We start from the raw sequence: 64020 nt of genomic DNA, 5'->3' as shown, positions 1-64020 counted from the left end.
GTTATTCAGGTAAATATTATTATCTGTTATATCCCCCACCCACCCAAGATTAGAGTTAGATTCTTCATAACAGATCAAAACCTATATCTGACTTGGTTATACGGGGAGTTCGTTATATGCGTTACTTCTACCACACTTTGGCTTGTTACAGCAGATTGTTACTTCGACTTCGAGACAACCGGGTTTGTCAGATCAACAAATAATATTTCCCGTTACATCTACCACACCTCGGGGATTAGATTTTGTTTCGTTATAGAGATTGGTATCTTTATTCGACTTCGAGAGAACCGGAGTTCGTTATATCCGTTAACTATAAGCACATTGTGATGGCTTTCGACGACCCGTGAAGATCTGGGTTAGAATAGGTCTTCAACAACCCATCACTGCAAACACGAAAACGTCGTTTTTTTCCGTATATGGTCATTGGACGGAAAAACGACGTTATTTGGACGCTTTCAAACCATCGTTTTTCCGTCCAAATAACGTCGTTATTTGACATCGGAATTTACTGGGAAAGAACGATATCATCAAACTCCGCCCTTTCGTGATTGACATTGTCAATCAAGCAACAGTGTCTACCGGTATTCCTACTTCTCAGATTTCATTGGTCAGTTCTCGCGTCTTAGATTACAGGCCCGAGTTTGACGATGTACTCGAAGCGCTTAGCGGAAGTACTAAAATCGATCGTTCTACGCATGCGGATTGCTTAATGTCTTGTCCTAATTTTCCGTTCTGTGCATGCGCGATTTCGCGTATTGTTTCCACTATGTCACCACTATTTGACAATTATTTATAAACACTGTCTCGTGATAAGTTCGGAATCGTACAATGACGCTTTAATTTATGGCACGTACTTGATCGGCACGCGTTTCCCATTAACTAATACAATGATAACGGTAATAATTTTAGTCAAAATAATTAGGAAAGCGCAAGGCTCAGGAACGTCTGAGTATAGGAAAAGGATTTATAATTTCAAAAGTTATATAATCGTCAAATACGCAAACGATTATCAACCGGCTTATAAAACTTATTTTTGTAGAAGGTGATCTTGGTGTATATTGCCAGATATTATATGCATATACATTTTTCCGATATTGCTTATTTGTAAAGTACAGATTCTCGTACTTTTTAGGGTTGAGATAACAGACGTTGATGGTTAATTATCAATGGACAAATTAAAGCCAAAATTTATCTTATGAAATATTGGTAATGGGCAATGGACAATGGGCAAACGGGAGGCCGGGGTAATTAGCGCCAATTACCTGTTGGCTTCCCTTGTTACGTTTCCTCCTTTGCTATCTTTTTACTTTTGTTGTTCTTACAGGTACATATATATCTTCTCTGCCTCATAGCGTTAATTCACCTGATGAAGGAGTAAGTTTTTACTCCGAAACGTTGTGTTCCTCATAATAAAGACGTTGACATCCATACATTATCTTCCTTATGTGTTTCACTTCTTAATGCCTTCAAAGCCTCAATCTAGCTTTGTTTTTAAATGTGGAGATATTTGCGTGGAATATAATATGGTCATGCCTATAAACATTTGGGTCTTTGTCTACATGAGCATTTAGATATAAATTTCATAGCTAAGGAAATTGCTAAATCTGCAGGGATGAAGTACACTTTATAGCAAGCTGTGATCCTTATTCACACTTTAGATATTCGTAATGGAGATCTGTAACTGAAGTTTATCGTAATTTTCCCCAACTCTCACCTCCTGACCAACTGAACGTCTTAGTGCATTCTGATGTCGTTGTAAAATTCCAGTCTGCCCTTCTTTCTGTGATGTTTTGACGGATGAAATCTATTGCGTTATAATACTCTCTGTTTGCTGATATTTAATATGTACATATTTTAAAATATTTACGATATTTTAAACGTATAATTCGATGCATGCAATGCAATCTGAACATGAGTGCGGATGCATGGAGGCGGTTATAGTTATAGTGCGATGGATGTAGGGGAATGGTAGGAGGGTGTATGTATGTAAGCACGAATACCGATACATGAAGGCGGATATAGTTATAGTTCGATGGATGTTGGGGATGTGGGAAAGACCAAATTCAAACCCTCCTGTTCATAAAATGGATTTATCTGACAATGACGCGGTCGGAATCTATTCAGGGAGTCATCATAAATTAAGTACGGGTAAATATTTTTAAAGCATCTACTTTTTCCTAATATAACACCCTTAAAGAGGCTGTACGAAATGTTGATATCTCATATAAGAAATAAACGAGTCGTGGTCGTTGTTTATCGTACAATTGTTGTTTCTTAATTACATGACCATATACACTGACATTATATCACATGTTTATCAGTTGACGAAAACGACATAAGCCGTTCCATCATCACAAGAAACCCTTGCCAAAAGTAGCGCCAACTGCACGATTCCGACAACACCAGGAGCATGTTTCATTATTCACCATAAAAAACGATGACACTGGGTGATCGCATAAAGGCGAGCTCATCCCGATCCACTAGTGGCACCCGCCACAAACACACGCAAAGGCAAGCCAATTGATCACCCGAAAAGGCACGGAAACACACGGTACAAGTCAAAATAGAGAATTGCATCAGACATCATTTTGGTCATTGATACGTCAAACCTGGAAATGCCGTCTACACGTCCAACACAAAGCCCAAGCCAGGACCCGAATCCTTTGAACCCGCCCAAATAACCCCCTGAGCACTAAGCTTGCCGAAATCCAAAGTTCTGTTAATAAAATACATTTTCCCCTAACCTAAAGTAATCTATACTAGTTCGGAAGTAAATCGTATTTACCCGCATGAATCGCCTTATGTCATTTATTGCCGATAAACAGAATATGCACACTTTCTGACAGTAATGTGTAATAAGTCACGCACCAAACCTTTACTCTCGATATACATGTTGCTCTTACTTAAAACACTATTGGGCTAACAACGTATATTAAAGTGCAATGTTTTCCTGATGAGCTGTCATTCTAATTTGAAATGATGACATAAATAGTTACCACTCATCCTTCAATATTTTTCAAGGTCGGTTTAATCACAAACATATTTGAATATATACAACAGCTATACTTACTTATCTTTATACTTAAAAGCATTAGGTTTGTCTGTCATACAGACCCCGAAAGAAATATGTCCAATACAGCCCAAAATTTGACAAAATGAAGAAAGTCTCTTGTCTCCTTTTTATTATATTTTATAACTATTGTTTAACAACTGGCGTTTTTCTGTAAAATATGTTCATTTCAGAGATTAGATGTTATTCTAGCATCAGGTCTGTGGTACGTTCACTGCATCAGCGTTGACATAACAACGATATTTACATATATAGATACATACAGAGGAAATGCTTAGCATTTATCTTTAAGGAAAAATGTGGGACTTGCTTAATACATATGTATGGGGACATATATTTTATGGACATTTGGATGAATATAGATATACCTCCTTATAGATAGTGATCGTAGATGATTGTAGAAAGTGCATGAAGAAAATGGAATAATTATGTGAGTAATCGGGTAAATACCACGTTTAGCAATATTCAGCCATATTGCGATATTGGTTTCCAACATACAAGACGGACCATGAAATTATAACTTGAATTTGGACCTGGCTTTCTGGTGTGATGTAACACCCCATAATCTCCTGTAGAAAAAGAGCTAAAAACACGAATATAGATCACGAGATGAAACTGATGTATACATCTGGACATATATTTGCGTAGTATTACAACGTTAATTCATCAGTATACATGTATTTTGCGCAAAAGGATATTGTAGGATCGACGCTGACATGCGCATTTAACCTATTCACCAGTGCTGTAATATTTAATTTATTTGTCTTTTGATACATATCGATAGGAACATGGAGAGTCTGTCTGAAGAAATATAGACATGCTTTGGATCTTTTGGATAGTTGTACTTCACGGTTAGACTAACGCTTAGTCTCTGAAAATATATTATTTTGGTTAAAACGAGAAACTATATTTAAATTTAAAAGGAGCCCAAGTGAGATGGAAATTTCAGCCTGAACCTGTTGAACATCTAGGCTTGTTTCATTTGGGGCTATAGCATTGCAGTAAGGCCTGGGCGGAAGGGAAAATAATATGGTTCAGGGACTGTGAGACAAACTACTTTACAATCTGTATTGCCGTCGTGATCTTTAGAGCTACGAAATTAGAGCCATCTGAGACAGCGACTCGACACCTGTTTGCACCCATCAGATACCAGTAACTACTGTCACTACTTCTCTCTCCAAACGAAAAAAATACGAAAAATGTCGGAAGTGTATAATTTTAATCCTTCTAACTTACTATTTAGATACATGATTTAACTTTAAAGTAATTATATGTATCTCATGTTCAAAAATGTATTATAGGTATCTGTGATGCTGGTACCGTTTTGTCGCCATTGTGTAGCTTTTGTGGAGTTATTATGAATATCAAATGCATGTCTGCGACTTGAAATATAGACTTGTAAAAGAGTTCATCAATGAACCATATGAAGTCTAACCCATTTAATTGGCGTGTATGGATATATCATACATTTACTTATACACACTTATTATGGACATATACAGAATTTCATTGTACCTTATTATTAAAAACAATACCCGTGAAGATCCGGGTTAGAACAGGCCTTCAACAACCCATGCTTGTACGAAGGCGACTAACGTAATCAGGTGGTCAGACTCGCTGACTTGGTTGATGATGTCATCGTATCCCAAATTCGTAGATCGGTGCTCTTGATGTCAATAACTGGATTGTCTGGCCCAGACTGGATTATTTACAAACTGCCGTCACAACAAACAATCAAACAAAAACTATTATTAAACACCTTCCAACAATGAGAAATTAAACTTTTAATTTCTATATAGTTAGTTTAATTTATAAAATAATTTGATTCATAATTTAATCATTGTGTTGCTTTCTTGTCTGTCATTCAATGCACATGTTCAAACCCCTAAACTTTTAATATTTGATTTTTCACAAATGGTTACGTCAGTGAGTTGCCTCGATCTTTTGTTTCCTACTCACACGAACAGATTAAAATAATTTGTTTGTACTATCATATTTCAATTTATTTAACTCATAATACGAAATTAATAATTCATTTATTACAGTATAGATCATATTCGTATATATCACTATCTGATGTTAAGGTTTTATTGCAGAAATTATATTGAATTCAAAATGTAGAAAGATACACAATTTGCCATGATTTGAAATGCAATATTTCTCAATTTTTAAACTATACAAAGCATAATATAATGATTAGAATGCCTGTAACGGACAGTGTTTAAGAAAGAAATATTAGTCGATTAGTCCCATTTTTCAGATATGCCCTTCAGGTGTATTATTGTATATCTCCAGATAGACGTTCACATTGTAGTTCTCATTATTTGTGGATAATACAAAAAGCAACATAGAAAATATATATTCTACCATGACGAAAGAATACAGAGTATACAATAACTCGCAATTGTTCAAAAAGATATTTCAAATCACAATAACATATCTGATATAAACAGAGGTGGTGATGCTTTTATCTCTACATTGTGCCCTTGTTTGTGAGCCATTGTTTTATTCAGCAAACAGCCCAAACCCGAAACTCCACAATATATCCCATTACACTGACCCAGGCTGGACCCAAACGTCAGTTCTCAATGCGATACTGACATCCTTGTATGTCTCCCAAACCATAGAGAATAAATTTAAAAGGAATCCAGCTCAAGTCTAGAACGATTTGGCAAGCCCAGATTGCCTCAATTCTATCCATGGAAGTAAGTATTAATAAAACAGTATTGTTCTTGGCTCCTTTAGATTATATTTTGTAGATATATATTTTTAACTACGAAAATTTTTACTGACGCCGGTACTGTCCTTGTTGAAGCTATTTATAGCTCAAAAAAGAATTTCGAATTATCGTCCATTGTTCGATGCCAATACATCGATGACAAGTGAGGATATCATATAGTAATCGTTGATGCCGCGCTGCGCTATAATAAACATTATAATCAAGTTGACTAGTATGTACATTACTACAGTGAACATGTACCTGATCATGCCCTTCGTAATATCAAACACTAATATGTTATTGTGTGATGAATTTAACTGCATCATTGGTGACATGTGATATTAATATTCCATCAATTTCTTTCCTGGTTGGTCTATCCATATCTACAAAATAAAATTAAAAAATTAAAAAGGAGGATAGAACAATTCTTAATTTCAGGCTAGAGCTGTGGAACTCTAGACTTTCCCAATGATTGTAGATTTGCGTTGGTCTCATTTTTTACTTTATTCTCTTGGGTCTACGTCACAGCTCGTACCACACAATAACAAGACCAGTTTGCCCCCCCCCACCCACCCGCCGGAGCTCCTGGATTTTGGTTATATCATCTAACATGGCCAACTCTGCTCTTAAGTAAACAAGAACCTAATCAGTGAGGGGTCCTTTATCATCCATATTTGACTGCTTATAAAAATCTTAAATCTCTCCTCACAGCTGGTTAATATATAGTTTTGCTGCTGAATATTCGAAACAGAGTGATTGAGTTGGTACTACGCATGTATACGGTTCCATTTTAAATTACTGCAGCGCTCCATTATGAAAACAAATCGTTTTAACGCCGCTCTCAGAAATAAATGCAAATTGAATCTTGAATCTTGAAAGTTGTAGCTTTTCCGCAAATCAGTATCAGTATACAAATACAAATCAGTATACAACATGCAGTATACAGTGTGTCGCGAGCAGGAGCACACATTTCCTGCCCCTCTCCCTTCGGCAAACACCCCATGGGGGGTGTAACGAGGTCACAGGTCAGGCGTGCACTCGTCAGTTGTCTGATACGGTAAAGAGTAAGATCTTCCGGACGATCACTGCACTAGAGGAATGTGGATTGTTTATGAGGAGCAACGTGTTTGGAACTGGGAGTTGAACACTAAGCACTTATAGAGAAGAGCTCACCATAAAACGTTATGGACTCGCTGACGGACTTGTGTTTTCAATTCAAGACGAACTTGTATCAGGTTGAACTTCTACACAGATATAACTTGGTTACCGCTCCCTAACTGTAACAATTACTGAACTTTACGCCTTTTATACATATTTGTGATGGGGCGACAATGCAACAACGAGACATATTTTGACATTGAAATATCTCACGTTAAGGCATTGTCGCCCTTTTGTAAAATATGGAAAAAGATTATTCAAAGAGCGACAATGCGACAACGCGACAACGCGACAATGCGACAAAAATGTTGCGTTGTCGAATTGTCGCGCTTTGGTTAATTTTGACACGTTTTGCTTGTTATTGCAAGGGCGTCAATGCGACAATACGACAACGCGACAATGTCCCTTCCAAAATTCCATAGTGATCCGTGCAAATAAAACTGAGTTATGAAATAGAAGTCTAACATGCCAATTAATAGATAAAGTGTAAAAATGCGCTGATGAGTTCATCTACATGCCGAGTCTATACGCTGTGATTAACAATAATGCTCTGAGTCAATACATTTTGTCAAATGTATGACATATATTACCTATGGAATACTGTAAGAGACATTCTCGCGATCTCGCATTCTCGCGATCTCGACCATTGGAAACGAACTAAATATGCCAAAAACACGAGAATGCGAAATCGCGAGTACGCGAGATTTGGACAAAATATCGCGTTCTCGCGTTCTCGCATTCTCGTATTCTCGTGTTTTGGATACATAGCACTTTTTGTCAAAAGTCGACAACGCGAGAATGCGACATTTGGACATGATGCAAAATCTCGCAATCTCACAATCTCGACTTGTCAAATTAGGCCACAAAAACACAAAATCGCGAGAACGCAAGAATGCGACATTTCATTTTCTCGCGATCTCGCGTTCTCGTGTTCTCGTTTTTTAGGTCTCGTTTCTGGTGGTCAATGATTGGAAGAAGGTGAGGTTGAAGAATTTGATTCATGTAGCGATTTGCTGTCAAATTTCCCTGAACCACAACCAAGTCAGATCTCGTGGTGTAGGATATATATATATATATATGTATAATTTATGATGTAGCTAAGGTACGTGCACGTGTAAAAACTGTATTTTGCTGTCAACCAAAGAAGATCTTCAACACCTTATAATTGTAAACTGTTTTGAAATGTCTCGCCTCATGAACACGTTCCTTATTTCAATATTGTATTCAGTTCCACACATGACTGTACACAACATTTATATATTTTACATGTATACGACGGCTACATGGGCAAGCATAACGGTAAACACAAACGTGTGTTTATTTAACATTTTTTTAAAGGGAAATATAAACATTTAGTCTGGTCTGGTTACTAACCCTGACTATTGTTTCCTGAATAAAATATTATTTACTTCAGATATACCTCTTATGTTTTGGTGTCATGTGACACCAGATGTTGTTATCAACCAATACTCCTGTATAGAAATATGAAACATCAATGCTTGAGAATGCTAGTGAATAACCAATTTCGATTTGCCAACAAAACAAATTCCTGACAACGTTGACAATAGAGGTGAAATAAATTCATGGATCAGTGATGACCCAGTTGTTTGCAAAAAGAAGCTGTTGCCTAAGATGAATAGATGAAGTTATGCCGAAACATAGTCTGTCTTACAGACCCTGATACAAATATATATCAAATACAGCCCATGCAAGTCTATAATGTTTGGCAAGTCTAGATCACTGCAGTATCAGGTATAAAGATGTTATTGTTTTCTTGTCGAACCATTTAAGGCATCGGTGTACAATTGCTGTCAAAGCGCCATCTGATTGGCCGTTAACAGTTGTACAAGGCGGAACAAAAAGCATCGTTTATCCGTCCATTTTACGCTTGAAAAACTCGACGCTTTTCCGGACACTTTCTAGACGCTAACCAATTAATCAATTTTAATAAATTTTTCGTCGTTTTTCCGTCCAATGACCATATACGGAAAAAACGACGTTTTCGTGTTTGCGGTGCATGCTTGTCATAAAAGGCGACTAACGGGATCGGGTAAGCGGGCTCGCTGACTTTGTCGATGCATGTCATCGTATTCCTATTGCGTAGATTGATGCTCATGATATCAATCACTGGATTGTCTGGTCCAGACTCGTTTATTTACAGACCGCCGCCATTGAGCTTGAATATTGCTGAGTGCGGCGTTAAACAACACACACAAAACACAAAAACTTTCGACGTCACTTGTGCCTCTATAGAGGCAATACACACACTGACTAACCCAGACATTTTACTACCCAGCAAGGAGTGGGCTCGCACAGTTCACTCTCAACACATAGTATAAATAGATACACTTGAAGTCATGTGAATGGTATCTTTATCTGGTATACAGCCAGTATGTCAGCGAGAAATCGGGTCTCGACGGCAGGTCACAGGGTCTGTCCGTGTTAAAAAGCCAGTTAGGTTCTTTGTATTCCTGACCACCATGGTCAGATACGATGGTCCAGCTGTACAATAACGGCGCCGTAGCACCTCCGACTTAAAATGACCTTTAAGAAGACGGTCCATTTCTTTTGAAGCGAGAAATATACGACAAGGTGAGCAGATGAACATAGTAAATGTTTTATGTAGGAGGTGAGGTGAGGTGAAATTGGGTTTAACGTCGCGTTCAAGATTATTGCACTTATATAGGGACGTGCATGCACGTGTATGTGTGTGTGTTGCTGCTTGTACTAGTCCGGACTGATGCCGATTTATAGTGCTAGCTCACTGAGATACCATGCCGCAGTTTAACATGAATACCCCACTCAGACACAGTATACTGACTCCGAGCCGACCAGTCCTTGTTTTAGCCCCTTAATGCCGAGCGCCAGACAGGGTAACAACAACTACAATCTTTCAACGTCTTTTTGTATGACGCGGCCCGGGATCGAACCCTGGACCTTCCGCTCTCCGGGCGGACGCTCTACCACAAGACCACAGAGGCGGTCTGTTTTATGTAGGAACACAATGCAATGGTGTACGTCACTGATGGGTCCTGTCCAGCAAAGCGATTTCATAGCGCTGAGACGATTGTATCTCCCATTTGTCAACAGACCTTCGGCAGTCGTATAGCCATGAGACCGCCTCCGTGGTCTAGTGGTAGAGCGTCCGCCCAGAGAGCGGTTCGATCCCCGGCCGCGTCATACCAAAAGACGTGAAAATATGGTACTGGTTGTTACCCTGTCTTGCGCTCGGCATTAAGGGACAAAAACAAGAGCTGGTCGGCTTGGAGTCAGTATACTGTGTCTGGGTGGGGTATTCATGTTAAACTGCGGCATGGTATATCAGTGGGGTAGCACTACAAATCGGCATTAGTCCCGACTAGTACAAGCTTGCACACACACACACACACACACACACACACACACACACACACACACACACACACACACACACACACACACACACACACACACACACACACACACACGTGCATACATGTAGCTATATAAGTGCAATAATTTTGGACGCGACGTTAAACCTACTTCAACCCTCCCATTTCACCCCTCCCATTTCACCCCTCCCATTTCACCCCTCCCCACCCGTAGAGCTGCGATCGCTTTGTTGAACAGAGAGCCGGCCCAGCTTGACAGTTTACTTTATTACTTTATTCATGCTATACATAGTAACGGTCGTACTGAACACTCACGTGACTCTCGATATTGCTGTGTGGGATTTTGAAATTATAAACATCTGGTGCGTGCCTTTTATTGTGTGTGCCATCTTTTGGACAAATTGATAATAAAATTCCAATTATAAAAATAACTACCGGCAAGAACCATTAGTTATTGCAATGTATAAACAAACAGTACCTGCTACCGTGTGAACAATTAGTACCATCACCCATTCAGAGGAATCCATGCGGCGTTCTTGGAAATATTGAGGGTATAAACTGTTATTCAGTTTTATCAATCTAGTTTTAGTTTCGTACCCAGTTTTCCTTGTTATTTCAGATGAGGAAGAAAACCTCGTGACACTGTAGTTCACTCGACGGCTTGACCATGTTGGACGCCGTGAAGACGCTCGTGTTGGTGGTCAGCGTCGTACACGTCGTCGTGAGTCTTCCCGTTCCCAAACAAGATCACCCTTTAGGGGATAGGACGTTGGGGTTGAGTGAGCTGTTCCCTCAATACATGCTGTGTGAGCAATGCAAGGTAAGTTGAGTGAGTGAGTGAGTCGTACGGGATACAAGCGAGGATGAGTGAGTGAACTGTCCCCACAATACATGTTATGAACGGAAAGAGCCTATCTCCCACATAAGCTACAACACCTGGTATACCTGAAATACTACTCCAAGCGGCGTTAAACCCAACTCATTCACTTACAATATATGGTCTGAAAAGAATGCAAGGAATGTTACTGAGTGAGTGAGTGGGTTTTCATATATATATCGGCCATGGGTATCTACAGTGTACAGCCGCACTGGTGGAGTGACCTTGAGCTTAAGACATTAATCACATTTTACAGGAAACCACAATATTGATTACCCGTTTTATCAAAACGTTCAAATACAATAAAGTAAATAAGATTTGACGTCATAACCTTCACTGGCTCGCCTAGGAAACGAAACGTACCAACATATCAGTTTAACAAACAAATTTGACGACTGCTGATACATACACTTCCTCGTGCGAGTTATGTTTCGCACAGGAAACTTTACAGTTTTTAATCTCGACTGACACCAAAACCATGCGGGTTCATAGTTTCAATATAGTACTACGCTGAAAACATCAAATACACCCTGAACCATGACAAGGTAGAAAAGAATTATGGATAACAGCTTCTTAAATACTGTGAAAAGCGACGTTTCGGTATAGATCCTTATACCGTTGTCAAGCAAGACAGTCTTGCTTGACAACGGTATAGAATCTATACCGAAACGTCGCTTTTCACAGTATTAAAGAAGTTGTTAACTGTCTTGCTTGAACAACGGTATAAGGATCTATACCGAAACGTCGCTTTTCACAGTATTAAAGAAGTTGTTATCCATAAAATTGTGTCTACCTTGTCATCCGTCAACTTCTAAATAATGCCTATCAAACAATTTATCCTGAACCATATTTGTACGTCCTGCTAACTTTAGTTGAGGCTCAAATTGCATTTGAGGGGCATCACGATTTATGTCAGTCTTATTTATGATGTTACTTTTTTTATCGTTTACCGCCACTTTGAACAGAATTACGGCCATATCACGGCGTTCAGCTTGATGTTAGGGAAAGTAATCTAGGTCATCCACGTTTAGCACATTGGTAAAACTGAATAAACACCCGGTGTTACGGCACATGTGCTACCAGGGAGGTAGCACGCTATTTTCCCTAAAACCTGGTTTTATTTCTGTTTTGTCATAGTTTGTATTGCACAGTGTGTCTGTAGTGTTTGAGTTTATGTATTGTCTTAACTTCTGTATTCGCAGTTGATAGTCAATCTGGCCATTTCTACAATTGCCTCGAACGGGACTTTCGACTACTTCAAGGCGGAAGCTGTCTGTATATGCAAGTATATCACCGAATTCCTCAACTATCGCGGTGACCTCATGTGTCCAGGTCTGATCGATGCCTACGGCCCAGTGGTGAGACATGCCTCCATTTGTTTGTTTGTTTGTTTGTTGTTCAACTCCGTTATCAGTAATAATCCAGCTATAAGGCAGCGGTCTGTAATTAATCGAGTCTGGACCAGACAATTCAGTGATTGACATCATGAGCATACTTCCTTTTGGGAGATACAGATGCTTGTTTTCAAGGTTTCTCAGTATATATTTATCACCATTCTACATGACACTATCACATTAGGAGAAAAAAACTACCGTTTTGAAATTTGAGGTAGTCTAACTGTAAATACCTCTTATTTTCATTTGGAACGGAGCACTGTAGAGCGAGGTTTCAAATTTATAAACACGTGGAATCTAAACTGCAGTTAGACTACCTCAAATTTCAAAACACAGTAGGTTTTATCAGTGTTGCCATGACGACAGGAACGATGTAAAAACGGTACTCTTTTGGAACGCATAACGCACATGGGTGAATAGGTCAGCTGTCTTGGAAGATTCCAAAAGGTAGTGAAAACGTAACCAATATTACTCAAGTTCGAGATTAATTACTTATATTATTGACTGGTTCAAACCATTGGTGACAAATTTGTTTTTAAAAAGGAGTGATCAAATATGCCCCTTTGATATGTAGTTAAGTCCATACAATCTGATTCATATATGCTGTTTGGTCTCAACGAAGTCATTTCTTAGAAATCAACACGACACCTCCCGTTGCAGAAATATTGAAAATGCTGAACTAATCTTTTACTTAACAAACTCTGGTGTCCCCCGCCGTGATATTGCTGGAATATTGCTAAAAGCGGCGCAAAACCACACTCACCCACTCACTCACTCTTAACAAACTTTATCAAATAAGAGGATTTTAGTTATTTTGAAGTTATGCTGGTGTACCAGTTCTACCATTGGTTTAAAATATACCCCCACGGGTAATGCATATCCGGACTTCGACCTGGCTGAACTTGACTTGCTTCTGGTACTATTCATCCTCCATTGCTGTGCAGTGCTGTTCACAAATTACATGAACCCAGTACGGTGGCCCATAAGGGACATGGAGTCTGTTTTTCAATATTTTGATATTTCACTTACTTTTATCTTAACCTTTTGCAAATTAACACAATCTGCCATACAAATATGTGATAAATCATGTATAAAAACATCCGAAAACATAGAAAATGTACTTTTAAGTAGCTTTTGAGTCGCTGTAATGTGAAGTGAAAATGTCAAAAACTAAAATGGAAATGTCAAAAACTAAAACGAAAAGGTCAAAAACTAAAATGAAAATGTCAAAAACACAAAACGAAAATGTCAAAAACTAAAATGAATACACAGAAAACTATTTCCACCGCGGTGGAAATAGTTTTCTGTATTTTCATTTTAGTTTTTGACATTTTCGTTTCGTTTTTCAGCGATTCAATATCTTCTTTACACATGATTTATCACATATTTGTAAGACAAATAGTGTTAATTTGCAAAAGGTTACGATAAATGTGAGTGAAATATCAAAATATGGAAACACAGACTCAATGTCCCTTATGGGCCACCGTAAACCCAGAGGACAACTCCGATCTGTACCTGATGACTTACTGGTGGAAAGGCAAAACCTCATTGTCAACGGAACCGATGGCCGATAAACATACGTACAGTAAACTACGTTTATAACGAACACGATTATAACGAAATGACGGATATAACGAACCGTTTTTGGTCCCGTCCATTTGCTGTATATGTATTGTATTTTTGTTCATAACGAACTACGGTTATAACGAACTAAAATTAGTGGTCCCTTTGTGTTCGTTATAACCGTAGTTTACTGTATTTATTGTATAGGCCTTGTAAAATGACCGGTGGTAGAGGTACTGGGTTGACCGCAAGGAACCCTGGGTATGTTCAGATGATGACACCAGGGCACCCTGACACCTGGTGGCACCATCCCGCCCCAGATGGTCACGTGACACTGTGCGGCCATTGTTACCTTCCAATCCTCATTTTGTCACCTGGTGAGAAACGCAGACTTAATCCTTAACTGTTCCTTAAATAAAACAAGGGCGTGACTCAAAGCAACCCGGATGTTTATCAAGTCTCAAAACAAGGTAGACTAGATAAATTATGTAAACATCTGAGTTAAAGTATTTACAGTATATAAAAATACCGATAAGCTAACAACTTCCTATCCTCTGATGTCTGAATGTGGCCTGAGGTCCGAAGTGATTTGATCTCCGCCCTTTCCAATGCAGTCGTAAAATCTCCAAAAGTCTTTGGTGAAAGAAATTGTAACCTATTAAGAGACATTGCACTCAGTTTCCTTAAATTATGTAAACACTGAAATGTTTGCTACTTCGTTATTCTCGGTGATGTTCCAACGTACATCTTGCAGTTGACACACAGTTACAGTTAAAAGAGACAATGGTGTATTCTATATATAATACTACTCAACAGAAGTGAAAGAACACCCCTCACCCGTGAAGATCCGGGGTAGAATAGGTCTTCAGCTACCCACGCTTGCCGTAAAAGGCGATTATGGTTGTTGTAAGATGCGACTAACGGGATCGGGTGGTCAGGCTCGCTGCATAGATCGATGCTCATGATGTCAATCACTTGATTGTCTGTTCCAGACTCGATTAATTACAGACCGCCGTCATATAGCTGGAATATTTCTGTGTGTGTTAAACAACAAACGAACGAAAGAACACCCGGTTGTTTTCATATTACTGTAGTTAATCTTTAACTTCCTGTGTGTAGTATATATCTATAATCTTTATTTATATATAATAAGTATATCCTAAAATAGTTGACTTGTCATATATGACCGAGACATGACAGAGAAGCTGAGGGATCTGACCACAAAGCTTCTAACCACTACAGTTCCTGTAATTCTATGTTAAAGTACGGTAGTTACTGAGGATTCTCCTCAAATGTTTCTTCGTGAAATTCCGAATTCCTGAAACTACTCATCGATATCAATATTTCACATATTTAGGTTCTGTTCGTGGCGGCACATCTTATCCTGGACCCTGTAGAGACATGTAGAGAGCTTCACTTCTGTGAACCAAAACTGTCGCCTCTTAGTCACAAACACAATCTGCTGCTGGAGAGCCAGGACGCCGTAGACAGTGCAATGATGGATAGCGAAGACCAAGTACATAGCATGACGTTAGACAGACAAGAGACGTCGGTGTACCAGTTCCACAAAGAACCGATAAAGATACGAGATCGACACGGCGCTGTTTCAGACTCGTCAGATCCTATACGGATCGTGCAGATAGCAGACATACACATAGATCGACAGTATGCAGAGGTTGGTGGGGACGGAACACTAGCAAACACTGTGACTTCATTGTCAGGTTACAAATATAACTTGGTCACTGGGCGTGGTTTATTTTCGTTTTTAGAAAGACGTTTTATCATAACCATTATGTTTTTAAATAAACAGAATTAGAGTTCACAGTATGCACTATGTTTTACCCCAAAACAACTGTTCTATGCCTGTAATTACTGGTTTGATGCCGTGCCATTGCATGTGTTTGTGGCGGGTGCCACCGGTGGGACAGGATACGCTCAACACCTGGTATAATTACTAAAATTGATAGTGGACCAAAACCACATAGTTTCGATATAATCGGGGCCGTGCAACGGATTCGGAATTTCTAACGATTTAGAAATGGTTTTGCCGTATTTATATTTATCACAACACAAAACAAATGCTGAAGTATTCATATTGGAAGAGTACAATTTTTCGCTGCTTTAAAAAAACGCACGGCAGAGAATCCAGGATTCAATAAACAGGGGGATCCAGTGTGTGTTTTGGGGTGGGGGGTGGGAGGTATTATTATCGCATACGAAATGACATATCACACACACACACACACACACACACACACACACACACACACACACACACACACACACACACACACACACACACAAACACACACACACACACACACTGCAACCACACCGCCCTTTATTTTAAAGAAATTTATATTGCAAGAAATGTATTCAGATTCAGTCAGCAACACTTCTCTTTGGGTGGTGCTTGAGCTCGGACGGAGGTCTTTAAACCTCTTGGTCCCTACTATTCTATAGTTTCTATAACAATGCATAAGGAATGGAACAGCATTCACTCACGTAAATCTGTGTGTCACATGTGTATCTTGTATCTCTGTATTATGTATCAGAACTATTTTCGTTTGAATAAATATTAATCTCCGACAGGGTTCCCCGACAGATTGCCGAATGAACATATGCTGTAAGAAGGAGCTCAGCGGATCAGTGAGTAACGTGTTGCAGTGTACACAGACATTTGACGAATTTACTCTTGTCGACTGTCTCCGTCGTTATCGTTATCCGACAACTAGACATCTCGCTCCCCACCCTCCTCATTATCTGGTTCTAACATGTACGGTTTGGCTATGATGTGCTTGTCCATATCGAAAATAGAACTACATTAATCAAGGGAGATAAGTTTCGAGCGCATGGGAGGTAACTCTCTTCCAAATTCCTCACACTGGACATTGATGTGTGAAGTTTACATTTGTATGTCGATGACGTTTGTCATCTAATATTTCTTATATTTATTTACGTACAGGTGTGCAAGGTGTATTATAATAATTACAGTATGGTTGCTTTTCAAACAAGTAATGTTAACTTTCAAAGGAATTTAAAGAAGTAAGGTAGTTGACGTTTGTTCAATTCGAATCACCTTAAACATCGAACCAAATGTAAGTTCTAATTACTCTTAAGTCACAATTTCACATCCCGGAAGATTGTCGCATTATTTCATTCGGTAAAATTCGGCTTCATAGTGCAGGATGCCAGAATTGAAACTACCAGCTGAATAAAAAAAAACTTAGTTCCATGAAACCATGAGGTAAGATGAGAGGATAATTTAATGCGCGAAGTATTCTCGAAGGTTGGTGGACATTGTCTACAACAACCAACATTTGGTTTCAAAAGGACCCCCTGGACACACATTGCCATCTTTATGGAAGCTTTATTTTGATTATCTCGTCATGCACTTCAACTTTGCAGGGCTCCGCCGGAAAGTTCGGAGACTACAACTGTGACGCTCCGCCGAGAACTGTGGAAACCATCTTAAGCCACATCGCTGCTCTAGACCCTCAGCCAGACTTTGTCATATATACAGGTAACAATGCAAAGAAGTGTCTCTGTGTCATCTAGATCGTGCGGGATGCTAGGGCTGTAACCATACACTCACTGCGCGATACAGGCGATATGATTCAGCATATGATGATTTATGAAAACACACCTGTAATCTTGTCGTATTGCCCGTTTCCTATTTGGGTTTTTTGTTTGTTTATTTTTTAAATGGATAATTGTTGATAATAAGCAACATGACCTCATATTGTTGAGAAACTTGCTATATGACGTCATTAGTTGCTGATGAAACTGCGTTACGTCAAAGAATATAGGTTTTTATATGTAAATGTAAAATTCACATTTCCATGGCATGAAATGTCCTCGTGGTATACGTGTTTCACACACAATACATGACCACACGATACGATACTAGTAACTTGACACAATATCCCTATGTACCGATATATCGTAACGCTGACGTACATATCGCAGTCAGTTTAACATCCTTTGAACAGTATTTTAGTTATATCACGGCATGTCCGCTAAATGTTGGTGTAAATCACGAAGTGATGCAGGCCTTAGACGTTTGCCACTTTGATGAGACAAACATATAGGTCTTCAGCGACCCATGCTTGCCGTGGAAGGCCAATATGCTTGTCGTAGGAGGCGACTAACGGGATCGGGTGGTCAGGCTCGCTGACTTGGTTGAAGCATGTCATCGATCCCAAATGCGTTGATCGATGCTCATGATATCAATCACTGGATTGTCTGGTCCAGACACGATTATTTACAGACCGCCGTCATATAGCTGGAATATTGCTGATTGCGGCGTAAAACAAACAAACAAACGGACAATATTGTTATCTGCTGACCTATGTGGTACATGTGTATGCCTCTAGAGATTTCTACCATTTTAGGTGATTCCCCACCCCATGATCTATGGGAAGAGTCCTGGTCCACCCAGTTTAACGCTGACCTTGACGTCATCAACATAATCAAGTCCTACCTGCCAGAAATCGCCGTGTACCCAGTCCTAGGAAACCATGGTGTGTGTGTGTGCATGCTTTGTGACAAAAAAAATACCAAAAGATTTTATGACAACATTGCAATAGTCAACTTTCCTGGTTGACACACGTCATACGACACACGTCATACGAGTCTTGCTCAAAAGTTGTTTCATCAGGTTTACACCAAAAAAAGGCCAAAGTAAAGTTTTCAAAAGATGTCATGGTAGACCAATGGAGGACTTGTACAGTGACCAAAATGATGTCCGATGCAATTTTCCCTTTTTGACTTATGAACCGTGTTTGTTCAAGTTAACAATTGACTTGCCCCTGCATGTGTTTGTGACGGATGCCACCGGTGGGGTGGATTACGCTGACCTTTTCGCGTACACCTGGTATCATCACTATTTGAAGTGATTCATAAGTGATTCATAAGTGATTCATAAGTGATTCATAGACACATGCTTGTGATTTAGTCGGAATCGTACTGGGGATGATTATGAACAAGGTAACGTGGCTTTTACTTTGTGGAAGAATTCGTCAGTACAATTGCATCAGGAATAATCAGAATGGACCTTTATATAATGTCGTTGATATTTTTCTCCGCAGAATCCTTTCCCCAGAGTGAATACTACCAGCCACACCAGGAGTACAAGGTAACATAACATATGTTTATATTTACAACGCTGGAAGAAACATTCCTACATTTGCTTGGTGTTATTCTGATCTCTGGAGATAAACAAAACTCTAATCTATACAATACCAAATACATGAACGCTCGCTTTGTTTATAGACTTCCTTTTATAAATGAATCCCGGTTCGCCCCGATAATGTTTCTAGGTTTGTCAGCACCATATCCGTGCTCGTGGTAAAGGTCTGAGACCTGCATCACTTCGGGCTTTCCTCCCACACTTAGCTGACACGCCTTGATATAAATGAAATACTGTTAAAACCCAACTCACTCACTTACTCACTCACTCACTACTACTACTATTACCACTAATAATGACAAATTATCACAAAATACTTCTTCTTTCTTAACTACTACTACTACTACTACCACCACCACCAAAACCAACACTACTACTACTATCACTTCTACTAGTACTACCACCACAACTACTGCTGCTGCTACTACAACTACCACCACTACTACTACTACTGCTATGCTAATACTGCTACAACTACCACTGCCACTACCACTACTACCCCTGCTACTACCACTACCACCGCCACAACTACTGCTACTACAACGAGTACCACTCATGATGATGATAAGGCACTAACACGGGCTTCGTGTGATGCTGAATGTCGTGTTAAACTACCTACTCTCACCTCCCAGACACTGAACATCAAGACAGCCGAGGGGTGGCAGCAGCTGTTCGACATTCCAGCTGACCAGTTGAAGAATATCCAGTACTCGGCCTACTATACAACACTAGTCCAGCCCGGACTGCGGATACTGTCAATAAACACAGACTACTGGTACAATATTGATATCATTTAATGTCAGATATTATTGAACACGGGTGTGTCTACTGTGTCATGTTGGTTATCATATGTCCAGAATTATCTGTACCCTGGGCGAATCAGTAAAACCTCGTTAATCCAGACGGTGCATTCCCACTGAAGCATGTCAGGATTAACAAAGTTTCGAGTGAGTGAGTATGGGTTTACGCCGTTTTAGCAATATTCCAGCAATATCACGGCGGGGGACACCAGAAATGGGCTTCACACATTGTACCCATGTCCGGATTCGAACCCGGTTTTTCGGCGTGACGAGCGAACGCTTAAACCACTGGGCTACCCGTCCGCCCCCCCGAGTGAACGAGTAAATGCTATGGTGTAATGACGTCCGATGCAGTTCCCTATTTTGACTTGAGATGTTTCGCGAACATCTGGTATTATCACTTTATCATAGTCATTCAAAAACACATGCTTGTGATATGGTCGGAATCGAACAATGAACTCTGCTTTTAGTAGATTTTCGTGTGATTATGGAAAGGGTTTTGTCGCTATTTACAGTGTTAGGTCTCTTGTATACATGTAATACTATAAGCATCCCGGCAGTAATGTTCCGGTAAAAGTGGTTTGCGGTTTAACAGGGTCCGTCCTAACGAGGTCTCAGTATATTGTCGCCTTATACCAAAGCAACGGTACCCTAGCCTACAGGTTAAAGTGTTCGCCCGTCGCGCCAGGAAATCCCAGTGTATCATGACCACCCTGGAACACTATAAAGCTGTCAGTGACTACACTCCTTCACTCACTCACTATACGCTTCAGGTATTCTCTCAACTTCTACTCCCTACTGAACCACAAGGTGCCGGCCTACGAGCAGCAGCTTAAGTTCATTGACGAAACACTGAGGAACGCATCTGACCACAATGAGAAGGTAATATGTTTGTCGTGTCTTCTTCGTGCCTGTTATTACCTAAGGCAATGGGTTGTAGCGTTCATTACAATACCTGCGATAGTCACTATATGGCTGAAATATTGCCGATGTGACTTTAAATATCAACTCACTACAATACCTGCGTGCTGAGGGGAACTTGTGACACTGTCACTGTCGTATGTAAACTGATGGTCAAAAGAAAGTATGCACTTGGACATTACGAAAACGTTACTTACAAAACAGGTGGCCAAGTGGTTCAAGTGTTCTTTCGTCACACCGAAGACCCGGGTTCGATTCCCGACATAGGTTCAATGCGTGAAGCCCATTTCTTGTGTCCGTGATATTGCTGGAATATTGCTAAAAGCGGCGTAAAACAATACTCACTCTCTCACTAAAAAATAGGCGAAAAACAGAAGCGGAAACACTGCAACCCTAAGCTCCAAAACACAGATGTGATACCCGTATCAAATACAGCACCACCGAATAACGATTTCTTATTTGTTTCATCAAACATGGGTGTATACTTTCTTTCACCTTGCAGTTGATATAACTAAACAGCTTAAATTGGGTCACCGTCATAACCATGGTGCTAGAGACAAATACGTAGCAGCGTGTATATAACTGTGTATAACTGCACTGCATTCATGGCAGATTTTTGTTAGTGTGCTTTGAACCTTCCCACAATCAATTACGCTGTTAAGCTTTAAGCACTTAAGAAATATAAGCAACAGTTACCAAACACTTTCAGTATGTATGCTATAGACTTGATGCTATAAACTAGCCGTATTTTCGGAATATTTCGAATTTTGGTTCTAATTTTATTCTTGACCCTCATTTACTTGGCTGTCCATGTTGCCACAAGCGAACCGATTAATCACTGTAGCACTGTTTGTGTAAAAGCTGGTGTATCCTTGTGTGATCTTTAGGACTGTTTTAGAATGTTTTACGTGTGCTACAGTGCTTCGAGAATCTTTTTCAGTTTTTACTTTATCGTTGTATGTAATCATGAAACATTTTTCCTAACAACAGGTCATAATAACTGGCCACATTCCACCCGGGGAATTCTGGGTACAGAGCCAGTACGGGGACATATACACGGAGATAATCAGGAAGTATGCCGACGTCATCGCCATGAACGTCTTCAGCCATACTCATCACGACGAATTTGAACTGGTAAGACTTCCTCATTGACCCCCATTTACACAGACCCCCATTTACACAGACGCCACGTCGAGGTGGTAGTTGACGTCTTGAAAGCTTCATGCTGTTTTAATGGCAATGGGAAGCCTGGTGTTCACGCTAATCACCGGGGTAAAACATATAAAGGGCATTCTCAGTGTCCCGGCATGAGATATTGTCAAATGCTTGTAAAACCCTTTGCTCTTTTATGTAAATGTGTCAATTACAATTATTAACTTTCAAAACGTCCATTTGTACACACCCAACATTTATACGTGACTTTCTGATCATGAACATGTTATCAGATTTGCCTCGCATAAAATGGCTGTCAAAAAGTTACAAAGATCAAGGCGAAACAGAGTTAAGGTTTAAATCTAAAATTGGTAAATTTGAAGTTTTTACTTCATCCTTTTAGTTAAAAGAAATTAAACAACGAGTCTCGTATTAAATTTCAAAAGTCGTCCTCCGTATCCCCATTTTTCAGATCTGAGGAACACATATTCTGCCATGACATTTTAAAATTCCGCATTCTGATTGGTGCACCAGTGGTATCAAATGTATGGCATGATTCGTGACCAACTCGTGTTATTCCGGGACAAGCCGAATAGCGACTCGTGCCCCTCTCGTGGCCATTTTTGCGACCGGGTTCCGTCTTAGCGCAAACGGGCATACCAAAAATAATTGTCAACTCGTCGCGTAATGGTTCACATATATTTCCCTATATATCGTATATATTTCAGATGCAATTCAAAGCACATCTGGACATGCATTATACAGTATGATTGAACACATTTAACTGTGCCTTGGGTATAATTTTAGATGCAAGACATATGTACAATCAAAACATTGTTCTGAGGGATTCTTAGACGAAGAACTTGAAAACATGCGCGCATTCTGATTGGTTTGTCGTATTTTCGCACATAATATTCATCGATAGGGGGACGAGTCTTCTCGCAGGTTATGGAAAGGGGCGAGTGGTGACGAATAATGTATGGCATGATTGTGTTGATGACAGCACAGCGCGAAAGAACGTAAGATTTATTTCAACTTACTTCCTTCACAAACACTGATGGGTAGCAATTTCAAATAAAGATGATTTAATTACAATTGACAGTTTTATAAATGCTTTGAAAAACCTTGTTGTGAATCCTAGCATATTATGTGGCAATCGATTTTGCGACAGAAAACCTAACGAACAGTGACTAAAAAGTATCACTAGTATCAACATAACTAGGTAATGTCTACCGCGTCACAATGCTTGAACATCGCTGCCTCAGACTGCAATGATATCACTTGGAACTAAACGTTGCTATGGTCACTTAAGTTTCCCTAGGCGAACACCGCTAGAATAATGCTTACACGGCATGTGGGCAAAATAATTTTATTGTCTGGTACAGGAGAGAGTTACGTAACATGGGTTAAAATTTTGGTTTGCGACATAAGATAATAATTGATCTTATAGAACTGATAATTGATCCCTGAATTCGACCATTCAAATAGTTAAACATATCAGACTGTAGAATGGAGATAAACCTACCGTGTATTAAATTCAGAGGTTTCAAACAGAACGCGTCAGCTGAAAAGAAATTTACAGGTATCGAATCTACGATGGAAACCTTTTATTGAAAACATGGTCGGTTTATCTCCTACTTTAAGTATGTTACCTTCTGATTGTCATTTCTCAGAGGATGTTTCTGAAAATTACAGTACAACAGACGTTAAAAAATTGGAATGCGATTCACTGAAAATCAAATAACTCATATATATTCGGATAGAGCCTTGTGTAGTCTTGTGTTATAAGGATATTGATGTAAACATGAACTATCTGTTGACAGATAACGGATCCATCTGACACAAGCCGGCCGACAGGGGTTGTTTTTGTCGCACCTTCTGTGACCACCCAAGCGAAGACCAACCCTTCCTTCCGAGTGTACAAGCTGGACAGGGAAACCTTCCAAGTACAGGACTATGATCAGTACTATATTGACCTAACTAAAGCAAATGGTGGGTTGATGACCTTCTGACACATAAACTCCATACAATGTGGGCATGTCAACATTCAGTGTCATAGTCTGCAAAGGTGGCCCAGTCTGTTCAGAGTTGCGTCTCTTGGGCACGCCAAAAACCTATGACTGTGGATCAGAATCCCAGACTCTCGATGATTATGTTTCTAGGTTTGTCTGCACCATACCTGTGCTCGTGGGTTTCCCCAAGCTGATAAACGTCTGAGACCTGCATCACTTCAGGCTTTCCCCTTACATTAGCTGACACGCCGCGATATAACTGAAATACTGTTGAAAGCGTGATGTTTGAATGACAGAAGCTTTCTGATTGTGCTCACAATTATCCGTCAACTACGATTAAAGCCCGACAGGTGAGCATCATACCAGTACTCGTGGGTTTTACTAATGTGCTGAACGTGTGTGACCTGCATCATGTCGGGCTTTCCTAACATCAAGCTGACACGCTGTGTTATGACTGGAATACTCTTCAAAGTTAAGCCAAACACATACACTCACTCTTGCAGCCGAGGGCGTGGCTACATTACAGATGTCCTACTCCGCCAGGTCCGAGTACAACCTCCCCGACTTGAGCCCACAGTCCTACCACAGTCTCGTCCACAGGTAGGTTGTATTGAGTCATCTGCACAGTGCAACCCCATCGACTCAACTTACACCGAAACATACACTGAAGCGTCGTTCCTAAAGAAGTAAACATCCATATATCTTATCCTTACAAAGCAAGTGAACAAACAAACAAACAACATATCCAAATGAATTCATTGTGCGACAAACATCTTTTTCCAGATTGGCCACAGACAGATCCCTGTTTGACCGCTATATGAGAAACAAGTACGTCAAGAGTGGCCAGGATCCGGAGTGCTGCTTCCTGTGTCGACAAGTGGAGATCTGTCGAATTTCATCAATCACGACTTCCACCTATAACAAGTGTCTAATTCCTTTCTTATAAAGTCATTGCTACAGAAAATAGGAAAATATATGAGAGCTTCAATGCGTATGGATGTGTCACGATGTTGTGTGGCTGTTGTCTTATGCATGTTTAGTGTGAAACTATGTTGAATAAGTTGTTATTGTTTATGAGTGCCCTGTACCTGTACAAATTATGGTGCCGGCTAATGAAATACTATTCCACACAGCTATTTTTATTTATTAATTTATATATCACTTTAAAAATGTCCCAAAGACTCGGCTGAAGGTCGCTCCAGAGAGACTTCATTGGATCTGGGGATCAGACTCTGTGACTTGATTAACTCGTTCATGTTCACCTGCTGGGTTGCCTGCTTCAGACCTATTTGTGTGTAGGGCACTGTGTTATATCTGGAGTATTCCTAGCTGTGGGACCCGTGAAGGTCCGGGGAAGAATAGGTCTTCAGCAACCCATGCCTGCCGTAAAGGTGACTATGCTTGTCGTAAGAGGCGACTAACGGGATCGGTTGGTCAGGCTCGCTGACTTTGTTGACGCATGTCATCGATCCCAATTGCGTGGATCGATGCTCATGAACTCATTCACTGGATAAACTGGTCCAGACTCGATTATTTACAGACCGCCGTCATACAGCTGGGATTTTGCTGAGTGTGGCGTTAAACAACAAACAAACAAATCCTAGCTGTGGCGTTAAGCAGCATTCGCTCACTACTGTAGTCAAGTTGTAACATATAACTTATATGATTGTCTCGGAGTTATATTTCTCAAAGCCTTTGTTTTAATTGAGGACGTAAAACCAGCTAGACACGTTTAAGTCATCATTTTGATGTAAACTGCCGGGCAAAAGAAAGTGTACACCGTTATGAAAACATTACAAGCTGAAAACAGTTGCCGAAACATTGTAAACTTCTGTCCAAAACACAACTACAATACCCGTATCGAATACATCACTATCGAAAAAAACAAACCATTTCCTGCTTGTTTTTTCTTTTCGGAATGATAGGCACATCCCTATCATAAGTTGAGTAGTATAGTATCAATAGGTCGGCACGTTTCCAAGGTTCTAAATGTACTGGTTGTTGTAGGGCGCACTGTTCTGTTACCTGTCAATAAACCAATGCATCTATGTCGATGCATTGTCCATTAAATCACTATAGAACTGGAACGGAGTCGACGTCCATATTGAAGCAACCTGTTTCCTTTGGCGAATAGTTGGTCTCGCGCCAGAGAGGTCAGATAACAATGGGCACGGATGAGACGAGCGAACATGTCTGCTGTACTTGAACTGAACTGTGCATGAATCACAACCCAGGAAGAAAATGTGAAATATAGAACCTCCACGGTGTTTCTGCTTGTTGACTCTGGTTTGCAAGCTCCTCAGTCAACCACACACAGGTCATCATGATAGAGGTTGCCAACATTTCTGATTAAATCGATCGTTTACTATTGATCAACACCTGGTGTTATCACTGAGTTTCAGCGGTCCATTCATATACGTTCCACGACTATCTTGCCCTTTACGCCAAGTGGAATCTGCTTCAGCAGAAATTCTGGGCTGTTTATTCTCTTCTATAGCCAATTTATATTTACCCCAGGAGATGTACTGGGCCAACCGCTTCTATGAACTATGTTCTCCGTTTAACCCACATTGACATTGCAGTGTGAGCTTTTCCTTTCGTCCGCACGTTCGTCACCTAATGGCAACACATCAACAAAGTTTAGAGATGAACTCAACATTTGCCAGCATCTTCGCAGCTGACTCCAGATATACTGATGCCAAAATATTGGTATTGCTTGACAATTCTATACAATGGACCACAATCAGGAAGAGTCAGCAAGTTTACCATTAACATGCCTGTTAACATGCAACAGAGGTCCATCATTCTCAGGGAACAACCAGGACGTTATGTATGATAACTCCCTTCGATCGGTATATATAGGTAGAATGATTTTAAGACACATTAACTGCTGTATCCAGTAACGTCCAATCAAGCGTAGTGTGGTCTATGAAAGGTGAGCTTCTGAACCTCTAGCGTGGTCATCCTTCCCCAAATAGAAGCTCAGGGCATAATTGTTTTTGTTTAATAAATTAAATATTGCTGTAATTTGATATTAAATTTGTCTGTCGGTAAATTGATATTTGTCTGTCGTTTATACCTATATGTATGCAGTATACAACTGCAAATCTTCGATTTAAGCTAACATATTCAATAGGACAAAAGCTAATTATCTTACCGTTTATGGTCACGAAGCTTCAATGACATAATGAATATGTAGGACCTGGTACATTTCCATCTCTTTGAACTAAACCAACCTTACTGTGTAACGCAATAAGACATCAGCTATTCTCATAACACCAAATTGCCATTATGGTCCCAATGAATATATTTGAGACTAAATCAGATCAAAAAACTATATTTCCTTTGCAATGAGGAATTGTGATGTTGGTGATGTGATTAATTTAGGTAATGTTTTCTGAATGGATACCCAAATGTTCGCAAGAAAATAATGAAGTCAATTTGTAAATAAATATATATGCTCCTAAGCATGAATAACATTTGCATAGATGGTAATATGGGATAACGCCTGTGTTTCTGGCTTAAAAAGATATGCCGAATCAGCCCCTGGCCGACGTTTAATTGGTACAGTGTTGAGCAGGAAATTAAGGTATACTGTTGCACGAAGCAGATTACCCTAAGAAACTGTGTGACCACAGTGTACGACAGCAGAACTAAGTCTGTCACGGCTAGGTTTATATATCAGATGTTTCAACTGTGGCAAAACGTTCAGCATCTATTTCTGATCGTGTTTGCTTTAAGTTGACAGAGAGAGTTGAACTGTGTGTCGGACTTTAAGTAACTGCAAAACGCTTCTAAATTGAAGCGCGTATTGTATATCTTAAATTAATTACAAGTCAACAGATAAGTATCTATATCAGGAATATGTTGGTAAATTAAGAATGGATACCTTTGAGATGACTCATACTACGGATACTTCAGGTAGAAATACTATGGTAACAGCTTGGCGATATATTCTGAAATTAATCCGATTTTGAAATAACCATGGCTGCTCTGTGGTTTTTCTAGAATAATAAACAGCACAATTAGACTCACCATGATAGCAAGTATTGATCAAAATCTTTTCAAGCAGAACTTCATCTAATGATAAAACCACTCAAATATGTATTGATTGTTTTAGTAATAAATGTAATGACCTTGACCTTTGATCTTTGACCTTCTCTTGCGAGGCTGCTGATAATATGATTTTACGGTGTACTGTTTGGAACCACGCTTATATATTTCCAAAAAATGACTCGGATATAACATGAAAATGAGTTAGGTGGTAGGATTAACGGCGCTTTGAACTTACAGTATTTCCGTTTAATCAAAGTGTGTCCTCTTAATATGGAGGACTCTCCAAGCTGACCTAGGTCGTAGACTGACTTTTTTTAGTGAGGCCCACGAGCGCAGGTATGATGCTAACTGCCCAGTATCGATATCGTTATAACATTGTGTTTATATACCAAATACTGACAGATGTACAGCACTAAGATAAATAATTATACAATGCAATCCACATTTAGATTCTTTTGGAATAAGCCTTCACATCACGCATGGACATTTCCATAGCGAATAGATTAAATCTGAAAATTAATTTGAAAGTGAAATTAGTGAAATTAGTGAAATTATAGCAAGTTTTAATAAAGAAGCACCATGTCTACAATGTACTTTAAATACTAGTATTGGCTGAATAAGAGAAAATAAAATGTGGTTGGTTCATGAATGTATTATCTTATTTTTTAATGACTTGGTTTAAAAGATTGGTTAATCAGATATACAGAAAGAGGTGATAGTTAGCTACTACTATATTGTGTTTCTGTTATCTTGACTCTCAATAAGTCAGCCACATAAAACGTCGGGAAAATGAATGTGTCTGTGAAAGTGAGTGAGTATGGTTTTACGCCGCTTTTAGCAATATTCCAGCAATATCACGGCGGGGGACACCAGAAATGGGCTTCACACATTGTACCCATGTTGGGAATCGAACCCGGGTCTTCGGCGTGACGAGCGAACGCTTTAACCACTAGGCTACCCGACCGCCCCGTCTGTGAAAGGAAAAACGTAAAAGGGCGAACACCTTCATTATGGGCACTCTTCTTTTGAATAGTGTATTGTAGAACGACAACAATATTGCCACAATCTAAGCCCTGTTTGTTTTCTACGTCACTGTTTCGAAATTTGAAAAAGTGGCTATCAGCATGGCGATATGTATATGTTGTTGTAATTATATCATATAACATATATTTGCTTGATAAATATTATCACGACGGAATTCAGTTGTCATGGAAGCGTATGACGACGTCCACTGTATGGTAACACCTTTATCATCAAAGCATTAAATATTGACGTCATGTCTGTCTGTAGAAGATGTTTTACCGTCAGTTCCAAATGCCATATCCGGGTATCATATGCATCAGCTCCAGCAAATCTGAAAAGAAACAGAGATTTTTAGCCGATAGTATATATTTTGATTCATGATATGCCGAAATACTCGAGGGAAAATTTCTTTTTCATGTCATTTTTAAATTGCTCGATGTTTGAGACATAATGTCACGACTGAAGAATAAATACTTGAATGATTCGAAGCCATTCCTGTGTATAGAAACATACTCACACATCCCGAAACACCGATCTAAACTTTAACGTCAGGCAAATACTTACTAAGTATGGAGCTCAGTAAAAGTATTTGCATACTATCGGGTTGTAATACTAATTTGATCAGATTGGTTTACTGCATCGATAACATCTATTATACGCAAATCAATACGTGGTCTGTTCTCTTCAAAAAGCCATTCGGAATAGATGCTACAGTTCCATGTACGCATTGCAACCCAACTCATTCACTGACTCCTCAGGAGGTGCCGGTGTCCCGGTATAAACCCCCCCCCCCCCCCCCCCCGTACAAATTCTCCCCCCGGAGATTTTATACCGGTACAGATTCTCCCCCGGCGAATCTGTTCTGAAATAAAATCTCCCCCGGGCGGATATATTTCGCGCCCCCCTCAGTATAAAGTCTCCCCCCTGATTATTCGGTTTGTTGCAATGTCTTTAAGTACTATATTACATTAAGTTATCTTTAATGTAAGGAGGGTTACTTTAAAAAATAGATTATGAAATATGGTCATAATGAATTGATATTTCAGAATATTTTATTTGGTAACTGTACCTTCCATCCTAAAATAATTATAAGACATAATCATACCAAACAAAGGATGGGAGACATGAGTCTCTACAGAACTTGTTGTTTCTAATACAGTTGTTGTTGTCTGTATACATTTTTTTAATATACCAGTTTGAGTCTACATGTGAACACAATCGATGGTTGAAATGTTAGTCTAAGAACAAAACATGAACTAATTCTAAAGAACTCTGATGTATAAAGTTACCTTCATCTTTGATTGACTGATGTATTTTCAATCTTTATTCAGCACTGAAGAGGCCACAGGCCTATAGTACGAAGCATTAAGTTTATGAATAAACTGTTATAAAGTATTCATAAAGTATCAGGGGTCATTTCAACTTACAAAATGATTGACATGGTCCTTTATAGAGCGAGGATTGGGCTGTTTTCCCATCCGATTGACTGATATTACAACATTCACATGGTTTAGAATGGTACAATGAATAAAGCATGCAAATTACACTAATACGCGATATTTCATAAGAAAATATCATATCTCCGTTGAAACATAAAACCAATATTTATGAGTCTACATATTGATATAAGACTTTATCACTGTATCCAATTCCAACATTTAAGATATAAACTTTCGGACAGTTAAGTTCAAAATTCTTCAACCTTTAATACATCACAGGGATTTGTAGCTAGACGACGGGAATCTACAGTCTTGACTGTGTGTGTGTTTTTTTATGAGAATGTTTCTCACCGACCTTAGCGTGTAGGGGTGTGATGTCCTGGGCAGGAAATGACAGTGTTTTGACTACTCGTCTTTCATTAATTAACGTTATGGGCATCCCTAATTAACATTTACTAATTCATGTTAAACCAACACAGGATGTTTTCTGTAAGTGGACAATCGCGAATGTAATAGGGCTGACACGACATGTGTTAATAACTGTCCTAGAACTTCTTAAGTTACTAAACATTCTTTATATCTAACGACTAATATTATATCCACCTACATACCACTTTATTGTCTCATATTGCGGTAGTAAAGAAAACACAGTGCTCAAAGTGAAGCCCTTTTCACTCCACATTCTCAACATCGTCTCTATCAGAAGTGTTTGGCAACTATTGAACTGCATGGCAAGTATTTATAAAACGACCGGGGGAGGAAATATTCTGGGGGGAGATTTTATTTCGAGAGGGGCGGAACTGTACCGGTATAAATGACACCGGCCGCATGGAACTCTGGGTTGGAGAGTGTAGTTGTCGCAGCGCGCATTGATCCAGGAACCAGACCGGAAGTGACAGTTTGGACCGTCGCTTATATCATTTCAAAAGGAGAGTTATTTCCCTTTGGAAGAAAAGATTGTCCAATAGTCAGTGTTGATAAGTCAATAATGATCGGTTAATCATCACACGAACAGTGATGATGGCGTTGAAATATGCTGTGACTCGTTTGATTGAATTTGTTGTTATTTATTGTCAAAAAAGAAAGACGATATTTGCAATTGCAATAAGCTCCCAATTTATGCATCACACAATATGTTATTGCAAATTTCCATTTCATCTACCCTGAGCCTTTTTCCAATATTAAATGTTCAGCTCTTACAAGGAACGTCACAGAAAGTAGTATAGGTAATGGCGATTTTGCCGCAACCCCACTGGAGCCAGATTTATATACCTATACTGCTACAACAGGGGGAATTTTTTACGTGTAAACGCTGATGCGATTCAACGATCGTCAAGAGATTAAGTTAAATTGACCCTAGCTCACCACTACCTTGAGTCAATCAATGATACCATAGAGGGAATTTTTAGCACAAAAACGATGATGAGACTAAACTAAATTGTAATGAAAATATTCTCTATTATTTTTACTCATACGCATACCATAATTTTTTAACAAAGTGATATTCAACATTTTTACTAAGTTCTTCGTTCATTTTACTAGGAGACCAGACTATATACTCTTCTTGGTAATTGGAAAGAAACAATTGATGACCGTATTTGGTTGGTCTGACATCATTGATATAATATATACCTTGTGGTAATTCTCTCCATTTGATAATTTTGTCCCTGAGCATAAATGCTTCGATAGCTTTTTCGAGTTCTTCCTTTGTTGGTTTGTAATTCTCCATTATTATATATTTATGTAAGCATTCGTTTAAATGAATGTATGATTTGTTATGGGGTGCGATCCAATGATAGGAAACAATCTATTTTTAATCTCCAACCAGTTCTTTGGTTTTGGCACGGAATAATTGACGCGCTTGTGTCCCCTGTTCTATGTACTTTTTTCTCGTCTTCGCTAATACCACTGATCTTACGATATTAAGATCGAATCTCCTGCTTTATTGTGTTGTATTTGGTGAGTTCTGACAACACTGAACGAAAATCCTCCTCGGATATCTTACAATCAGCCAGTGCTGTTGAAATATGATCCTCAATGCTGTTCAACTTTGCTTCGGCGAGTATCGGGGGCACGGGTGGCCCAGTCGTCTAAGGTGCCGCGATTCGCTGTGCAGAGTTGCGTCCCTTGGGCACGCCAGAAACCTATGATTGTGGGTTCGAATCCCGCTTCGCCCCGATTATGTTTCTAGGTTTGTCAGCACCATACCCGTGCTCGTGGGTTTCACCGAAGTTCTAAACGTCTGAGACCTGCATCACTTCGGGCTTTCCTCCCACATTAAGCTGACACGCCGTGATGTAACTGGAATACTTTTAAAAGCGGCGTTAAACCCAACTCACTCACTCATTCGGCGAGTATCCGAATATTATCATGTTTTAATGCTTTCTTTGGCAACTTACGAGAAATAAATTTTATCGCTATTCCTGCCAGTCCAGAGACTCCAGCGGCTATTTCCATGTCAAGTACGACAGGCGTGGCGGTTATAGTTGATAGTAAACCAACACCGGCTACACCGAGTCCCATGCCAGCCTTTACAAGCATACGTTATCAATGTACCTCGAGTACAAGCAAGTAATATCCATGTACTGGTACAGCATAGCATTATTATGAATATGAAATCACAATAGCACATTTTCTTTTTAAAACAGACAAATTGTGCGTTGATAATGCTTTAATCTCTACATTAACAATCCCGGAAGAAAACTAACCCCTTTATTGCACCACTGTGCCCAAGCTTGTTCTATTATGCCAACAGTCCAAACTCGAGACCTAGCAACATATCCGATTACACTTGGCCCAGGCTGACCCTAGCGGTATTCCGTCAGTTCTCAATGCAATACTCACGCGGTAGTCTGTCTCCTAGGCCTGGTCCTGCGCCATGACTGTGGAATTTATATTTTTTAGGTATTCTGTTTTACTAAATTCCTAGGCAAGTCTAGATCATACTAACCAAGTCTAGTTTAGTTGATTCCATAACAGCAGAAGGAGAAAGGTTCTTCCGAATAAAAAACTTATATTTTAAAGAAATGTTTTCATTGACTATGTGTTACTCTATCTGTCCCCAGATCATAGAGTATATATTTGAAACGGACTCCAAGTGAAGAATGATTTGACAAGTCTAGATTGCCTAAGTTCTGGTCCTGAAATCAAGCATCGTTCTGGGATCCATTTGTATTCTATTGAGTAGATTTATAATTTTAACTACGTGAAATTGTATTTCTGGGATGTTGGTTGATTTTAGATGTGGGTATTTATAGATAACAAAAAAATATGAAATATATATTATTTATGATGTAGCTAAGGTATGTGCACGTGTAAAAACTGTAGTTTGTAGTCAACCAAAGAAGATATTCAACACTTTAGATTGTGTATTGTTTTGAAATGTCTCGCCTCATGAACACGTTCCTTATTTCAATATTGTATTCAATTCCACCCATGACTGTACACAACATTTATATATTTACATGTATACGACGGCTACATGGGCAAGTATAACGGTAAACACAAACGTGTGTTTGTTTAACATTTTTGTGTGTTGAAACACTGTTATATTAAAGGGAAATATAACCATTTAGTCTGTTCGGGTAACCAATTCTAGCTATTATTTCCTGAATAAAATATTATTTACTTCAGGCATACACATATTATTTTGTGTCATGTGACACCAGATGTTGTTATGAACCAATACTCATGTCGTAAACAACCATAGAAATGTGAAACATCAATGCTAGAGAATAACCAAGTTCGATTTTCCAACGAAAAAATTCCTTTTGGCGTGAACGTTGACAATAGCGGTACAAATATATAAATGGATCACTGAAAATCTGTGATGACGCAATTGTTTGCAAAAATCTGTTGCCTCCGATGAATAGATGAAGTTATGCCGAAACAGTAAGCTCTTAGAACTCTTGTTTGCCAGCTGGGACCATGTCAATATATCAGGTATGAAATGCATTTACACGTTGAACGCATTGACAGAGAGTATTAGTTATCTTGAACGGTTGGTGAAACCGCGCAAATCGAAACAGTTCATTTATGGTGTAGTATTTCCATTGGCAAATCGAAACAGTTCATTTATGGTGTAGTATTTCCATTGGCAAATCGAAACAGTTCTGGGGGCGAATATATTTCGTGACACCGGAACTACTGATGTAACTGATTTCAGAGATCTTATTAATCCTCGCAAACATTCGGTTTTAACACTAACTACGTAAAAACTGTCAACATATCCACGCCGTTATACTCTGGTTAAAGATCTAAAATATATTCCTTAATACAGGCTACCATTTGAAAATGGTACCAATGTAATACCAGGGGCTAGAATATCATGGTGCAACCAGGTTTCTGTTAAACATACAACATCATAACTATCTAATTCAGCACTGATTAAATCTACTTTAAAATCTACTAAGACTGCGTACGTTTACATGTATAATCTTTATAAGCAAAGTAACCCAAAATATAGATAATGTGTATCATCTTCCCGAAATGATTAGCATCTAGAATAGATTCAAAAACACCTGTATTGAACAACATCAACCGGCATCGTCAAAGCAAAGTGTACATGTAATTGTTACAATGGGGCTGGCGGTGAATATTAATGAAGAACATCTTGTTAAAAAGACACACCGAAACTGATTTGCATAACTGATGAACACAACATATTGCAAAATATCAAAATAGTAAAAATGATACAGTTTAACCTCACACTGAAGAGAAAACAAGAACGACACAGAAAAGTAAAATAGTACGTCATATAGAACTGAGATAAAGTAATCTGAGAAGGGATTCATACGTTATATACAACTTAAAAATATATTATTATGAAAAACGAAAGGAAAGGTGGGACACCCCCCACCCCCCACCACACACCCCACACCCCACACAAGTAACTAAATGTATAATTCAGAAAAAATAAAGGAGATAAAAAAAAAATGAATAAAAAAACACATAAACAAATTAACATTAAAACTATTGGCAACTGCATGGCAAGTATTTATAAAACGACCGGGGGAGGAAATATTCTGGGGGGAGATTTTATTTCGTAGGGTGGGGGAGAGTTTATTTCGAGAGGGGCGGAACTGTACCGGTATAAATTCGCCGGGGGGAGATTTTATTCTGGGGGCGAATATATTTCGTGACACCGGCGTAGAAGGATCAGGTCAATTCATAGGATCAAAAACACTCCCCGTAGGTAAGCAGCATCCTAATAATAATTAATAACTTATCCAACGTGGACACAATTTATGCAAAACAACTTCTGTAATTACTGTAAAGGCGACATTTCAGTATGGATCCTTGTACCGTTGTCAAGCATGGAAACGTCGCCTTTACAGTAATAAAAGAAGTTGTCATCCATAAATTGTGTCTACGTTGGATATAAAGAAATAAAGGAACCCACTGAGATCTACGCATAGGGATCTGAGATAGATAAATAGATAAAGAGTCAGAGTGACAAAACACTCGCCTCAAGAGTGTAGGATAGGTACAATCGAGCATGCTCTTTCTACCAAGATTTCAAAGAAAGTCATACGACTCTTGCTAAGAGTGAGTGAGTTGGGTTTAACGCCGCTTTTAACAGTATTCCAGTTATATCGCGGCGTGTCAGCTTAATGTGGGAGGAAAGCCCAAAGTGATGCAGGTCTCAGACGTTTACCACTTCGGTGAAACCCACGAGCACGGGTATGGTGTTGAAAAACCTAGGAACATAATTGGGGCGAACCGGGATTCGAACCCACAATCATAGGTTTCTGGCGTGCCCAAGGGACGCAACTCTGCACAGCCAATCGCGGCGCCTTAGACGACTGGGCCATCCGTGCCCCCCTCTTGCTAAGAAATTTGATCAAGGTTACAATGAGGCCTCAGTAAAGCTTTATGGTAGACATGTGTATGGCATTTCCAAATTTCGACAATACCTGGTATCATCACTACTTGATAGTGATTCATAAACACATGCTTAAGATATTGTTGGAATCGTATAATCGAGAATTTTATGAATATGGGAAGGGTTTTGTCGCTTTTATTATAATATGACCCCGTGAATGGTTGTTCGCATTGTCGTGTTGATATCTTAGATTCAATGTTCGAAATTAGTGTTTCTTACACACCCTTGGGTGTGAAACCCATTTGAGATAACTGGTATCAAACATATGTGTGAGATCGAATTCCAGCCCGTGATTGGCTACTCCATGGTGATGACATGAGGTCATATTATGACGGGACTACTTTCCTGATCGTAAATCATTGATAAGTTACTCGTGCTCCCTCATACATTTTGTCACATGATTCTTAAATGTATGATGACTCCAGGGATTCATTTATCGGAGCCAAGTTTGAAATGTACGTGATCCAATAATTGTCTCATAACCGGCATACATGAAACGTGAATTTGTAAACACTATCCAAAATGGCGGAAAGTACACTTCGGCGTTCGTGTTTGAAATGTAAACAAAGCAAAATTCAGATTTTACACTTTGTAGCATTTTCTCCTATTTTGAGAGAGCCATTCCATGTCTGAGTACTACATGTGTGATAACCAGTACGTCGGGTGACGCCACTCATGACCTTTGTGTTATGTATTAATGCGCCACTGCCATACATGAGAATAGACCAAATGTATCTATTCGATGTTAAAAAGGTGCGTTTTTAGGGTGTGCAAGAAACAACTGCACTCGTGCCTGTCAGATACCGTTTATCTAAAAAGCGAGTCGAACGAGCGAACAACTCGTTGGAAGATAAATTGTATCTGACAGACACCCGTGTATTAAATTCTATCTATCATTCATGAGTAAATTAGCATTTAGATGCACAATGCGTGATAACATGATCTGTATGCGTACTACGGATAACATTAGTTGGAGAGATACGAGCGTGGTGTTTTCATTGCTGTTTATACATGTCGCAAAAGGTAGGTCATAATTCTGTTTCTGAGAGTAGATCATACACCAACATTATCTTAAAATAATAATACCTGTTTTGTTTCAAATTCTTTAGGATTCAGTATAACTCTGTCCAGAAGGGGGCATATCTAAACAAGTCTATGTGATCATTTGTAAATCCTGGTCGTCTAGTCATTTGAACACCCTGCATGATACAGTACACAGCAAGAGAAAGAACATCTTGTTGTAACATCTGTTTGTTAATAATGTAATTCATTTCAGGAGAGGATGCTGTGTCGTTATTTGTCGTCAAAATCATCAAATGATTTGTTTCATGACGAAGTCTTTAATAACTTATAATTATTGAAACACGTTTAATATTTTGTATCATGTCCGAAATACGCATTTTTTTAAAGAACATGACCATGTAGAACTAAAATATAACTTGAGACATACAAACACAACTGTTTTGCACATATGCTTAATATAGCTGTAATGCTTAATATAGCTGCATATTAGGCTGGGACGTTACCTGCATCTAACACAGCGAGTGTTGGGAAGCGAGATACGGTAATGCATGTAATTCTAAACTGTTGTATGCCAATATCGCACCACTTGTACGGCATGGGTAGAATTAACTTTTACAAGGGGGGTCATTCCGAGGTCAACACTTTTTTGTCAATGATAGTGGAGTGCCTTGATCCCAAGGGTGAAGAAGGCTTCCTCCAGGTAGTGTAAAATGTCCCCCATAGCAGAAATGCGTCGCGCATAATGATTGCCAAACAGAGGTGTAATTCTGGTGAATGTGGAGAATGTCCAATGAAAGTTGGAAGCCACAGTCATGCATTGGAGCCATGGTGACAATAGACTTGTGCACAGATGCAATGTCCTCGTTAGTTTTACACGATGTTTGGCCTTGCTATTCTCACGCCGTTTTCTAAGCATATTAGCATAATATTGGCCATTAATGGTAGGACCTTTTGGCAGGTAGTCCACAATTTGGATTCCTTTGAAATCCCAGAAAACCGTAGCCATCACCTTGCCAGCTGATGGAACAGACTTTGCCTTTACCGGAGGAGAAGAGTTAGCTGTTTCCACCGATTCGACTGTTGTTTAACCTCTGGTGGATAGTGGTTAACCCAAGACTCACCCATGTTTATAATTTGCTCAAGAAAATCAGATTGGTCTGCTTCAAAATGATGCAAAGTCTCACGAGAGATGATAAACCTGGACCCTTGGCATCCAGCGATGTAAAACTTTGTTAAACACAGTTCATTCCTCAGAATGTTCTCAATAGCGTTGCCTATTGTATTGGCTATCTGACGTGTGGTGAGTCGTTGATTATTAATAATCATTTCCAAGTAGGGGGCACGGGTGTGCAGAGTTGCGTCCCACCAGAAACCTATGATTGTGGGTTCGAATCCCGGTTCGCCCCGATTATGTTTTTAGGTTTGTCAGCACCATACCCGTGCTCGTGGGTTTCACCGAAGTGGTAAACGTCTGAGACCTGCATCACTTTGGGCTTTCTTCCCACATTAAGCTGACACGCTGTGATATAACTGGAATACTGTTAAAAGCGGCGTTAAACCCAACTCACTCACTCACTCACTCACTCACTCATTTCCAAGTTAAGCTTTCAAAACGTTGGTAGACATGTGGAGGACATTTGAAATGTTGACGCATCGCTGACAAATGTGTCCGATGCAATTCTTTTGATTTGTTCCATATGTTCCCGTGTGTTTTTTCAGGTGAACAATTGACTTGCCTTTGCATGTGTTTGTGCCGGGTGTCATCGGTGGGGTGTCATCTGGTATCATCACTATTTGAAAGTGATTCATGAACACATTCTCATGATATAGTCGGGTTTAGTCCTTTTATTTGAAATTTATAACTATAATTATTTTGCATTCATAATCTATTTCATTTATAGCTGGTTGATGTGACAATCGTAACAGACCGTGGAAAGTCATTACAATAAATATACCGATTCTTTGCAAATATTACACGTAATATTTTTCGTATATGTATCGCGATGGCTACATACTTTTCCAGTTTTTCATTGTCAACCGTCCGTCCCAATCGTTTACGAAAATAGTAAAATTACCAAAGGTTTGTCATGCTCATAAATGGCTGAAAAAATAACGTGGGATCAAATAGGTGTATTATGCAAGAAGGTACGAGACCCAGTTAACTCAGAGGTACCTATAAATTCAGGTGATGCATATATAGATTGCATATATCAACAGCAGTGTCACAGCGACCGATTCAGCACAGCCATTGTCTGAATGAACACTGAATATGCCAAGGCTAATTACATTGACCTAATATGACGCTGTATACGGCAATTAAAGACAACATAACTATCCTTACAGGAAAATCTAGATTTGACCACAGCTTATTTAATCATAGCCTATGGTTTGTGTATCAAGTACCATCAGGATGAAATGAGTGACATTCATATATCATGCGATATCAAGCTGTGAATTGAACTGAGTGCGAAATCTTGAATAAGGACCAAGATGGCGCATGTCGCTCCTTGTCGATATGTTAATAAGGGTGTAATTTTTTCTATACGAATATATTGTGCTATACACGCTATCATCGAGTTCCTGTGATTGGTACTTGCTAAACAAACCATAGGCTACACAATCGTGATCATCTGTGGTCACCTTACCTCGTATTTATTTTAAAACAACCTTCAAATCTCAGCTCCAATCTGAGGTAAACAAGAAATAGGTGGCTTGAACGGGCTTGAACTCAGCAAGCGTTTCTGATTTTCTGATACATATTGCCTGAAAAATTAGACTGGATTTAGACAGATGAATGGGACTGAAATGAATAAGACTCCTTAATTCAATCTCCTCATCTTAATTTAAATATGTTTTGATATAACAAAGGTCAAAGTAACTTATGTTAGTAATTACAATTGTTCCCACAATGAATTGGTTCTTTAAACATGAAAGTATATTGCAGCCCCTTTTTATGTTATTTATCTATATTGACATAGTGTGAGTGAGTGAGTTGGGTTTAACGCCGCTTTTAACAGAATGCTAGTTATATCACGGCGTGTCAGCTTAATGTGGGAGGAAAGCCCGAGGTGATGCAGGTCTTAGATGTTTACCACTTCGGTGAAACCCACGAGCACGGGTATGGTGCTGACAAACCTAGAAACATCATCGGACCGAACCGGGATTCGAACCCACAATCATAGGTTTCTGGCGTAACCAAGGGACGCAACTCTGCACAGCGAATCGCGGCACCTTAGACGACTGGGCCACCACATCCGCCGTGGACCGTCCGGGTCAGCGCACCTAGCGGGTTAGAGAAGGGAAGATAAATTGAAAAAGATAGCCCTTTAACATGGTAGAAGAAAAGACCAAGACAAGCTAGGCTGGACTTTTGTAGTGTTTAAAGACAAAAGAAACATGACATTGGAAACAAAAACTTTTACCCGGATATAAATGTGATTTGGTTAAGATAGTTATAGAAGAAACTAAAAAAGAATGTTCTGAGAATAGTGACAGCGAACAAAGTGAGTTTGATATCAAACTTAAAATAGAAACGATCCCAATGAAAGTTATAGGGAAAACAATTTCTTTCTTTTTTGAAAACATGAAAAACATCTATCAGGATTATCAAAATACAAATTAGAAATGAAACATATAAAAGAAGAAGAAATAAGAGGATTACAAATTAGAAATAGAATGCAATGGTATGAGGAAGGAGAAAAGCCAACAAGTTATTTCTGCCACTTTGAAAACAGAAATTATGTCAGTAAGTTAATAAATAAAGTTATAACTGGCGATGAAACGGTAATAACATACGGCAATTGTATATTAGATGAGTTTAGAATCTTTTATAACAAAATTATATACTTGATAGCAATGACAGAAGTTACGAAAATTTAACCAATTTAGAGACTCAAACAAAAGTTGACCAAATGAAAAACTTATTAGAAAGTGAAATTGATCATTTGCGGTTAAAAACATGAAAAACAATGAGAGCCCCGGTATGGCTTTCCTATTGATATTTTTATTTTTTTCTGGAAAGAACTAAAATTCTGGATATACATATTTGTAAAAAGTACTATAACTTGTTATAACTTGTATACCAAAATCAAATAAAGACAGAACATTGATAAAAAACACTTGAGACTAAAAACTTTATCGAATGCACTCTATAAAATCATGAGTACTTGTATTGCAAACCGTATAAAATCAACATTGGAATTGCTCATTCATAACAATCAAACAGGATTTATTCCAGGACGATCTATTTCAGAAAACACAAGGTTGTTATATGATATTATCTTTGAATCAAAAAGACAAAATGAACCAGGATTACTTCTGCTGATCGATTTTGAAAAGGCCCTTGATACGGTATGAAAACAATTTATAAACAAAGTTTTACAAAAATATGAATTAGGACCGAAATGTTAAGGTGGATAAATATACTAACTTACGATACTACGTGAATCATAATACAAATTGGACATCTATCAGAAGTTTTCACAAATGAAAGAAGCTGTCGACAAGGAGACCCATTGTCGCCATATATTTCCCTCCAAGCAGCTGAAATTGTAGGATGTCTGATTAGAAATCTAACGTTTATAGAAAAAATTACAGTCATAGATACTTCAGCATTGTCAAAACTAGTTCACATATTTTCGACACTACCAATCCCTCCTTACGACCTTGTCTTATCACTTGACAAAATATTTTACGATTTTATCTGGAACAACAAAAAACACAGAATCAAAAGGACCACTTTGACAAGAAAATATGAGGAAGGTGGATTACCCATGATTAACATTACAGCCTTTATTGACGTTCTAAAAGTTTCTACGTTCAGATTATATTGTACAAAACACAACATATGGTAACCCTTGTAATATCCCTATAAAAGATAGATTATCTTGGGGTGCTCATGTTGACAAGCAATCTTACGTTGAATAACCCTACTGGAAACATGTATTGAAAGCTTGGAACAAATTTTGTAGAAAAATATTATTAATGCTGATAATGTAGAACACTTTTTGTCCAAACCACAATGGGATAATCACAACTTCAAACAAGCAACATACTCCATAAACAATCGTCTAATAATGGAATTTACTCAATTAAAGATATATGCAATGAAAACGGATTCATGTCATTTGAGGAACTGAAACTAAAATACCCGATAAAAGGTACAATATTATACTACACAAATTGACTTTTCAATATACCAGACACATGAAAAACAAGAAAAAAGAATTTGTATATGAACAGTTGCTTAAGTGATCTAATGAAACCTGTTGAAGGCGCTGAAATCTTTTATGACAAATTAATATCAAATGAATATAATCTTAAAGATTGGGATAAATGGCAATACATTTTTGACTGTGAGTTTAATTGGATAAAAAATATTCACTTTTTGTAGATGTAAACTGAAGGATTTAAAACGTTTAGATTTTCAATACAGATTTCTACATGGAATTATCTACACAAAGAAGAAACTATCAACAATGAATCTACATGCAACTGTGTATGTATTTTTTGTGATGACGTTTTATTCCATACAAACTGGACACGCCTTCACCCCTGACAATAGGTCACGTTGGGTCGGATATTCTCGTGGGGCGGACAATCCCACACCCCTCAGAGAGAATGTCTCTCAGCATAGACACTCCTAAACAATGTCACCGCCCCAAAATGAATGCAGGCATACGTTGACAAGATCCAACCTGAACATCAGGCAGAAATCAGACAATAGAAGCCCGGGATAGGGACGTGATGAGACTCGTCCGTGTACATGTAAATAATATCCACCTTCCACAAGTTGAATATTTCATGAAAGAGCGTCACACAATATATAATAATATTACTGGTTTTGTACATGATGTGTATTGCTCAAGTGCACGTCACTTATAATAGAATCAATCGTGAACGCGACGTTAAACTCAATTTCACTTTGGTGACGGAATGTTCTTAGTTTGTCTCGAGTTTCATTGTATGTAAACTGCCGGGCAAAAGAAAGTATACCCCTGTGTTTTAAGGTGGCTAAAAATAAAACAAACAAGAAATGGTTACTCGATGGTGATGTATTTGATACGGGTATCATAGTTGTGTTATTTAGTTTAGTTTTTCGTCAAATCCATTTTTCAAGTGTATACTTTCTTTTGCCCAGGAGTGTAGTTTCTTCACGTGTGACAGAGATACAAATACGAGTACCCCTCAGACGTATGTCATAGTTACCTCAATACATTATGTATGTATCATAACTACACACGTGACGTCTCAGGGTGATGGCGCACAAGTGTTTCCGAGACCATGGACTGCTGATAGCAACCGTCATGTCTGTGGTGGTGGGAGGGGCGGTCGGGGTGTTCTGTCGCCAGCTGAACCTCTCCCCTGAAACCATCCAGCTCATTGGATTCCCGGGCGAGATATTCATGAGGATGCTGAAGGTGCTTATTCTCCCATTGATTGTTGCAAGCATGATCACAGGTGAGTGCCAAAGAAAAATGTCAACACGCCTGTTGCAAATATTCTTAATTCTGCAATGATGTTTTCGCTTAATCTGTGTATGTGGTAATATTTTTGAAATGTACTGCTCTTGAACCAGGACCATGATCGTTAGTATCAAGTTCCTGCTGGGAGATAAGAGTGTTCACAGCGAACCACGACCGTCAGTCTTGTAGAACACATTACAGTTTAACTGACGCCAGAATGATTCCTGTATGCGCTACGAACAGGTTATATAGTATTATTCAGGAGCTGTATTGTATTTACCATATCACGATTCTTAAAAGTCACAATATTTAAATCATATTCTTATATTAGATTTTATTTATATCCTACATATTTATATACAAAAGCCTATCGGATTCTTCGCAAATATATGTACTCTTGAAAATGACATTCGTGAAACAGGTTGAGTAAATTATACAGCCCATCTTTGTATTTGCATTTTGTATATATATAGGTATATGAAGGTATTTGGGATCATTCTACAACCAACAAATATGTTAATCCTATTCCGTCAAAAATGTACAGGAGTTTACAAAGAGTAAAAACATTTGAAGTGTGATTGTTTTGCTGATTGTCAGGTATTGCAAATGTGGACAGCAAGTCGTCGGGAAGAATGGGACTCATCACTATGGGCTATTATATTGCCTCTACTGTGATCGCGCTGATGATTGGCGTGATGCTGGTGTTCACCATCAAGCCTGGACAGATGACTTCTACAGTCCCCCCTGTACCACTTGACACCCCCGCACACTCTCCAACCCCCGGACAGGTGCTTCTAGATCTGGTCAGGTGAGTATAGTGAGTGATAAATGCATCACACTGCGGTCACAAGAACCCAGCTATTTAACGGTCCCTGGATAACAATGATTATGATGAGATAAAATGGGGTTTAACGTCGCGTCTGAGATTATTGCATTTACATAGCGACGTGGATGCACATGTGTTTGTGTGGCTGCTTGCACTAGTCCGGACGAATGCCGAGTGGACAGTGCTAGCCCATTAGATAACATGCTGCTGTTCAACATGAATACCCCACTCAGACACAGTATACTGACTCCGAGCCGATCAGTCCTTGTATGCCGAGCGCCAGGCAGGGAAACAAGAAGTGCCATCTTTTAATTGTTTGGCATGACGCGGCCGGGGAACCCCTGACCCTTCCGATCTCCAGGCGGACGCTCTACCACTAGACCACGGAGGCGGTTTGGATCGCCACGGATGTGGTGGATAGAAGAGTGTCTATAATCAAATATTATTTATCATGATTTGAATTAAAATTCAGCCCCCAAAGCATTCCATGTATACTGAACCACAAAAAGAAACGTCACCATGGAAAGATATATGAGAAACCTTATTTGTAAACATACTTTGAGACATATTAAAAAGAAGAAACTTAGCAAAACTGATCATCAAGGTTGAAGTTAAAGTGTCAAATGTTCTTCAAGTGAAACACAACACCAGTCTCTGAGACAATGGCATCATAAGTCAGTATCTCGTGTCGGTACATGGAATGGATGAGGCGGTTGATGAAGGCCATAGGCACTTGAGCCCACACTCTGAGGAACGCCTGACGCAGGTCAGCTGCAGTTGTCGGCCTTGGTAAGACGTCATTCAGTCATCTTTGAATCTCATCCCACAGGTGCTCAATGGGATTTAAATCGGGAGGGCAGGCCACTGCATGGTTCTGATGCCATTCTGCTGGAGGAGGTCTCTTGTTGCTCTCGCAGTGTGGGCACGGGCGTTATCATGCTGAAACTCGTGGTTGCGGCGACGTGCCAAATGAGGTATGGCGTGTAGTGTCAAGACTTAATCAATGTACCGAGCTGCTATGATACCATTGTCTCTCCAAGGACCGATGTTCTGGAAGACCACAGGGCCGACCCTCTGTGCAAAAAGAATTCCACCCACACTATGATGCTTGGACCACCCCACGATTCTCTCTCAACAACGCAAGCATCCGAATAAAATTCCCAGACTCTCTCTCTCTCTTCTGCTGTTGAGATACAGTAACGGCTCTCGTCTGAGAAGACTACCAATGCTGGTGCTGTGTTGCCCACTGAAGACGGTCCAAGCAATGACGTGGTGTCAGAATGGCTCCTCGGTGTGGCTTGTGACAGTGGAGGCGTCTGGTCTGTTGAGCAGTTTCCGAAGCAGTAATCAAGCGATCTTGAAGATGCTGTAGCACAATCTGACGATCCTGACGTCGGGTGGTGACCCTTGGTCTTCCACTACGTGGTCGGTCATCTGTAGTGTTGGTGGTCTGGTACCGTTGCTGGAGCCTGTATTTGGTTCTTACGTGGACTTGAAATGCATTGGCTACTTGCCGGGCAGTTTGTCCACCTTGCAATCGTCCAAGGGCTTGGTGTCGCTGATTTGTTGTCAATCTTGGCATGTGGTAGCAATTCAATAAGGAATGAATGTTATCCGATCTGGGTTGATGTTTATAGGGCAAGAGATGGGGGAACGCATATGCATTTCAATTTGCAAGGAACTCACTTGCATCGGGTTACCATGGCCGTTGCCGTGATGAGTTTGGGCGATCGGTTCTATTATCATCTGCTTTGTTTTTTTTATCATCAAATATCATTTTTCCGGAAAAGGCCATGTTTAATTTTAGAAACTTTGACAAAAATTACCCTGGTATTCAAATGACAACTTTTCATGCAATGTTACTTGAGGTGACGTTTCTTTTGCGGTTCAGTATAGATATGTCGGAATCCTATATTAAAATGTCATAATAATGTGATTGTATTGAAATATTTAATAGATGTAACTGATACTGACTGTTCATGTGTGGTTGTACGTGCATAATTATAAAAGATATCAAATGAAATTATTCATTTAATATTTTTGTGCAATGTAGATTGCTATGGAAGTAAAACAATTAATAATATTATTGATTTGTTGGTGATGGAATTGGCAAAGTCAAAGTCAGTTTTGAATACGGAAACAAAATGTCAAAGCAAATTGTATGGTTTGTTTGGTTGTTTGTTGTTTAACTCCGCACTCAGCAATATTCTAGCTACATGACGGCGGACTGTAAATAATTTAGTTTGGACCAGACGATCCAGTGGTTGAGCATCGATCTACTCAACGTGGATAAGATTGACATACATCAACCAAGTCAGCGAGCCTGACCACTCGATCCCGTTAGTCGCCTCTTACGACAAGCATAGTCTCCTTTTACGGCAAGCATGGGTTGCTGAAGACCTATTCTAACCCGGATCTTCACGGGTGGCAAGTTGCATGTAATCACTGAATGTAAGTGAAATCATTTGAGGTTTAACACCATCATCACTATAGACATTGACAACTTGTATTAATTCTTTCTTTTTTATAATTTGTTAGATAAAATAATGTAAGTTCACGGTCACTACGTTGGGTCCATATTAAACCCATGAAGATCCGGTTTAGAATAGGTCTTCAGCGATCCACGCTTGTAATATGCGCCTGACGGAATCTGGCGGTTAGGCTAGATGACTTGGTTGATGCATGTCATCGTATCCCAATTGCGTAGATCGATGCTCATGATGTCAATCACTGCAATTTCTTGTCCAGACTTGATAATTTACAGACATCCGTCATATAGCTGGAAAATTGCTGAGTGCGGCGTTAAACAAGGAACACTATATGTGCATTAAGCAAGTAGTCTCACATAAGAATATACTTACTCCTGTCTCGATAGTTGAGACGTCACTATCATAATTTCTGACGATTGCAGTGCCAATTCAGAAACTAAAATGTCGGTGTCAAAAAGCTGTTTCTTGAGTGCTTTTGTCAAGCTGAATCAGGCATCGCAGTTATCTGACTGCTATTGTCGCCCGTAGGTAAGGAGATCGCTAATATTGTAACTCCATGTTTGTTTTGTGAGAAAAAAAACCAACACCAACTTTAATCGCTTTTAACGATACATCGATGTAAAAGACTTCGAGTTACAGAGCCTTATTCGAACGTTGTTTTGACGGATAATCGAGACTGGTTATTTTCTAGTGTTTTATGTAAATGTTTTTATTTTTACGTTTTCTCTGAAGGAACATGTTTCCAGACAACATGGTACGTGCTGCGTTTCAGTCCACACGGACTGTGTTCGAACTTCGTTCCACGAAGAAAGAGACGGAGATTGGAGTCACGAGGTTCTTTGCGTCAAGTAATACGTCTGTCAATACATCCACCGACGTCCGAAATGACGAGAAATGGGTTGGAAAACTCACCTTCCAACCTGGTCTTAATGCCATAGGTGGGTCATTAGTGGCGGCTTGTGATCAGAAAAGATCCAAAACAGATATTTTAGTCGCAACAAACTATGTGTTAAAACATGTGGTCTTACATCATGTATTGGATGTAGAGCAGTTTGAAAGGGAAAACTTTGCTGTGGCTTTCGTTTTAACATGGCTAACAACATCAAAATACCCTGGTCTCTGTAATGGTTTGATGTGAACACATTCAGAGGTGAGATGACGTGAAATGGGAATTAACGTCGCGTTCAAGATTTTTACACTTATATAGCGACATGCATGTGTGTGTGTGTGTGCGTGCGTGCGTGTGTGTGTGTGTGTGCCTGTTTTCATATTGCTAGCCCACGATGCCGCTGTTTATCATGGAAACCCCAATCAGACACACTGTACTGACTCCTAGTTCTTGTCATATCCCCTTAATGGCATGAGCCAGGGTAAGAACAAGTGCCAACTTTTAACGTCTTTTTTGGTATGATGTGGCTGGAGACACCGACCTCCGCTCTCCTGGCAGATGCTCTATACACTACACCACGGAGGCGGTTGTACATATTTGTTGAACGATTTGTAAGCATGGATGAGTCTTGGGTTCACCACTACCAGCCAGGGATGACGTCAGTTCACGGACATTCTAAACGAGTAGATTACCTCCCGAAAGGTCGGACCATTAATAGCCACTATTGTGCAATCTGCAGATCCCACTGCGAGGAAATAGCAAAGCTCCGTTTTTACCAGATTTGGCACCGTCAGCTTTTCACCTCTTCCCAAACTTGAAGAAAATATCAATTGCCAATGCAAGAGAATAACCACAAACGGATTCCACTTGGCAAATAGCTGTGGAAATTATATGAATGGAACACTGAAAAGCGGTGATGACACCATGCGTTCGCGAAAAGGGTAAGCGTGTCCGGTCTGTCGGTGGCACCCGCCATTCACAAAAAAGTAGGTATTTATTGCCTGACACAGCACAGCAGTCCTCGTGCCATGCACGGCCAGTCGGTAAACAAACCAGACAATCAAGTGATCGATGAACCAGAAAATCCAGTGACACGAGAGTACCATTACTGATTTTGTTGAACGGTTCATTTGCAGAGATTCTTGTGTTTATAAGTAAAGAAAAACGTTATGAAAATTAATATATTCGATTTAAAACGCAGTGGGGCGAAGTGTTAACGTCTCGGCCCAAACATTTCTTTGGTAGTTGACTCACTTTAGATAAATGTCTGGCAAATGATGATGACGTCGTTTTGTCTCTGGAGGGTTTTTAACGCCAGGAGGAGGAAGCCATCTACACTAGTGCCAGGCACTCAAATGTGGTTGACAGATGTATTAGGCTCGGAGGGGATGCTGCTGACAACTCATCAGGAGGCAACCCCATCACAGTCCATCATAGTTAGGATCAGTCCCTTTCAGCCTCCCCTCGTAGCGCAACTTTCTTTTCTCACAAAGCATGGAATGATTACTGAAATAGGATCATGCATGGCAACACCTATTTTCTGTTCAACCGCATATATCCTATAATGCTGTTAACAGGTATGCTGTTGTACTGTGCTGTGTTCGGAGTGATCCTTGGCAGGCTCGGTGACAGTGGAAAACACATGCTCGGCTTTTTTAACACACTAAATAACGTCACGATGAAAATGGTGCACATAGCGATGTGGTATGTATTTGTTTATTAACAATAAGCTTGTTGCCTGCTTATAAATTCTTGCATTGGATTACAATCTCACACCAGAGGGATTGCTATAGACAGTCCAAATGTGAGCTATTGTCTTGACACAAAAATGAGGGCCACGCGGCTGAAATTACAACACATTTCTTATAAATGATGTGATCCAATTATGTGTATGTTAGCTGTATTAACTATATATTCGGCTGCGTTGTATAATCTGTATTTGTCAGAGCTTTCTTCATGACAAGCAATTTTGTAACGTTATGTGCTCAATAGTGGGAAGCAGGAAGGGATGGTTACAATATACCAAATCTACCACACCCTTATACGGCATTGCTCTCTGTTTACAACCCTGGTTATGAGGCATTTGACGTCAAGGAATGGGGTTCTCTATTGAACTCTGGATATTTGTGTGAAAAAGTAAACACTACAACAACATATATCTGGAAATAATTGGAGGTGGCGATTCCGACGCACAGATAATTAATTCTGAATTCTGAAGTGTTAGAGAACTCCCCATAAACGAATGGTCTGCTGTTTCAGGTTTTCTCCAATTGGGATTTTGTGTCTCATTGCTGGAAAGATTCTGTCTGTGCAGGATCTGACAGGAACAGTGCGTCATCTGGGGATATACATGGCCACGGGTCTGGCTGGTGTCATCATCCATATGTTCCTGGTCGTACCATTGATGTACTTTATTGTCACTCGGAGAAATCCCTACAGGGTATTGTATGGAGTTGCACAAGCCCTGGTCACAGCACTAGCGACTGAGTCCAGGTTCGTGGAATGTTGGATCTTGAACCCAAATTCAGTTTGCTAAATATCGGAGTTTGATGATCTTGCTACAAACGTTGGTTACAGCTAATATAGGATTTATGTGTGAAAGCAAATCAAGCGAAAAAGATGAAACATTTAAAGACATTGACAAACTGTATGTTCATGAAGTTTCTAGTTTCTCGAAATAACTGGTTTAGTTAGAGTTTACGTATGTTTAGAGAACATAGCACGTCGACACCAGGGCATAATCAGTCTCAATTATCCGCTGAAACATATTCAATTGTGCGTAAAAAGCAAATAGCGGTGAAAATAACTAACAATGGTGTGTCCACAGCTCTGCTACACTGCTGGTATCTATACGTTGCTGTGAGGAGAACTTGAAGGTTCACAAGAGCATCGCCCGCTTTGTGCTGCCCATAGGTGCTACCATCAACATGGATGGATCTGCTATGATCAACTGCATTTCTGCAGTTTATGTTGCTCAACTTAACGGTATAAGTCTTGGGTTGGCCAACGTTTTAAATCTTTGGTAAGAACGGATACTTTATTTTACTTTGAAATTAATCAAAACTGTTTCACTATTTATCTTGATTAAGGATTGTGGATCCACGAATATGCGTTGACGGCAGGTTGACGGCACTTTGAACAGCATTTTAATTACATCACAGTGTTTTAGTTAAAGGAAAACCTGACGTGGGGCGGGTTGTAGACATGTGATGAGCTAAAGGATCATTTAATTTCTTAAAGAATTCTGGATATTCATTATGTGGTTCCCAACTCTCTGATAGCTCTGAACTGTTGTAATACAACAGCCGTGAGGGACGTCAGGATATGTTCTCTCCATTTCCCATGATGACAGCACTTCCGAATTGCTAGTTAATCAACTTTTGTCCATCAAGAACATAGTGGCATTTGGAATATCGCTAGCATCATACAGAAACATTGTCGTAGTGGAGTCCGTGTTAACGAGGTTTCAGTGTATATATGGAATGTACATGTGAACAATGGATTAGGCATTCCATGATAATGAACAGAACCTAACTGGACAAACCTTCCTGTGGATCAAATGGGTACAGAGGTCTTTCATGAGCTCTGTTAAATCGAAATAAAGGGAACTGGTAATTATAAACTGTCGGACAAAAGAAAGAATACACATGATAATTGGATTAGGTAGGCAAGGTAGGCCTTGTTCCGGTGCCTCCAAACTCTCGTTCTTCCATCAGTGACATTGAGCAGAAAGCGACTTTTGTCTGACCAATGGATCCATCTCCAAGTTCTCAGATTCAAGTTCTGTCACACAATACACCATGCTGAACGAGCAGCTTTGTGGTGATCTCTCAACAAGGGACGCTTTATGACTCGTCTAGCCCTCAGTGCTGCTACTTTCAACCGGTTCCTGACGGTTCTGGTGCTGAAACGATGATTGGGCAACCAAAGCTGTTTCAGACGATTACTTGTTAAAAAGGGTTCTCTGCGTATGAGACGAAGAAGGTCCCTGTTTTTGCGATGTTTCGTCACAGGAGGTCTTCTGGATCTGGGACGGTCCTGTACATCACCGGTCTGAGCATCACAGCTTATGACAGTGTGTTGATGCCCCAAATTCCGACCAATGGCATTAAAAGACATTCCTGCGTTATGGCGTTCTTGTGGCGTTTGAAAAATTGCCTTCATGCCATGGTCACACAATGTCATGAAATAACTGTTAAAAACTGAGCTTAAGAAAGCAATTTTAACGTTTGGATATACTGCTTTTAGAGATACTCGAGGGTAGCATGCTGCACGGGCATACCATGCATGGCACGTTAGCTTTCAACACGCATGACTGATTATGTCATCTCTAGAAAACATAATTCTTTCCGTAATTCTATCTTTTAATGACTGTTACAAATATAGGGACCAAACAATAATGAAACATATTAGGGTGTGCTTAACTTTTTTCTTTGTGCAAACATCCCATCGAATTACCATATCTTGCGTGTTTCACTTTTAGCCACCATCAAACGTGTATGTACTCTCTTCTGCCTGTCATTTTATGTCGAGAGAAATGGAGTGCAGATATAAGTCTGCAGTACCAGAAGAAGACTCTATGATGTGAGCTTAGGCTAGTTGGATATGACCATGCTGTGTTGCAGCCTCCTCAACATCATGGCCAGTATTGGAATTGCTGGTGTCCCTGGCAGTGGCATCCCGTCCCTTCTCATGATACTGAACTCAGCCGGACTCCCCACACACGACATACCCCTGCTCCTCGCTGTCGACTGGTTCACGTTAGTACTATTTATTTGTTTGTTTCTTAACACAGCAGTAAGCAATATTCCAGCAATATCAGCACATCCAGTAAGTAATTGAGTCTGGAAGAAACAACCACATGATCAAATAGAACCACCTGATCACCAGTGTGACTTTTGGGCGGACAATTTGACTTCTAGGGAGAAGGGGGTTGAATAAACACACAACTCATAATTATGTGGAAATAAAAAACTCAGCTTCCATCTGCTTGAAAAAACATAATTCAGCCTCAATAAAAAGTATCGACCGCAGTATGGCCATCATCATTAATACAGGGTGAGCAAAGCCATAATCTTTTGAAAGAGAGACATGACCGGTACCTTGAGGTACAGTTACTCTTAATTGTTAATCATTTCAAATCTTCCATGTCAAGAGGCCACATCAAGCAAGTCACTGTGTTGTATGCTCGGACATTGTTATTCACTACACTAGTCCGGCTGTGATATGACTGAAACAGTTGTTGACTGTGATGTGAAATGACCATTTCACACCATTTACCCTTACTGGACAGAAATTACAACATAAACATATATACATATAAATACAAATAGTTTTTTGCAATAACCTTAACCGACGAGCAAAAGAAACGTTACCAATACTGTTTGTCCCTAAAAATAGAACCAATGTCATGGAAGACACTTGTATTGTCAAAAGACATGCATTAACAACATTCTTACAAGTTTCTCCATGAGAATCAAGTTGGCCTAACATGCATGCAACCGATTGTGAGGATGAAGGGTTTGTTGTGGTTGGGATTTGCAGGGCTGGGGCCTGTTGTAAAGGCTTGCTTTAGCTTGTAGCAAATGTTGGACCATTCGAAAGACACATCTTTTTTTCAGAAGGTTGTATTGAGAGAAGACGATGCCATAAACGTTTGCTACAAATTTTCGTTAATACGAGGCCAAACCTAAGAAATGACTGTGTGACTGAATCTTTTTTTGAAGGATCGACATGGATGCCAATTTTGCTGAAGATAGGCCCTAAGTAGGTGACTTGTTTTGTCCGAAGTTACATTTGCTTGGTTTTAGAGTGTGTCCTGCTTCTTTGATCTTTTGGAATACTGCCTTGAGGTGATTCAAACGTTTAAGAGATGTCATCTACATACATTAGTATGTACCGCCAATTATTTTCTTTTAGAGCCTCTGAAATGGTTTGCTGAAATGCCATAGGAGCCTTGTTTAGATCAAAAGGGAGGCGATTCCATTCCAAAGCACCATTGGCTTGATTCAAGGCCGAGTTGTGTTTTGTTCCTGGGTGGCGGGGTATTTGCCAAAACCCACTTGAACAATCAAGCAGACAAACAATTTTGGCATGGCTGTCTCCTACGGCATCAACAATATCTTCAAAGTATGGTAGAGGGGAAAATATAGGCTTAGTAACTACATTGAGGTGTCTATAACCAACGACAAAGCGAGAAGAGCTATCATGTTTTTTAACCATGACAATGGGAGTCTATCATTCAGAAAAACTGGACTGAACATTAACATTTCTTGCACCTGTCTGGAACATTCTTGCCTTATGGCTGCGGTTTGTGAGTCTAGTGTGTCTAGCGTCAGATGTTTCTATTTTGTGATGATGTAATTATGACCATCTTGAGGACAAAACTGGAGACATGCATTTGACTCTATACATATACTTTCAATATTGTCACTATTGTGAGGACAAAAGCTCCATGACGTTCACAAACAATAAACAATAAACATGGCACATGGCCGCTGTTTTCTTAAAGGGGGCACGGGTGGCCCAGTCGTCTAAGGCACTGCGATTTGCTGTGTAGGCTTGCGTCCCTTGGGCATGCCAGAAACCTATGATTGCGGGTTTGAATCCCAGTTCACCCCAATTATGTTTCTAGGTTTCTCAGCACCCTACCTGACTCGTGGGTTTCAACGAAGTAGTAAACGTCTGAAACCTGCATCACTTCGGGCTTTCCTCCCACATTAAGCTAACACGCCGTGATATAACTGGAATACTGTTAAAAGCGATGTTAAACCCAACTCATTCACTCACTGTCTTCTTAAACTTCAACCCTGAGTTTTGTCTTGTCGTCCACCCTGAACTGCCAATTGGGGGCCCTTGGAAAGTACCAATACAGTCTTCTGGACACTGTCCAGGGACTGACAGGATGACTGTCGTAGGTGGTGGTGACTGGAGGTCTGTCCGTCATAGGTTTGTCTTCCGTCTGTCCAGTGTGCCTCTAACAGACCATCAGCCTGGTGACTATCTTTCGGCTGCAGCCCAAACTCCCTGCACCTTGGTCATGCATTGCTCCTTGATGTATCATACAGATGGCTTGTTCTTTCAGTTGTAACGTTATTATCAGCATGTTAATTATCACTGCGCAACGGTTTGGGTGTGTAGCACGTGCATTACTCAGCAAACTGTTTTGGTTGTGTTTGGGCGATTGATTCTCAACCATTTTGTAACACTACTTGTGGTTTGGACTTAACAGGTCAACTTTCAACTGTCAACTTTCAGTTTAGGACAATTTGAAGAAAACTTCAACCTGGGTTTTGTTACATCTGGTGTTCTAAAAACTGGTCTTTACTTATAAATTGCTTTATTATACTGGTATTTTCATTGTTCTGTTTTAAAATCACCTACATCCGTGAGAAACGTTTAACAACCTTTCTATTGGTTGAATTTGAAATGTGCCGAAAAAACTCAGTTCTGTGTTAAGAGGAAAGAAAAAACAACGTGACTCTACCACAAAGCTCCCCATACCAAACCCATCCTCGCCATGTTTAACTTATTCTGTTGATGTTTTCACTATTGGTTTTGAAATGAGATTTCATACGTCTTGATATTCAAAGTATAATATATACAAACATCTACATTTTCAGGAGTCGGATTGCAACAGTCACCAATGTGTGTGGGGACTGCGTGGCTACATCCTGTGTCCATCACCTCTTGAAGCCATACGCTGATGACGTGACTCTGGGTGATCGCGCACCTGCTGGTGGCTCCATGGTTCACGAATATGAAACTGTGTAGAGCGAAGAATCCAGTGGCCAATGTCAATGATAATGTCAACGACCCTTTGTGTGTTTCCCATATTTGTCACGGCCACTCAGACGATGTTGACAGTCGGCCTGTCCTGTCATAACATTACAAAGTGCACACAGCCATAAAACGAAACAAGGTAACAATTCGAATATATTTGTTTTAATGTGTGGAAAAGGTTCTAAGCCGCAGAGGTCTACAAGCACAGATGTGGAGAGTGATCCTGCTTGGCTTGTGCCCTCGCTAAATTGTTTCGCAGTTTATATCTCCAAAGTCTCAAAACGTGTAAAATGCCTTAGCTAAGTCACAGTTAGACACTGGTTTTCAATATATTAGACTATTCTTTTCATAATGATAGCAATTATACCAGTAGTTTCTCTAGATTCCAGATGGTTAATTCTGACTCGGTCGCCGAATGACAAGGGCTACGCCATGTTTGTTTATAAACAGTGAAAGTAGTCCCTACTTGACCTTTGATATTTGCATCTCTATCGGGATATGACCCCAACGGATATTGTTTTTTGCGGCATTTCTGCATGTGTGACCACCTATGGTTAGGATATCCTATTTTAATACCTCCCTCAATACATTTATGGAAATTGAGCGATTAAGTAGAGATCTACTATTACGTGAAATTGCGATGCAGCTAAAGTTATCTCACTCACCCAACATGCCCCAATGTCATGGTATTCTATCTCGATACTCGTGAATAAGTAAAAAGTGCCTTCGTTGTCACTTGCAGCAATCGTAATTAAAACTTGGTATGTTCATGTATATTGTTTATTGTGAAGCAATTTACTTATTCCATCACAGATTAATCTTTTTTTCATAAACAAATAATGGGTTTTACAAGAAAGCATTTTTAGTGTGTGAGTGCAATTGGTTTAACCCCGCTGTTAACAGTATTTCAGTTATATCAGGGCATGTGAGATTGATGTGGAACGAAAGCCCGAAGTGATCTTCTTAGCCGTTTACCACTTTGGTGTAACCCACAATGAAGATATGGTGCTGACAAACCTAGACATAATCGGGGCAAACCGGGGTTTGGATGACGTTTCCCCAGAAAGCCTTTTTAATAAAGGGTTTTTACACTCTTTTGTCTCAAATCCTTTTGAGATTTGAGTGAGATACGTTGCTTTGATATAATTTCATGGCCAAGTCTTGGTACAACATTATCTCACATGTAGGACTGCTGTAAAGTTTATATTTGTACTGGTACATGTATTTTAGTCTCATGAAGATTCCGAGTTATCCGTAGTTCACATGGTTCAATTGAGCATGGCCTATGGGAGCAATATATAGTAAATCGATTACGTTAATATATACCAAAAACGTTGTCCTCAATATCATATCACCAATTCAACTCTTACTGTCTGCCTTGTTCTCGTGCAGATACAGGGAGCATTCTCGTATTCGATGCAGCCCCTGTGCTTGATCCATGTGGAGCGTAAAACCCAGCACAGCAAGTGAACGCGAAATTGAAGTGAGGGCATTCTATAAATATTGTGAGGAAATGCAAAATTATTGCGAGGAACGAGGTACTTCAGCGAGGAAACAAGGTGCTATAGCGAGGGAACAAGGAACTATAGCGAGGGAACAAGGAACTATAGCGAGGAAACAAGGTACTATAGCGAGGGAACAAGGTACTATAGCGAGGGAATAAGGAACTATAGCGAGGAAACAAGGTACTATAGCGAGGGAACAAGGTACTATAGCGAGGAAACAAGGAACTATAGCGAGGAAACAAGGTACTATAGCGAGTGAACGAGGTACTATAGCGAGGGAACAAGGTACTATAGCGAGGGAACAAGGAACTATAGCGAGGGAACAAGGAACTATAGCGAGGAAACAAGGTACTATAGCGAGGGAACAAGGTACTATAGCGAGGAAACAAGGTACTATAGCGAGAGAACAAGGAACTATAGCGAGGGAACGTGAAGATTATTGCGATTGAATGAGGTACTATAGCCAGGGAACGCTAGGGATATTGCAAAGGAATGAGGTACCATAGCGAAGGAAATGATAAGATTATTGCGAGTGAACGAGGTACTATAGCGAGGGTACATGAGGAATATTGCGATGGTATGAGGTACTATAGCGAGGGAACAAGGTACTATAGCGAGGAAACAAGGTACTCTTGTGAAGGAACGCAAAGATTATTGCGAGGGAACAAGATACTATAGCAAGGGATCGCTAGGAATATTGCGAGGAAAAGAGGTACCAAAGCGAGGGAAGGCTATTCGTAAATATTTTTGACAGAGAGAAGTGTGCATTCACAAGCCATTAAGATTCTATTTGTGCATGTAGTTGACGTTCCACCCGAAGATGTGTTATCTTATATGTAAACCGAAAAACAATTGAAGCAAAATTTGTCTTGTTGCCTATAGTTGTGTTCTTGAAAATGAGATTCTAAAAAGCATTGTGATTTCATTTCGTGTTTCACTCAATAGCCTACAGATACCCAGGTTACAAGTTCCCTCGCTATAGTACCTTGTTTCATCACTGTAGTACCTCATTCCCACCCTATATTCCTACCGTTCCCTCGCTACAGTACCTTGTTTCATCACTGTAGTACCTCCTTCCCACCCAAAATTCCTACCGTTCCCTCGCTATAGTACCTTGTTTCATCACTGTAGTACCTCATTCCCACCCTATATTCCGACCGTTCCCTCGCTACAGTACCTTGTTTCATCACTGTAGTACCTCGTTCCCACCCTATATTCCTACCGTTCCCTCGCTATAGTACCTTGTTTCATCACTGTAGTACCTCCTTCCCACCCTATATTCCTACCGTTCCCTCGCTATAGTACCTTGTTTCATCACTGTAGTACCTCCTTCCCACCCTATATTCCTACCGTTCCCTCGCTATAGTACCTTGTTTCATCACTGTAGTACCTCCTTCCCACCCTATATTCCTACCGTTCCCTCGCTATAGTACCTTGTTTCATCACTGTAGTACCTCCTTCCCACCCTATATTCCTACCGTTCCCTCGCTATAGTACCTTGTTTCATCACTGTAGTACCTCGTTCCCACTCTATATTCCTACCGTTCCCTCGCTATAGTACCTTGTTTCATCACTGTAGTACCTCGTTCCCACCCTATATTCCTACCGTTCCCTCGCTATAGTACCTTGTTTCATCACCGTAGTACCTCGTTCCCACCCTATATTCCTACCGTTCCCTCGCTATAGTACCTTGTTATCTCGCGACAGTATCTCGTTCCTTTGCAATATTCCCACCATTCCCTTGCATACTGTACCTTGTTCCCTCACAGTATTCCTAGCGTTTCCTTACTATAATACCTCATACATTCGCAATATCCCTAGCATTCCCTCGCTATAGTAGCTCGTTAAATCGCAATAATCTTAGCGTTGCCTCGCTATGTTACCCTACTTTCTCGTGTTGGAGTTGGTTATCGTACAACAGTCCCTGCAGGGTTTTATTGTACGTTAAACCTCGGCAACGTCGGACACGTCTATTTATGCACGGGTGGGCATTTCCCGCATATCCCCACAATCCTCACGTCGATTACCTGTGCCTTTTCTCTCGCCATGTTTTGGATGCGATCGTTTGGCCATCGCGTTTATCTGAGTTGCCCTGCTACATCTACATAAACAATAACGTTGTCAAACATACGACAGCATCAAGTTGCGAGCGCAACAAATTTTTATCTGTGAACCACGTTTCGTTCTTTCATTGATCTTTGCGATTTATCGCGTAGCTATCTTATTTATTGTATGATGTATATTGTGTTTTAAACATCCATATTTTCATTGTCGGTGGCATACCTCCCGAGTATACATGGAAATTGACTGTACCAATATCCAGTAGCATTTTATGATGCATGGGTTCTGAGAAAAAACGCCTTATTTATTTATACTTAATACAAGCATTCGTACAACACTTATCTGACAATGTGATTTAAACAGCATAGATAGATTAGATTTCATTGGAAGGGGATCGATAAACAGGGATTCCCTATTAAAATATCACTCCTTTCAAACAGTGTATGGTGTGTATACCTCTTGTTCTATTTGAGTGACCACACAAAACCGAGTTTATATTAAATTGTAGAAACACATATTGCTTCTTGCATGTGAGTAATTTACACATGAGAAGGAAAAGTTATTGAAACCGCAGGAACAAGAGGTATTTTGAAATATAATCCATTCATATCGACGTGCAACTGCCCCTGGAATTCGAACTCTAGATCTTTGTCCAGATATGAAGGAGCATGTCGACCATTATTATACCCTTAAGTATGACCCTAGTCACCCCATGTATTAAAAAAGGAATGCCAAAGTCTAGGGAAAAATGAAGGACGAGCTAGGGGAATGTACGTTGGTCTCTATTGGTCTTAGCCCCCAAATGTACTCAATGTCCTTTGATGGAAAGGAAAAACACACAGCAAAGGGGGTATAACGTAGTATGAAACAAACAAATGCCTAGATCACATGTAATAATCTCTCACAACATGTTATTTGTTGGTTAAGGGTATGTCTCAATTACAACTTGAGTAGCTTTCATGCAAGGACTACATATGTTTGGGATAAAGTGACTTTAATTAGAATTTAAACATCCTTCAGTTACCACTTGAGTAGATAATGATTAACTATTACTCTATTTGTCCATATATTGTGTTGTTGATTATGTTCTATGTGAATACAGATACCTGTAATAAAACTTGAAAAACTTTGCCAATGCCATTTTGTTGTTTATATGAAAACAATGTCAAGGAAGCTACTCCAGCTATCTTGAAACCGACATCTATTCAAAAAACATGTTCATATAACATTGACGTGTTCATCGCACCACCTTCTGACATTCTGGACATGTGGACTCCATGGGTGACAGTACTTGCGGTCTGCTGTTACATATTTACTACTTATACTCCTGCAGATTGATTTTTGGGATTCAGCTGTTGAACTGTTGAGAATTCGCCATCCTTCAGACAAAGACTTCTTTTTAATTATCGCTTTGTCTTTTTCCACTCGCCGCTTGTCAGGTCACTGCATTTTATTTTCATTGCCTTAAACCAGATCATCTGCATGTAGTTCACATGATAAACAGGCACGCCATCTTTATTGTCTTCAAATGATAAACATGTCCTCACTCCATCTTTTCTGATAGTCTCGTTGAAGGTATGTCCAAGAGAAGAAGGCAGTCTTATTTAATGTTCAACTTCACACTGTAAGGGTTTTTACAGACTTGTGCTTGGTGTGGGCTTTGGGTTTGACAGGTTTGATTAATGTATCCATCTATTGTCCTCACCAAAGCTTCATTGTCCACATTATTGTCTTGAGGTGACCTCTGGTTTAATGATCTGTGAGGTCTGTTGCTGTAAGATCCTGTAAGATATGCAGGTCTGCTTGTGAGTGAAGTATCTGTACATAGAATGTTTGAGGGTACAGCTCAGACGACATGGTTTGTTGACGTAAAAAGATGGTATTTGTAACCCTTCCTGGCGCTCGACAGTACGAGACTAAACAAGCATTGGTCGGCTCGGAGTCAGTATACTGAGTCTGAGTGTGGTATTCATCTTAAACTGCGGCATGGTATCTCAGTGGGCTAGCTCTATAACGGTCATTAGTCCGGACTATTACAAGCACACATAGCCACACACACACACGCAAGCACGCACGCACAAGTTCCCCTTTGAACACGACTGGGGAGACATTGGCAGACGTTTACGTCAACGTCAACGTCAAAATCCACCCACAACTCTCAATGAACTCTATGTTGCTCTCACTGATGAGTGGAACAACAGATGTCAAGGTGACATTGGTCGACTCATCAGAAGCATGCCTCGTGCATGTCTGGCCTACAGAGGTCGTTTTACCCGACAGTAGTGACGTTGACTGCAAAATGCAAATTTCGAATTTGACCCCTGACCTCATGAACGATCTAGTGCGCCACCAGCGCATCACACCAAGCATTAGAAGCCATTCGATTTCATCGCCTACTCCCTAGCAGATATGATCATATCATTTCCATTTGCCAATGCCATATAGATCAGGTGACCTTTGGTTACTGGCTTCTATAGCCCGCGTTTTAAAATGTATTTTAAATAATATTATTATACCCAAATATGTTTGATAAATTTGTTTTTAAACATAACTTTGTATTTTCGACTAAGTTGTGTATATATCAACTTGTTCTCGTCACTATATGGCTGCAATGATGCCGATGCTTCATTGAATTTTAACTCACTGGACTTCCGGTATGGATCTCAATCTACAAATGTCGGCAGCATCCCGTAAAAACCCTCCAAGGGGTGGCATTTCAACCAAAGCATCAAACAACACCACGATGGACAGGTATATCGAAGATTCTTCTGGCAGAAATGTGAAGACAATTTCCCCACCTACCAACACCAAGAAAAGCACAATGGCTTCACACGAGGTCGAGATAGAAAATTCCACGGCGCGAGAATCGAAGTTGTGCTAGATGTGTCAGAGATATATCTCCACTACTTTTTTCATTGTATATTAATGATATTATAGATTTTTTGAATGTAGATGAGGACAGATGTATAGAACTGGGTATTTGTAATATTTTTATGTTACTGTTTGCAGATGACATGGCACTCTTCGATAGTACAGTAAAGGGTCTACAAAAAAGACTTGACAAATTATCTGTTTATTGTAAAAAATGGAGCCTCTGTGTTAATGTTGAGAAAACAAAAGTAGTTGTTTTTAGAAAAGGTGGTAGACTTAGGAACTATGAAAAGTTTTATCTTGCCAATAGACCATTAGAAATAGTTCCTTCCTATAAATATTTAGGTGTTCAGTTCTCTAGCAGTGGTTCCTGGTATAAAACACAGAAAACTCTGTCTTTTCAAATGTCCAAGGTTTTGAATACAATGCGCTCCCAATGTAATAATTTTAGAAATTTATCATTGCCGGTATTGCTGTATATTTTTTATGTTAAATTGTTTCCAGTGTTGACTTATGGATCTGAAATTTGGGGTTTTCATCCATCGCCAGACGCAACCCGTGTTTACGATACTTACTTTAAGCAATTACTCTGTCTTGGTAGAAGCACACCAAATGTTGTTGCTAGAGGTGAAGTTGGATATTGTTCATTAAAAGCTAAGATGTACATCAAAATAATTAAGTATTGGCTGAGATTAATTTATCAACAAGATAATGTGATTCTACAGCAGGCATATTCTTTTCAATATAGGTTAGCTGAATTAGACAAGAGTTGTTGGGCATATAATGTTAAAATGCTTTTATTTAAGTACGGTTTTGGATTTGTTTGGAAAAACCAAAATGTTAATTGTATCACTTCCTTTTTGTCAGAGTTTGAAGAGCGTTGTAAAGAGATTGATTACCAAATGTGGTTTGAGGATTTGTCAAAATATTCTAAATTGAAAATGTACCAGTCTGTTAAGACTGTCTTTAAATTTGAAGAATACTTATCACTTGTCATTGTACATCCTTATAAAAATGCTCTGATTAAATTTAGATGTTCAAACCATAAACTTATGATTGAATACGGACGTACACTTGGTATAAGTGCGAATGAAAGATTCTGTCCATTGTGTATCGTACCTTGTGTCGAAACTGAATACCATTTTTGTATGATATGCCCATTCTATAATGATATAAGAAGTCTATTACCGAAATACTATGTACAAAACCCAACTCTTTTTAAATTCCAACAACTACTGTCATCACAAAATGCCTACACTGTTAATGTCTTAGCGAAATATATTTTCCTGTCAATGAAAAAAAGATGTAAACAACTCAATATTAATTAATTGTCACTTTGATTGACCAATGTATAATATTGTATGGCGCTCAATTGAATTGAAAAAATCAATGAAATATGTATTGTATAATGGGCTGGTGGCCCCTTTACTGCAATAAACTCTCTCTCTATACTCAAGAAAAGCTAATATATGGAATGCCT

The 64020-nt window shown here is 39.6% G+C and overlaps 2 protein-coding genes across 2 annotated transcripts; both read left to right on the top strand.

The window, feature by feature from the left end:
* Positions 1 to 9338: 9338 nt before the first annotated feature.
* LOC124147336 (sphingomyelin phosphodiesterase A-like) lies at positions 9339 to 25360 on the top strand. The gene is made up of 14 exons (XM_046518015.2): positions 9339 to 9539; positions 10938 to 11138; positions 12398 to 12553; positions 15510 to 15827; positions 16745 to 16801; positions 17561 to 17675; positions 18547 to 18675; positions 19243 to 19289; positions 19976 to 20118; positions 20917 to 21025; positions 22055 to 22198; positions 24040 to 24208; positions 24732 to 24828; positions 25012 to 25360. Exons 2-14 carry the CDS (start codon positions 10986 to 10988, stop codon positions 25172 to 25174), a joined length of 1800 nt encoding a protein of 599 aa, XP_046373971.2. The 5' UTR covers positions 9339 to 9539; positions 10938 to 10985; the 3' UTR covers positions 25175 to 25360.
* An 18562-nt stretch (positions 25361 to 43922) lies between these two features.
* Positions 43923 to 56692, top strand: LOC124147324 (excitatory amino acid transporter 1-like). Its single transcript, XM_048402360.1, has 6 exons — positions 43923 to 44112; positions 44715 to 44925; positions 50581 to 50814; positions 51149 to 51343; positions 52947 to 53081; positions 55944 to 56692. Exons 1-6 carry the CDS (start codon positions 43959 to 43961, stop codon positions 56092 to 56094), a joined length of 1080 nt encoding a protein of 359 aa, XP_048258317.1. The 5' UTR covers positions 43923 to 43958; the 3' UTR covers positions 56095 to 56692.
* The last annotated feature ends 7328 nt before the right edge of the window (positions 56693 to 64020 follow it).

The sequence above is a fragment of the Haliotis rufescens genome, unplaced genomic scaffold, assembly GCF_023055435.1.
Source record: "Haliotis rufescens isolate VD_foot unplaced genomic scaffold, xgHalRufe1.0.p SCAF_26, whole genome shotgun sequence".
Lineage (NCBI taxonomy): Eukaryota > Metazoa > Mollusca > Gastropoda > Lepetellida > Haliotidae > Haliotis > Haliotis rufescens.
Note: the sequence above shows the minus strand (reverse complement) of the source record. Positions and strands in the feature narration are given on the sequence as shown.

Bases quoted from the DNA above. Each gene is read 5' to 3' on its own strand.
- LOC124147324 (XM_048402360.1), top strand. From the start codon at position 43,959: ATGTCTGTGGTGGTGGGAGGGGCGGTCGGGGTGTTCTGTCGCCAGCTG. The intron at 50,815-51,148 runs GTTCGTGGAATG...GTGTGTCCACAG, and splicing joins GCACTAGCGACTGAGTCCAG to CTCTGCTACACTGCTGGTAT. The intron at 53,082-55,943 runs GTTAGTACTATT...CTACATTTTCAG, and splicing joins CTCGCTGTCGACTGGTTCAC to GAGTCGGATTGCAACAGTCA.
- LOC124147336 (XM_046518015.2), top strand. From the start codon at position 10,986: ATGTTGGACGCCGTGAAGACGCTCGTGTTGGTGGTCAGCGTCGTACAC. The intron at 15,828-16,744 runs GTTGGTGGGGAC...AATCTCCGACAG, and splicing joins TAGATCGACAGTATGCAGAG to GGTTCCCCGACAGATTGCCG. The intron at 20,119-20,916 runs GTACAATATTGA...TATACGCTTCAG, and splicing joins TCAATAAACACAGACTACTG to GTATTCTCTCAACTTCTACT.